Here is a 72,089-nt window from a genome sequence, read left to right as displayed (position 1 = left end):
AGCATTAGATATTCACCCATCAAATAATTGCAAGCTGATACAAAATAGAATTACAACAGGTAAGAACAATTTGAAAAAAAAGTAATAGTGAAAATTAAGCATTTATTAGTAGCTTTGAACAAAGATTCAAGGAAGTTCTAGAAAAGAGAATTAAAATGCAATAGGAAAAATAGAAATAAATGCAGGAAAAGATACAAAAATTAAATGACAAATTCAAGATGTTAAAGATTCAAATTTAGATAAAAAGATTCAAATTTTAAGAGTTCTAGGAAGTGAAGTTATAGAAAATTGGTGATCCATTACACATTGCAGGAGACTGGGCCTAAAGAGAAGATCTAATGTTTTTAGGAAATTTTTAAAAAAATGGTTCATGCAAATGATCATGAACCTGTTACTGGAAATTGTCAGCTGCTATATCTGGAAACTAGAAATATAGAGAGCAGCATTTTCAGAATTCTGTGAAAAATATTACATAACCAAAATATCAATATTTCCATAGTCAAAAAATGTAAATATTAACTAACAATTTAAAACAATTTTATCCTATATTTATATGAATAGTTATATATAGACATTTGAGGAATGTTGAGAGGAGTAGTGAGAGGAAGATGTTTTTAAGAGAGCTAAATCATCATCTGTCATAAAGGAAGCAAATGAAGTTTTAAAATTAAGCAACATCATCATATTGTTTAAATTATGGAGTTGAGGCACTAGGAACAGCTAAGAGTTGAAAATGGTTGTTGAACTGAGTAGGGCTAGGGTCCAGGGAAATTATTTTTTATAATCTCTTTAGGTCAAAATGATGTGAAGATATATATGTATAGTATTACTTATTAATTTAAAACTATCAATATTTTCAGTAAATTCCTGTGTTATAACTTTATAATTCCACTAAAAATAATGTGCATGTATATATATATATATATATATATATATATATATATAGTGGGAAAATCAGCCACCAAAATATCAATAGGGAAATATTTATTAGACCCCTGATATAGCAGGTTCTTATTAACTTGAAGGTATTTACACATTTTTGTAGCTAAATCTAATTAGAATTTTTACAAACAGTGACTGGTACCAGTGACCAAGACTGAGAAAATAGAAATGACTGATGGGAGTATTAATATTTGGAACATCATTCTGGTTAATATACTTTTGCAATACTTAAGGGAACTGGAAAGAGTGAAGAACGTGAGTAATTGAAGTCATTTCTTACATAAATCTGGAAGTTTGCAGAACTCACATAACTAGAGAGATTCCTTTGAGTTTGCTGTTATAAGGCGAGAAGTAGCACTAATTATTAGAAATAAGGGAGACTGTGAGGAGATAATATAATGATTTATGAGCTTTCTTTATAATTTGGTAGAAACATGACCCAAATGCAGAAACATTCATAGGCATTGGACAAATGAGATTTGGTCATTTTTTGTTACTGAAGAGTTAATTGGATAAACTTCAAGAAACTTCTCAGAAAATATCTGATGTTTGTAACATATCCCTGATCTATTCTGTAATTTTTAAAAAGTTTGCTATTTTAATGGAGGATTACTTTTTTTTTTTTTTTTTTTTTTGGTGTATGCGGGCCTCTCACTGTTGTGGCCTCTCCCATTGCGGAGCACAGGCTCTGGATGCACAGGCTCAGGGGCCATGGCTCACGGGCCTAGCCGCTCCACGGCATGTGGGATCTTCCCGGACCGGGGCACGAACCTGTGTCCCCTGCATCGGCAGGCGGACTCTCAACCACTGCGCCACCAGGGAAGCCCCAGGATTACTATATTTTTCATTTCAATAAATTCAGTTCAGTAAATTAGATCCTTAAATATGTGCTTATATACTGGGAAGCAAATAGTTCTTTAATCAATGCAAACATTAACTCACTTCATTTCTTTTTTCCTTCCTTCCTATTAGTCACTATATTGAGCACCTATTAGACGGCAAGCATTGTGCTCATGTTTTAAAATACACCAATACATATTATAGCAACACAGGGAGTTTCGGGAATATTCTGCAGATGAGGAAATTTATGTTCAGAGGTGTTAATTAAATTGCCCAATACCACAGTGCTAGCAAATGGAAAAGCATATCTTTCTAAATGCAAATGCAAATCTTCTCCATTACATCATGGCGTATTATTTTAAACACAAGTATTTTTTAATCTGCAAGTGTTCATTGAATGCCTAGTATCTGTCATGCTCTATTCTTGACACGAGAGAAATAAAACGCAGTCCCTTTTCTTATGATTCTTATAGTCTGGTGGAGAGAGTACTGACATAAATATTTTGGGGACCATGTAAATTTGGCTTTGACCTTAGTACTCCTTTTTGGGAACGCTGTACAAGTTGAGAAAGTGATTTAAGAGCAGAATGCCATTACAAAATTTCATGAGAAAGAAAGCCCCACAACACCTATGATAAATAATCTTTAATTATGACATTAAAACAGTGGGTAAGAAGAGAATTTCTAAAATTAGAGAAAAATGGTGTCCTAAAAATCATATTTTGTTTTCATTTATCAAACTTCAAAACAGATTCATCACAAATGATTTAATGATAGATCTTCTGATGATTTTAAGCCTACAGAGGCAAAAATTTTGAGCAAAGCCTTATTGAAATGACTGTAATAGAATAGCAAGCATTTTCTGTGGATGAATATCAAAGAATTTTTAGTTTAACCCAAGCTGTAAATTCTAAGTAATAGAATTTTATCTATAAGACATATCACTGAAACACTAGTTCTTGACTTATATTCTGCTGTCCATACCAACAAAAATGTTAGCAATGTTACTGAATCAATGTTTTTTTTTTTATAATCACACATTTAGACCTAAAGATACAACCATATGTATTTAAAAAATTTTTACTGTGTTGAGTTAATGAAGAATTTAATCATTCTTCTGCTTTACTTTTTGAGAAATTTCTTGGTCTCACATAGCTAATGACTGAGTGGATCTGACTGATGTACTATTTATGGAATGGAAAATCAGTAAAGCAAATGTCTTATAACTGTGACTGACAATGAAACACAAATGTGGTGAAAGCTAAGAATGACATGTAAATAAGCAGATGATGGACTTTTTTCCACATCTTTCAGTTATATGTTAGAAAAGTAATTATAATGCAGAAAAATGTAATAGAATTACTGCCCTTAGACAGGAAAATAGTGAGCTAATGTTATCACTGTACTTAATTCAAAAACATCCACATGACATAAAAGAGACGATGGAACTGCTTTGTCAGATATTCAAACAAGATGGAATAGAAGCTATTACATTTTTAAAAAACATTGAATTAAAGAAAGATTTAACACTGCACTCTGCCAGTAAGAATGCCAGCTTTCAAGACAGCTTGCTTGTAAAGAACATGGTTTATTTGTTAGAATTGGGTAAAAAAATAATCAAACTGGTGTGACTTGAGAGCAGAAGTATTTCTTACATTGTGCCTGCTATAAGGAGTCTCCCAACATTTTGCTTCACAGAAAGTGCTGCAATTAATGTGCATGAGATAAAAGTTGAGATGCAGGTGGAAATTTGGAGATTTGTCATATTGAAACCAAATTTCTCCATGGCTATATTTCAAGATCCAAGATTAAGGGAGATTTTATCTCAGGCAAGTAAGTGTAAAACAGCAACTAAGCAAAAATATTCCTGATAAAATACTATGTGGAGACATTTTTAAGTCTTCTGAAAATATGGAGAATCTTCTTCAAGCAGTGCAACAGTGCAAACCACTCTAATTTGAGCGATTGATTATAGATGAAGTTACAGGAATTGAAGAGCTGATAAATCTTTACTTAGATGATGGAAAACTTTCAAACTTAGTGGCAATGTTACCATCAACAGTAGCCTATACTGCCAGTAGAGGCACACCCACTGACCCCATTTGGAAGTGAGTGGACAAATCGTTTTTTTCTAAATGTTCAAACTATTAGAATTGGCTTTTAACAATTTTAGTAGTGAAAATATAATCATAATTACCTTTTTGGAAATATATTCATATTTTTCTTCAAGTCCCCAAAGTTTATTCTGTGATGGTATTAGTTGGCCTCCCCTAATATTGATTTTAACATTCAATTATTTGGCTTTCAACCAAAGACTGTATTGAGGGCAAATCTCTGATTAAAACGTGGTGTAATAATTTTAGCAATAGAGACTTTAGTGCAAAGTTTTCAGGTAGTAGATATAATAGGTAGTGGATTCTGTGGTAGAGCATCAAAATAAGCTCTACACAGTGTTTTATGATAGTATTTAGAAAGAAACAAAGAACCATGATGATAACCAACTTGACAGAAAAAGTTAATATAATTGTAAATACAACTCTAGTGAAACTGTATTCCTTTTGGATAGTTATCACTATGTCTTCTATGTTGTCTGTAAAACCAATCAAATATATATTATAAAAATAAAATTCACATATGTAGTATAATATATGTAATATATTTCATCCAAATATTTACATGAATATTTGGTCTTACCATTAAAGGAAGCAGGACAGTTCCATTTGTGTCTGTTGTGAATAACCAAACATTGTACATTTACTTGCATATTCCAGAAAATACTAATATCTTTTATTCTTTTTAGGCTCAAATAAATAAGCTTGTTTCTCCTGTGATCCTTGGAATTTATGGCAATTGTCAGGGTATACAAATAAAATCTAGATAAAATGGTACTACTATATTTTCTCTTCATTAAGTTAAAGGAGAAGTTTCTATTTGCTGTCCTCTACAAGGAGGAGGACAGATTAAGGGAGGAAAAAAAGAAAGACAAATATGTTTTTGAGCAGTTAATTTTCAGTTCTAATCCCACAGCCATCTCTAGTGTGAAAACAGACAGGGAGAAGACTGGAAGTAGTAGGCTCCCCCATCACGCCATCCCAAGAAAGCTAAGTGAGCTTCTGCTCTTGGCTAGCCCAAGGTCCTCTTCAGGCACTAGTGACACTGGTGAAACCATGTAAAGATCAATTATGTCCTTTGCTACTTAAAGTCACTTCACAATGCTCAGGAGGAGAAATAACTTGCATGGATCTAACCCAGTTCTTTCAGTGTGAGGATTTACATTAATATTTTGTATATAGCCCAATTTGTTTTCCTCTTGACCTGAGATTTTGAATACAATAAAATTCTTTCCAAACCCTTCCAGACTTCATACAAAGTAGAGTCAATTGGAACACTAAAGTAAGCTCTATTTCTAACTCTTCTTTACTAATTTGTATGTGATTATTCTTTAGCAGTGAGAGAGAGACAGGACCCCATAATTAGGGCTTCTGGGAGTGAGTGATCCAGTATTTGGTTAAACTCCTACTGTGTTCTTGATTTGCTTCACTTTTGTGGTCAGAAGAATGTAATTGTTTTACAGTTCCCCTCCCCTTTTATTTTGGCTATTTTTCTCAAGGTCTTGTGAACTCTATGTGTTTCCAGAATGCACTGACTCCTCACATTATATTTCTAATAACCAAACTCTGTTAGCTTGCCCTCCAGCAAAACAATAGATTTCTAGGTTGTCACCACTACCTATTCTACACTAATATATAAAGAGATTTGCAGAATCTCTCTGTATATCAATAAGATCAGTAACCCCCTGTAACAAGACATGCTTCATTAGAAATCATTCTCCTTATCCATTATGCATATTTTATTAAGAAACAACAAAGTTTTTATGGTAAATTAAAACAGATAATAAATAGCAGTAATAAATAAGTTACTCTAGACTTCCCAAATGGTTTATCATATTATTTTGTTTCCTCATTTCTAAAGCTCTCCCTCCCCACATATATTCTCCTATATTTTGTCTCTTTTCAAGCTTGTTAAGATGACTTAACATGAAACAATGTATTGATATTTAGCCAACAAAGGCCTCCATTGTTTAGAACAGATTTTTGAAAAAGGAAGCAATGGTGCATTAGTTCAAATGCAAAAGTTTTATCATCAAAAAAGTGTGATATTTAATTTAAAAATATACACTATTCCAAAAGGCCTCTACAGCATGAATGCTTTTCTCTAAATCACTGTGCCATTGTTTTCCAGACAGCCTGGCCTGAGGTAATTAGTTTTGCTCCTCTTTGTGAAATCCATTGAGAGCAGGTCAGTGGATAATGAATGTGAATCAGAAAATCTTCAGCACATTCATTTTTAAACAAATCTCCACAATGACTAGTTGTTTTGGTGTGGTGGTCCCCACTGAACAAGAGCAGCACAGTGGGCCAGCATGCCTGACGGGGCTCCCCAGAGCTGGATGATGTGAAATCAGTTTTCAGCAGGTTGTTTTAATATTTCAGCTTTTTCTCTAGTTAGGCACACATAGACATTTTCTCTTCATTAATTTAATTTAAATCTTATGGAAACAAGATGAGATTGGAATCAAGTAATTTAAGAAGTTTGTTGGAAACATAACTCCTTGCAATCATTTGGGGACTAGGACACTTGAATATTGCATTTAAATTGAACAGTATGGAAAATGGTCTTAAGGGGAAAATGAGGGAGTAAAGTGGGTTATGTGGCACGATTCATGCCTTAAAATAATATTAATTTTATTTATGGGCTCCTTTGAGTGAAAAGAGTAGTAAAGATCATTTACAAAAACACTCCATAGTGATTTGGTTATTTTCTCAAAATAATTTTCAGGATTTCTTAGGAGGAATCTTTCATACAAAGCAAATATGAGAAATTTTAGATGATCTACAAATTCTGATGATTTCAGAAATTTTAGTGTAATTGTATTATATTAATTTCAATAATTATAGTTAAGTAGCTAGTAACTTATATTTTGTTTGTGGCTACTTATGAGAAACATTTTATTTATTTTTCACTTAAAGTAGTTGATTTAAAATATTCTGTTAGTTTCAGGTGTACAGCAAAGTGATTCAGATATACATATATAGATATACAATTTTTCAGATTTCCATTATAGGTTATTAGATATTGAATATTGTTCTCTGTGTTATACAGTAAATCCTTATTGCTTATCATTTTATGTATAGTAAAACGGTATGTGTTGTAACTCCTAATTTTTCCCTCCCCTGCCCTTTCCCCTTTGGTAGCCATAAGTTTGTTTTCTATGTCTGTGAGTCTGTTTCTGTCTGTTTCTCTTTTGTAAATAAGTTCATATGTATCAGTTTTTAGATCCCATGTATAAGGGATATATATTTGTCTTTGTCTAACTTCACTCAGTATGATAATCTCTAGGTCCATCCATGTTGCTGGAAATGGCAATATTTCATTCTTTTTTTAATGGCTGAGTAACATTCCATTGTATGTGTGTGTGTGTGTGTGTGTATCGCATCTTTTTTTTTTTTTTTTTTCTGTACGCGGCCCTCTCACTGTTGTGGCCTCTCCCGTTGTGGAGCACAGGCTCCGGATGCACAGGCCCAGCGGCCATGGCTCACGGGCCCAGCCCCTCCGTGGCATGCGGGATCCTCCCAGACCGGGGCATGAACCCGTTTCCCCTGCATCGGGCAGGCGGACTCAGCCACTGCGCCACCAGGAAAGCCCTATCACATCTTTTTTATCCCATTCATTTGTCAGTGGACACTCAGGTTGCTTCCATATCTTGGCTGTTGTAAATAGTGCTTCTGTGAACACCGGGGTGCATGTATCTTTCAAATTAGAGTTTTCATCTTTTCCAGATATATGCCCAGGAGTGTGACTGCTGGATCATATGGTAGTTCTATTTTTAGTTTTTTAAGGAACATTCATCTGTTTTCCATAGTGGTTTTACCAATTTACATTCCCACCATACACTGTAAGAAAGTTCCCTTTTCTCCACACCTCTCCAACATTTATTATTTGTAGACTTTTTGATGATAGCTATTCTGACCAGTGTGAGGTGATATCTCAATATGGTTTTGACTTGCATTTCTCTAATAATTAATGATGTTGAGCATCTTTTCATGTGTGTGTTGGCCATCTGTATGTTTTCTTTAGAGAAATGTCTATTTTTAAAAAAAATATTAACTTGTATGACCTGTTTGTATATTTTGGAAATTAAGCCCTTGTTGGTTGCATCACTTGCAAATATTTCCTTCCATTATGTAAGCTGTCATTTCCTTTTGTTGATGGCTTCCTTTGCTGTGCAAAAGTTTTTAAGTTTGATTAGGTTTGTTTATTTTTGCTTTTACTTCTTTTGCCTTGGGAGCTTTATCTAAGAAAGTATTCCTACAATTTATGTCAGAGAATGTTTTGCCTATATTCTTTACTAGGAGTTTTGTGGTGTCATGTCTTATATTTAGGTCTTTAAGACATTTGAGTTTATTTTTATATACAATGTGAGCGAGTGTTCAAATTTAACTGATTTATATGGAGCAGTCAGCTTTCCCAGCAACACTTGCTGAAGAAACTGTCTTTTCTTCATTGTGTATACTTGCCTCCTTTGTCAAAGATTAATTAACCATAGGTGTGTGGGTTTATTTCTGGGCTCTCTATTCTGTTCCATTGATCTATATGTCTGTTTTTGTGCTAACACCATGCTGTTTTGATTACTGTAGCTTTGCAGTATTATCTGAAATCTGGGAGGGTTATGACTGCAGGTTTGTTCTTTTTTCCCCAGGATTGCTTTGGCAATTCTGGGTCTTTTATGGTTCCATATAAATTTTAGGATTATTTATTCTCGTTCTGTGAAAAATGTCATGGGTACTTTGATAGGGATCACATTAAATCTGTAGATTGCTTTGGGTAGTATAACCATTTTAACAACATTAATTCTTCCAATCCAAGAGTATGGTATATCCTTCCATTTCTTTGAATCATCTTCAGTTTCCTTTGTCATTATTTTATAGTTCTCAGCATACATATCTTTCACCTCCTTGGTTAGGCTTATTCCTAGGTAATATTTTTTCGATGCTATTTTAAATGGGATTTATTTTTTTTTACTTTCTCTGATGTTTCATTGTTAGTGTAAGGAAATGCAACACACTTCTGTATATTAATCTTGGGTCTTGCTACCTTGCTGAATTTGTTTATTTCTTCTAATAGTTTTTGTGTAGAGTCTTTAGGGTTTTCTATATAAAGTATCATGTCATCTGCATACAATGATAAATTTACCTCTTCCATTCTTAATGGAACCATTTTAAATAAGGAAATTAATAAATGTAAATAGTATAAGTAATAAATAATAATTAACTTTCTGATTCTAGGAAGCCAAAAGAAACATATTAAATACTCCCATTTTACTATATCCCTGTGTTTACGTTTTAGAATTATATGATGGCAAGGCATTTTTTTTTCAAAATGGGGTTTCCCGTTCTCTTTCTTCCTCCATCCTAACTCAGGAGTGTGGCTATGGGAGGCATTTCGTGATCTAGGCAAAGACGGTTTGCAGGCGAGGGTCTATCAGTGCAGGAATTGAGATCGGACCTGGTGAGGGAAGCTTGGTATTTATGACAATTTCTAATGCCAGGAGATTGTTTGGAGGCTGGTATGCCTAAATTTGCTTCCAGGTGAAGACAACATCTCTGCTGAGGAAGCTATTACCCACAATAGATACATCCAATGACATGAGTCATGGACAAAGAGTAACAATATCTATGCCCCCAGATTCTCATTGAAGGTGTATTAGTCAGCCAACTGGGCAATACCAAAGAGAGTCTGAAGGGTATAAGCTTATCCCTAGACAGTATGGAAACTCTAGTGTGCAGAAGAATCAGCTGAGGTGTTCATTAAAATGTACTTTCCCTTGTGCCACTTCAAGAAATTATGATTTAGCAGATGTAGTTTGGAACTTAGGGAGCTTCATTTAAAACATTTACTTTTAATTTTAGAAAAAGCTTAGATTTATGGAAAACTTGTGAAGAGAGTACAGAGAGTTCTCCCGAGGGGACTGTGTTTTTACTACATAAACATAATTCTGATGCATGTGTTTTGAAACTCTCATATTGAGAAGTATTGGGTTAGACTATTGAGGAAGCAGAGTGGGGAGTGTTTAGATTTCAGGCACACCTTGCTCTTTCTGGGCACATCATAACCTGGATTGCTGGAACAAAAGTCCATGGGGTGATCAGGCTGCTGTGATGGGAATTATAAAGAACCTAATAGTCACTGCCCATGAAATACCAGGGCTAGAAATGTAAATAAATTGTAGGTCCTTCAAGATTTTTGAGAGGAAGGTAGCTGATATATTTCCCTCTTCATATAGGAATAGTACTGGCCTGAGCCTGTGGTGGGAGAGTTCTGTAGATCCAAGTAATAGTAACCAGGAGAAGCCAAAGGAGTAAGGTTTTCTTTAAATATATTGGGCTAGTTACTAGACATGCCTTAGTAAAAGATGTCATTTATAAAATTATTTGATATAATGATATCACTTACTCATAGGGTCCTCTAATTAGCCAGGAAGCTTCTGTTATTATAAAATGACAAGAAGTCTTCAAACTATAAATTATGTTCCAATTTTATTGCTTTCAGAATACTATTTGTGTATCATTCTGTATACTTTGTTTTGGACTACAGGTAAAATACCCCTTAAAAAGTGAGAGTTGGGGATCAGAATAACCTAAAAGGGAGCTAAGAAGTATAATCCATAGTTATGTTTATAATTTTTAAAGGAATGCTGAAGAGGTACTTCTGAACATGTTTATTTTTTTATAAAATAATTTCATACTTTATGTGCCAGTTTAATGCTTTAATGGATGTATCATAGAAATGAATGTAAATTCATCATAATGAGAGAACTGAGGGATTTCTGACAATGCTTGACAGCTGAATTAATCTGTGTGAAATGTCAGTAATAATGATAACCATTAATAAATACTGCATATGATTGAATTAACAACGATGTAAAACAATCTTTTGCTTCTATGAAGTCCCATTTAACCAGGCAGAGATATTTTCTTATGCTTAGTATGAACACTTAATTTCAAAGTAGAGCACCTCATACAAGTTTCTCAAAAAAGATTTCATTTATATTGCCTAAGCTTACATTTATAAGAAGTAATTTTTATGTGACTTTTTCAGAATCAAAACTTTAGTGATAGAAGTTGATATTTACACATTTTTATTTTTGAAAATAAATTAAGTAATCATAAAGTACTGAAAGTGTATAAAATCTGTAACACCTACCAGTCTTTGCCTCCCTTTTTAAAATAGTAGGATGCTAATAACAGCCACTCTGCCAGCAAAGTCTACATTTCAGTAAGGGGCTACATCATATATTAGTTTTGAGTTGTTTCAAACCAAAGGTACTTTGGATTATTCCAGTATTATATTATTTTTTGTGACAAATGAAAGGAGGATAATGTTAAAAATAAAGCATACCTACCATTCCCATTAATCCCCAGTGAATTATGTAGCATTAAAAGCAGATGGTGAAGCTGAAACACTATCTAATTTGGAATAGCTGAGTCTTGCCCATGGATGGAAGGTGAAGTGAACTTGATATAATTTTTTGAAAATTTGAAAGAATCATATGGTAACAGTTTACCCCCTCCCATATTATTTGAAGATAGATATGTCTAAAAAGACCAAATTATGACTGGAATCCAATGCTCTACAGGATTTTGGATTAACATTGTTTGTAGATTTTGCTAGATTTAAAATTCCAGCCTCTGCTGAAGTACACATTCTTTTAAAATGAGTCAGCCATTGCTTTTGCCATAGGGTTGAGTTGTCTGATCTTGTTTTTTACCCCAGCATTCCACAGCTATGCTTCATGACTTACAGTAGGTATTATACAAAATATTTGGGAAAATAATACAGTATTGTTAAATGCAATGGAAAATAATTTCATGTACATATAAATTTGAGGCAAATATGCATACAGGTGAGAAGTTTAGGCTTACCCAACATCTACTGAAAAAAATTAAATCTTATGAACTTATCTCCTCCATTAGAACCTAAATATCATTTTTTCTTAGATATAAAGCGATTTTAAGTGTAACTTTTTTCAGCATTCTAATTCTCATAATAATTTGTCCTAAATGACACTTCTATTACAGAAATTTTAAACCATACATTGAGAAAGAATAGAATAATCCATATAACCATGACTTAGAATGCACCTGTGACTGAGTTTTAGAAAGAAAAGATTGATTAGTTTCAGACTGATTGCTTTTTCTCTAGGAGTTTTTATACATCCTTTTGCATTTATCTTCTCCAAATCCTATATGGTTAATGTTATTATATGTGTTTTTAATGGGGAAGGTGAAAAGTAAGTAAAGAGAAGTGAGCCACTAATGGATACACACTGAATCTTTCAGAATCTGGTGCCTGACCCTGTAGTTTCAGGTCTAATTTTCCTTCTGTGGCACCTGGGAGAGAGCGTCAGATCTTCATTAACGATCAAGGGATGGAACAGGAGGGCGAGGAAAGAAATTAAGGGAATGCTGGGAGACCAAGAAAGAGAGAATAAGTCTGTTTTGCCAATCTTGATCTCCTCTGAGAGAGGATTAATATTCTTGGGATCCAGGATTCTAAGCTATCACCTCCAACAGTACTTGAGGAGGATGGTGACAGGGGTGGGTGGTTTCATGAGATTTTGTTATTCACCTGATTGGGAAAACAGAGCAGGGTAATTTTCTTCCTAGACAAGATACTTCTTAAAAATGTCTGAATCGTAAATTATCTTACATATTACTAAAATAGATATCTGTGTAGCTAAGAGTGTCAGGTGTCAGTGAGTTGGATTTTGTTCTTTAATGACTTTATGTTTATACATTAATATTTAATGGGGAAAATGACTTTCTATTAAGTTGGAAAATTTCAAATAACATATTAATAGGTTTTAATGAGTGAGAGACCAAGGGAATTGTGAAAAGTGCTTTGCATATTCCACTACTTCATTGGGACCATTTATTCTTCTTTTTCTCATGAGGTTAAAAGCTCAAATACTTGACTTTTTGGATATTTAGCTTGTCTTCTAATTATGGAAATAACTAAACTTTATTGTGTCATAAAACTATCTAACAGTGGATCTTATTGAAATTAAAGAAGTTGATTTTTTTGGCATTACTCTCTGTTTATCTGGGTATGACAAATTCATAGAATTTTACTGTGGAAACTGACCGTAAGAGTCTCCTCTTTTCTGACAATCTGGCAAGTTTTCATTCAGCAAGGTGAACATCTCTAATGTTGAGAAACATCATGTACAGGAGTTAGCAAAGACTCTGAAGTCAGCTTCTTTTGTCTGAATCCCAGTTCTGCCACTTACTATATCTCATTATTGTGATGATTTAATGAAATAGCATGCCAAAATTACTCAGAATAGAGTGCCACATGGTAAATACTATATAAGTATTATTATTACATCACAAGGCCACTCGTTTCATTTCTGAATTGATATACTTTTAAGTACTCACAATATATCTTTAATTTGGGATATGGGTTGGCAAACTTCTCTTGTAAAAGGCCAGGTAGTAAATATTTTCAGCTTTGCAAGCCATAGGATCTCTGTTGCAACTACTCACCATCTGCCACTAAAGCATAAAAGCAGTCTTTGAAAATAAATAAATGAATGTGTGTGGTTGTATTCCAAAAAAACTTTATTGACAAATACAAGTGATGGGCGAGATATGGCCCACAGGCCACAGTTTGCTGACCTCTTATTTAGGAGAGTATTTCAGTTCTTTTATGAAGATGTCATTCAGACAAAAAGTGCACCTTAAACCCGAGTTGAGAAAAATATTCCCTATGGAAGGAAATCATGAACTCAATGCTGCCTTGACAATTAATTCTTTAGGGCCACCCATGTGATCATGATTGCCTACACAGTGGCAGAATAATGGCATTTAGAAGGTCATGATCAATTAGACTGAAAACTTGAAAAAGGAATATCAAGTTTGAGTTTATAACTAAAATATTAGAGTCTATCAAAAGAATATGTTGAAAAAAATTTAAGCTAGCTTTTAAATGAAGATGTGACACCTGCTGTATTATCATTTTGAATAGCAAAGACCCTACATATTCATATGGTGTATGAAGAACTTGTCTGCCAGTTTATTAGAAGAACTCATTAGTATAGATTCATAGCACTTTAATTAAGATAATATTTTATATAAATAGAGGCTTAAACACAGCATACAATGATTTGCAATTTAAATTAAAAATGTAAAATATTTAGACAATTTTTAAAAGCTCAATAGCAATTATATGTCCTATTTCAAAATTAGACACAAAGCAGCAGAAAACAAAAGGAATTCATTAATAATTTAAAATAGTATTCTATTAAAAATAAGTGATCAAATGAATTTTGAGACTGAACATTAGGAACAGCACAAAATATTAAGATTTGAAAGTAACTGGTTCAACATGTACAAGAATAGTATTCTGAGAAACTTCTAGTCTTAATAAGTAGATCTTGAAAGTGCTTTCAGTAGCTGATATTATAGTTGTAAACTTAAATAAGCTTTGGAAGTTCTGTATATACACGAAGGAACTTAAATCTAAAAGATAGCAGGCTGCATTGAAATTATAGTCATTTTCCTAAGTATTAACTGATCTGTTACAATACTTAGTGCAAATTATTAATAGAATTGGGAGTGATATTAAATATATTGTACTCTACTTTTCTTACCTTTCTCTGTAAAATGTACTGGATTTTTTATTAGGCTACTCAGGCATCAATCTGTGGGGATGGATGGAAGGAATAAGAGGAGATCAGAACTTGGAACACAGTGAATGTTCCAAGAGAGAAATAGGTATATTATTAATAGTAATATTCAGCTTCTGTCATTCAAAATAAGGATCATGCAATTGGACAATATTTCAAGCTAGATATTCTTTCAAGGGAATTTCTCAAATTTCTTTTATCCCCATTTATTCAGTAAGTCAATTATCACCTAGTTTGGAGTATTAAGTGCACAGAGGTCAGTAGTATACGGGAACACTCCAGTATGCTCTTAGAGCTTAGCTAGGGTATGGAGAGAGGAGATGGTTTAGGCATTTAAAGAAAGCTCAATTATTAATGCCTCTGGGGAGTGCTGTGAAGGAGAAGAAAAGAGAAGTAGGAGATTGGATCAACCAGGCCAATGTTCAGTTTCCACCCTTCTAACTCTGGATTGAAAGAAACAAAGTGTATAAAGTGAAATTAAGAGGAGAGTAAGGGGCAAAGGTGGTTGGACACTCATCTCTGGCTCCTCTTTGGAACTCTGGAAAGAATCCGAATTTCACGCTTCTCTATGTTAATCTGGGATGTAGCCCCAGAAGTCAGACAAAAGGATTTCAGAGTCTGCCCACTGAGCCAAACCAAGTTAATGTTTATCAGTGACACTGAGAACTGAGCTAAGAGCTACTGGGTCTGCTGTGATGCTATGTGGGCAGACTTGGTGACCTCTAGGCTATTAGGCTGGTTAGGAGACGTGGTTATAGATTTAGGTATCTGAAACCAAAGGTTTCACTTCTGAAAGGGAATATCTCAGGAGCATTTCCTGGTTCAAAAAAAAAAGACTTTAAATTCATCATTTTCAGATTTTAGCATCAGAAAATGGCAGGAGAAAGGACATGTGGCATTGTCTAGCAGACAAGCTGATGCAGGAAGCATATGACCAAAGTCCAGGATAAAGTTTCCCTTAACTCACAGTGATGCATAGCTACACACCAGTACACTACACACCCTTACTCCCAGAGGCCATTTTGGGGAGGAAACAGACTTAAGGGTAAATTATATGACAGGCTGAATATTCTTTTATTTAAGAAGATTGAGTACTAGTTGAAGAGCCTTATGTAGTTAGCACATTGATTTAACTTTAAGCAGAATTAGATACTCAGGAGATGTTCCCCACCTCAGCCATAGGCACATGCTTTGATGGAAGACCAGGTTGATTACAGATTAAATAAGAAACTGCACAACTGATATGTAGTAAAGTTATATATTGTGACCCTACTTCAAGGTCACAGTTGCAATTTATAAATGTCTTCTTGATAGAATCTCATAAAAACCTCAATAGTGTTTATACACTACAGATAGAAAAACATACAATTTGTTAATTATGGTAACCAAAGATAAAGAACATGGAACTTATTTAACAAATACATAAGTGAAACTCATATTAACATAATGCTTTAAAATTCTGTCAAATATTAATTTATCCAATGAAAGTAGTTATTTTAAATGCCTATTAGTATTTCATGACTGCCCTGTTCTATCATGGGCATTAAAATGGTATAATAATAAAGTCCTTGCACTCGGGAAACTTCTTATTTTAGAAGCCAAAATTTGAGTGCTTGTGAACTTAGATGTTAACTCTTAGAAATATCAGCAGATAATATAAAATATTGTGTAAATAATTGTTGTAGAAACTCAGGAGGAAAATCACCATCAGTTGACCAAAATTCATATGTGATTTGTAAGTACACATAGGAAAAAATTTAGATTGAGGTAGATATGCGGGGAAAACAAATATGGAGATTGACAAAAATGCAGAACTTAGGAAAGGCATGGGAATGAGCTTGGCTAAGTAAAAATCTTTGGAATGAATACTAAGTTCAAAAATAATAGCAATATTTGCAGTGTACATATTTAATATTACTGGTTCTATTATTGAATTATTTTCTTGTATGTAACTTGTCATAGAGCTAGTAAATAGAAGATACATGTTTAAACTAAAATATTTTAGATCCTTGTTTCAAGCATTTTCCAAAACTGAAAGACTGTGTCAAATAAGAGTGGCATTGTATGTCAGGTTGAAGAGTTTGGAATTAATGAAATAGGAAATGTGGTAACAAACATATTTGCATAACAGTAACTTCTATTGGAGTTTATACTTAAAAGGCATGACAAGAAAAAGATAAGTAATGAAAGCTTTTGGGATATCAGACATGGCTCTGAGTCTTGGTTTGCTGTTTGCAAGCTTTTTTATATTGACGTCACTTTCCTAATCTATAAAGTGACCATGATAATAATATCTACACCATATTATGAGAATCACAACACATCAATATCAAATAAATGTGAAAATGTTATATACATTTGAAGAAATATTAGCATAGTTTTCTCAAATGCAGAATGTTATTTTATAAAGTCTTAAATGTGTGATTAAATGTGACAGTCCTAAAAGAAAGGAGAGGGACTCAGAGTGGCCAAGGCTGTGTACTCAAGATTATGATTCTCTCCACTCCAAGAATAAGTGATGGTGCAATTTTAACCAGATGCCCTATTATTTGGTAAATAAAGAATAAGGATTTTAGCAGGTGATATATTAAGAATAACGCTTGTGATTCCAGGTAGGATAGGATTAATTGGCATGATGTATAAACCACTCACCTTACTAGCTGAGGCATGGCCCTAGAATTGTAATGCGTGTATTAATTATAACTCTGATTGAGTTTATCCCAATCATCCATAATGGAGGAGTTTTAGAATTTCAGTATTTAACCTTTGGTGGGAGGGCAATGATGAGATTCAAAAATAGAGGTGTGGAATGTTAAGGATATTACTGAAGACAAAGCCCGAGGACCCACTGTGCTCTTCGTAAGAAATAGCTAAGACTATCTGAACTCTATAGTGAAAGGGGAGTAGAATAAATTAGGGGTTGAGATTGAGGGAACATTGTCACACACCAATGACAGTGATTTTCAGCAACACAGTACACAGGTATAGGCATTTGATGGAAGCACTGAGGCAGTCACGTCTTTGGGTCACTGCTTTGAGTATAATTTGAAGGCAAAGAGGAATTTCAGCAAGCTTAGCAACCCTAATTTGAGACATAGAAAAAATGTGAAAACATGATTCTTTTTTCTGGTATCCCCTTGTTTATCAGTGCTGGGGGAGGGGAATATTAAGAATTTTAAACAATGAACATAATCTTTATGAACCAAAGAGGAAGCTCTTTCCCATACTTTTCTCTCTGATGTAATTATTTAAGGTAACTTATTTTTTTTTAAGATTTATTATTTATTTATTTATTTATTTTATTTATCTTTGGCTGCATCGGGTCTTAGTTACCACATGCTGGATCTTCGTTGGGGCATGCGCGATCTTTTGTTGTGGCGCGGGCTCTTCCTTGTGGTGCGCGGGCTTCTTTCTAGTTATGGCGTGCAGGTTTTCTCTTCTCTAGTTGTGACACACAGGCTCCAGGGCGCATGGGCTCTGTAGTTTGCGGCACGTGGGCTCTAGTTGAGGCATGCAAGTTCAGTAGTTGTGGCACGCGGGCTTAGTTGCCCTGTGGTATGAGGGACCTTAGTTCCCTGAACAGGGATTGAACCTGTGTCCCCTGCATTGTAAGGCAGATTCTTTACCACTGGACCACCAGGGAAATCCCCTTAAGATAACTTTTTTTGAAAAATAGAACTTGGGGTGAGTCTAAGGCATTTGGAAAATGCTATGGCATATTTTGCAGTACACAGCACACATTTCCACTGTGTTAGGAATATTAAGAATCCTTCCATAGGGAGTGGCTTTAGAAAATATCTTTGGAGCTCCTAGAAAAGAAATGAAATGACATAAAACTGAAATACAATAAAATAATCCTTACATAAATTTTGTACAAATTTTATATAAAATTTCATTAAATGTAAGGATTTACTTGTGGAGCCGTCTGGACATGGAGTTTACCTTTTGTGAAGAGATTAAATTACTCAATTTCTTTAATAGGTAAAGGGCTATTCAGATTTAAAAAATTTCCTATTAGTTTTGGTAATTTGTATAATTTTTTCTAGAAATTTTTTCATCTTATTCAAATTTATAAATGTATTGAAAGAAATTTATTCATAATATTCTCTCATTAATTTCACTATCTGGCACTCCCTATTCAAAATATTGTATTCTCTTTCCTTTTTTTTCTTGGTTCTTACTAGTGACTTTAAAATTCTATTGCTTCAATAAATTAACTTTTGGCATGATTTCTTTCTATTAGATATTTCTTACTTCATTATTTTCTAGACATTTCTTTCTAACACGTTTTTTAAAGGTACATATGTCTTTTAAATCACAGATTCAGCTGAATCCCACAAATTTTGATTATTCTAATAATTAAAAAAATTTTCACTGTGAGTTCTTCTTTGAGCATGGGTTTGAACAGTATTGCTTATTTTCATAATATTTGGAGTTTTTAAAGTTATCTTTTTATTGTTTTATTGCTTAATTTTAGAGTGCAATACATGATATTGAAATTTGCTAAATAATACTATTTGAACGTACAAATTGCCAATGAATATAAATGTTCCAAGAACCCTAAAAATCAATTTTCATTCTGAAATTCTTCAGTGCAGCATTCCGTATGTCAGATTAATTTGATAATACTTTTTCAAACCTTTTACATCTATGTCTCTTGTCAGTTTTTGGAAAAGATATGTTAACCCTCACTTTTGCTGTACTTTTTAATGTATCTTCTTTGTATTCTCTTAATTTGTGTATTTTGAAGTTATGATATTAGGTGCTTATAAAGTTAGAATTTTTGTACCTTCCTGGTAGATTGGCTCCTATATCATTAAAAAACTATTTCGTTTTATTTCTAGCGATGACTTGCTTCAAAGTCAACTTTCTATTAGTTATTTATACCTTTTTCCTCTGCTTACTGTTTGCCAATTTGTATCCTGATAATTAGGGATGTCTCTTAAAACAAAAATAAAACTAGGTACCGTTTTTAAATCCAGTGTGAAAATTTGTTTTTTAATTGGCATGTTTAGCCCTTTTATAGGCGTTTGGATTTAAACCTACAATCTTATTATTTATTATCTATTGGTGCCACTTGTTCTATACTTTCTCTCCTTCTTTGACATTTTTGGGATTACTTAGGATTTATGTTAATATATTTTCCTCTTTATTGCCTTGTTACTTATACATTCTATAACTACTATTTTGAGAGTACCGTGGAGATTACAATATGCATTGATAACAAATTTTAACCATTGTATGTAATAGTATATTAACACATTCCAGATTGTGCTAGAACATTAGACTCTTGCTCTGCAAAGTGCAGTCCACAGACCAACAACACTGGCATCTTCCAGGTCCTTGCCTAGAAATGCAGAACTCTCAGGCCCCATCCCAGACCTACTGAATTAGAGCCTGTGGTTTTAAAAGAATCTCAAATGTAACTTATGCTCAGTAAATTCAAGGGGGTATTATCTTGGAACACATTTAATTCTAGTTACTCTCCTTCCCACCTTTTTCTGTTATTATGGCTATGTACTTTAATTCTAAAATACTTTTAAACCCCAGAAGCTGTTATTTAATTAGCAAATAGATTTACCCACCTATTTACTCTCATATTAGATTGAATCACATATGTACTCTTTTGCTGCTCTCCCTCCCTCCCTCCATCCTTCGTGGTTTTTTTTTTTTTTTTTTTTTGCGGTACGCGGGCCTCTCACTGTTGTGGCCTCTCCCGTTGCGGAGCGCAGGCTCCGGACGCGCAGGCTCTGCGGCCATGGCTCATGGGCCCAGCCGCTCTGCGGCATGTGGGATCTTCCGGACCGGGGCACGAACCCGCGTCCCCTGCATCGGCAGGCGGACTCCCAACCACTGCGCCACCAGGGAAGCCCCGCTTCGTGGTTTTATATGGAATAATTTTCTATATGCTAGTAGAACTCCTTTAATATTTCCATTAGTGTGGTTCAGCTGCTGTGTAATTCTCATTATTTGTTTTCAAAAATGGGTTTATAACCTTTAATTTGGAAAGATACAGGCACTAAGTATAAAATTCTAGTTAATGTTGCTAAGAGTGTCTAGCACAATGTTTATGCCATAGTATTCTATATATTTGGTAAATTAATTGTTTATTATTAACAATACAATTGCTTAATTGACTTGTGTTTGACACACAACAGAGAAACAGAATGTTTTTCTTATTAGAAAAAAGTAAGTTTTTGCTCAACATAATAAAGCAATGAATTCTACTTTTTAATACCTCTTTCTGATTGTGGAAATAATCTTTATAAAACCTCATACTGATTACAAGCATATCAAGATCTGTATGGAGATCATAAAAGTTAAACAATTGACTATATTTAATTTCAAAGCTTTACAAAAGCAAATGAGTATGTAAAAGTATACTTCTATGAAGGAAGATTTAAGTTAAGGCTGGAATACTAAAATACAATGTTGTAAATTTTGTGATGAGCTCAAATTTAATTATAGTTGATCGTGAATAGCCCTCAGCAACTAAGGACCAAAGTATGATATATACAAGGAATCACAGTTTCCCATGACATGTGTACACCTTATTTGGAAAAAAGTGGTTGAGCCCTGTAGCTATATTGAAGAACTGTTAAATACAAAATGCACTAAAAACTTAAGCTACTGCTGCAACTCTTACTGCATAGGAAAGGGAACATCTAGATTTGGCAATATCTAGTTTTTTGTTTTGAGCATGTGTTATTTATATCATCTTATGACCTTTTCTTTTCACAATTGACAGCTGTCAGTGCTCAACAAACAAAAACCCTTAACATGTGTCCTTGTTAAGCTAATAATATTCTAATAGATTGTATTTTATATCCTTTATAATGGGAAAAACAAGAAAATAGCAAATTAGTATTTTTCCCTGAAGCTAATTTTTATTACTATCTTTAGTCTGAGTAACTAAAGCGATCACAAATAAGCACCCATTGTTTATTTTTAACAAACATATTGAACATCTATTTTGTCATAGGTAGGTAGAATTTTGGATAATTCTCTGATAAAGCTTAATTTCTACCAATTTAGATTCTAATCTGTTTTGTAAGACAAGCCAAGAAATTTTGTCATTCTAATGTTTGACTACTATTATAAGAAGTAAATTCTTTATTCAACCTAATTGTTACATGGTGTAATTTAAGGTCTTTTTCCTTGACGTGAAAAATATTTGAAGTTAATTAAGAATATGAATGACTGTTATCACTTATTTTTACATACATTTTTACAGTTTTACCAGATGAGTGAGATGGCTTTCCTCAGAACCATTTAGGTCATTGATATCAGAAATAGGAATATAGTTCTCTCGAACAACATGGGGTTTGAACTGTAGGGTCCACTTATATGCCAATTTTTTATCCAGAGTGGGTTGAATCCACTGATGTAGAACCATGGATATGGAGGAACTGTGGATGCAAAGAGATGACTATATATTATGCAGAGATTCTTGACTGCATAAAGGATCAGTGCCTCTAACCCCTTCATTGTTCAAGGGTCAACTGTAGTTTTGAAATTTTTACTCCTAGTCAAGAACCACCTACAACACCACTGGTGTCTGTCATCTCAATGGAGCTAATGAAGATGTGGTTAACTTTTATATAATCACCCCTTTTGGGTGACAAGATATGGCTTCTCCTTTGTCAGCAAGCTACTATGCAGTACCAGTATGTAGAAAGTTAACTTTTTGGAATTATATAATTACAGAACAAGAAAGCATAAGTAAGAAGGTACTAGAAGTAAAAAAAAAAAAACAAAACCCAAAACAATGAGGAATAGTATCATTAAATATTATCCCTTGGTTTTCTCTTATTTTGTTATGGTGTTTTTAATGTTTTCAATGTTTATTCTTTAATCATGGTTAAAAATGATCTGTGAGCACTCCCCAACTCCTTCCCATGTTAAATTACAAATCTCTTAATTAGGTTCTATTTTAAATAGTGTTAATAAGAACTTAAAGTCATGGATTGATGTCTCATTTTCCTAATTATTGGTAGTTATATTTAGTAATTACTTCTATTTTCTTGAATCACCTATGTGTCAGGGACTTTATATGCATTTACCAAAAACAGAAACAAAACAAAATAAAAACAAATAAACACAAAATACAAAGAGTATTTTATTCCTGACTTAAGGAGGAAACATCCTCCAAGAAGTTGTGATACATCTCTAATCACTAGATAGCTATGAAGGCATCTCACTGACTCCAAAACACTGAAATTCAGCTACATTAATTTTTTCCCATTGCATCATATTTCTGAGGAGGAAATAATGTCAATCTGAATCAATTAAATTTGCATAGTAACATTATTGAGAAGATCAGATAGAAAATTGGACTCAAACATATTCTTTCCATTGAAACTTGAAATTTAATAGCAAATTATAAGGACTCAGCTTATGTTTGAATATTTATTCAATCTTTCTGGAAATAATATAGAAGTCTTACTTTTGCATTCAATGAATTTAAACAATAAAAAAACACTTGCTTATACTTTAGAAAAATATTCCTAAGAAATGCTGATATAAACAAAAGTATAGTGCAGTCTGTCTTTTCATCCAAACTGCCAAAATTTTAATAGGAAGAGTAAAGATGATTTATAAAGCCATTGGTTGGCAACATACGTAAGAAAGATTTATGTTTTATACCTACTCATAGATGAATCCTTTTATTACTTAAAACTTCTGCTTTTTAGTTTTTATTAGTTTGTTTTTAGTTATTATTGGCAGCAAATGAGTAGTGATGTTAGTGGAATAAAAGTTACAAATAATGAAAAAGGACATAATTATTCTCCAAACACTAAATTATTGGCTCTACAATTTTCAAAGTTTGACATTAGGTGATTTATACAATTTAAGATAAAGCCATTGTAAAAAGAACATTTATATTGTTCTTCCATTCTATTTAAGAAAAGAATATAGATGTGTATAAGATATAATATTACTAATAGTGATACTATCAACATTAATAATAAACTTAATATTCATTAAGGATTTACGTTTTATACATATCTAATTTAATCTTTAAAGAAAAGCCTGAATATAATTACTATTATTCTCCCCAATTTACAAATGAGGAAACTGAGCCACAGAGAAGGTAAGAAATAAGTGGAACCAAGACTCAAATATAAGTAGATTTCAGAATACATGATTTTAAGCCTAGCAGCACTGAATTATGATACTATGTTTATATTTTCTTTATAGTTGTTGGATCATGGTGAAGGTTACGGTGATATTACTCTTAGGCAAGATTCTATACTGCATCATTATTATTTTTTAAAACAGTTCTGATTGATTAGCAGAGTTAATGCGAAACATCAAGATAAATTATGTTTGAAAAATTCAAACAATCCAAGTCCAAATAAGCCACAGAGCTGAAAATGCCAACATAAGCCCTGTATTAGTTATCTTTTTCTGGGTAAAAGTGTATCACAAATTTAGTGGCTTAAAACAAGACACATTAATTATCTTATAGTTTCTGTGAGTCAGTAGTCCAGTCACAACTTAGCTGGGTATTCTGTCCAGAGTCTCCCAAGGCTGCAATCAAGGCATCGATGAACTGTTCTCATCTGGAGGCTCAGCTGGGAATATTCTACTTCCAAGCTCATTCAGCTGAGCTTCAGTTGCTGGCAGAACTGAGCTTTGTTTTTTGGAAGAATTTCTTTCTTTGTGGTTTTATGACTGAGGGCCCTGGCTTTTTACTGGCTATTGGCTGGAGGCCACCCTCAGATCCTAGAGCTTATTGCAGTTCTTAAAAGCCACCTGTAGTTCCTTACTACATATGCTTCTCTACATGTTTACTTACTTCATCAAGAATATGTGAGATTATGCTTCAAACTATAATATTGTACATTCATGACATAACTGGAAAATCACAGAAAACATACTGAGAAGCTACTACTTAATTCCCAAGGGCAGTGAGTCTCAACCTGGGATATCACTTGGAATCACCTGGGAATACTTTTTTTATTGAATGTAATTGAGTTACTGTGTAAGTTTAAGGTGTACAACTTGATTTGATAAATTTGTATCTTGCAATATGATTACCACCAAAGCTAACACCTCTATCACATCACATAATTATCATTTCTTTTTGTGGTGAGAACATTTAAGATCTAATCTCTTGGCAACTTTGAAGTATATGACAGTATTGTTGACTACAATCGCTATGCTGTGCATTAGATCTTCAGAACTTATTCATCTTCTGGTTGCACATTTGTAACCTTTAACAGCATCGACTCAATTCCCCCACTCCTCCAGCCCCTGGTAAACATCATGCTACTGTTTCTATGAGTTAGGTTTTTTAGATTCCACATATAGGTGATATTATTCCATGTTTGTCTTTCTCTATCTGACTTACATCACTTAGCATAATGCCCTCAGGTTCCATCCACCTTGTCACAAAAGGCCGGATTTCCTTCTTTCTCATGGCTGAACATTATTCCATTGTATATATATACCACAATGTCCTTTGCCATCCATACATCCAATAATGCTGCAATAGACATAGAAGTGCAGCTATCTGTTTGATATTATATTGTCATTCCCTTTGGCTATATACCTAGAAGTGGGATTGCTGGATCATACCATGATATAGATCATTATAGTGCTGTAATTTTAATTTTTTTGAGGAACCTCCATATTGTTTTCCATAGTGGCTAACCATTCCCATTGACGGTGTAAGAGTGTTCCCTTTTCTCCACATATTCAACAACACTTGTTATCTCTTGTCTTCTTGATGATAGTCATTTGACAGAGTGAAATATTTGCATTTTCCTGATGATTAGTGATTTTAAGCATCTTTTCATGTACCTGATGTCCATCTGCATGTCCTCTTTGGAGGAAATATCTATTCAGTTTATCCACCCATTTCTTAATCAGATAGTTTATTTTCTGTTATTGAGTTGTATGAGTTCTTTATATAATTTGGATATTAACCCCTTATTTATAGTTTGCAAATATTTCCTCCCATTCTGTAGGCTGCCTTCTCATTTTGTCAATTGTTTCTTTTGCTGTGCAGATTATTTTTTAGTTTGATATAGTCACACTTGTTGATTTTTGATTTTGTTGCTTGTGCTTTAGGTGTCATAACCAAAAAATCATTGCCAAGACCATTGTCAAGAAGATTTTCTCTATATTTTCTTCTGGGAATTTTATAGTATCAGGTTATGTTTAAGCCTTTAATTCATTTGAATTAATTTTTGTGAGTGATATAAGGGCCCAGTTTAATTTTTATGCATGTGTTTATCCAGTTTTCCCAGAACCATTTGTTTAAAAGACTATCCTTTCTGCATTGAGTGTTCTTGATTCCCTTGTTAAACGTTAGTTGACAGTATATGTAAGAGGTTGTTTCCAGGCTCCCTATTCTGTTTCATTGGTCTATGTTTCTATTTCTATGCCAGTACACAATGTTTTATCTACTGTAGCTTTGTAGTATAGTTAGAGATCAAGACGTGTGATGCCTCAGGCTTTTTCTACTTTCCCATGATTGCTCTGGCTACTCTGAATCTTTTGTGGTTCCATATGAATTTTAAGATTTTAAAATTTTTTTTTGTAAAAAATGTCATTGGAATTTTGATATGGATGCAATGAATATATAGATGGCTTTGGGTAATATGGATTTTAACAGTACTAATATGATCCAGGAAAATGGGATATTTTTCTATCTCTTTGTATCTTTTTCAAATTCCTTCATCAAAATATAAGTTTCATTATACAATTCTTTCACTTCCTTGAATAAATTTATTCCTAAGGAGTGTATTGTTTTTGACACTACTGTAAATGGGATGGCTTTCCTCATTTGTTTTTCAAATATTGTTGAATATTTGAACAATCTTTTTCAAAAATTGTGTCTAGATTCACAATTGACTTGTGTATGTCGATTTTATATCCTGTGACTTTACTGAATTCATTGATTAGTGCCAACAGTTTTTTGGTTGAGTCTTTAGGATTTCCTACATATAAGATCATATCATCTGCAAATAATGACAATTTTACTTTCTCCCTTTCTGATTTGATTCCTTTTATTTCTTTATCTTGCCTGATAGCTCTAGCAAGGACTCCCAATACTATGTTGAATAAGAGTGGACATCCTTGTCTAGTTCCTGTATTTGAGGAAATTCTTTCACTGTTGGCTATGTTAACCATGGGTTTGTTTTATATGACCTTTATTATGTTGAAGTGTGTTTTTTACACTTAAATTCTTGAGAATTATTATTATGAAAAGATGTACTTTGGCAAATAGTTTTTCTGCATCTATTGAGATGATCATGTGTTTTTTTACCTTTCATACTTTTAAAAAAATTTTATTTTCTATTGGAGTATAGTTGATTAACAATGTTGTGTTAGTTTCAGGTGCACAGCAAAGTGATTCAGTTATACATATACATATATCTGTTCCTTTCTCAAAATTTTTTCCCATTTATGTTATTATAAGATATTAAGGAGAATTCCCTGTGCTTTATAGTAGGTCTGTGTTGGTTATCTATTTAAAATATACCAGTGAGTACACGTCAATTTCAATGTCCCAGTTTATCCCTCCCCCCAGCCATTCGCCCATGGAAACCATAAGTTCATTCTCTAAGTCTGTGAGTCTGTTTCTGTTTTGTAAATAAGTTCATTTGTGTCAATATTTTTAGAATCCACATATAAGCAATATCATATGATATTTGTCTTTCTCTGTCTGACTTACTTCGTTTAGTGTGATAATCTCCAGGTCCATCCATGTTGCTGCAAATGGAATCATTTCATTCTTTTTAATGGCTGAGTAATATTCCTTTGTACATATGTACCACATCTTCTTTATCCATTCATTTGTCAATGGTCATTTAGGTTGCTTCCATGTCTTGGCTATTGTAAACAGTGCTGCAATAAACATTGGGGTGCAAGTATCCTTTTGAACCATGTATTTCTCTGGATATATGCCCAGGAATAGGATTGCACGATCATATGGTAGCTCTAATTTTAGTTTTGTAAGGAACCTGCATACTGTTCTCCATAGTGGCTGTACAAATTTACGATTCCCACCAATAGTGTGGGAGGGTTCCTTTTTCTCCACACTCTCTCCAGCATTTATTGTTTGTAGACTTTTTGATGATGCCCATTCTGACAGGTATGAGATGATCATTGTAGTTTAGACTTGCATTTCTCTAATAATTAGACATGTTGAGCATCTTTTCATGTGTCTCTTGACCATCTGTATGTCTTTTTTGGAGAAATGTCTATTTAGGTCTTCTTCCTATTTTCTGATTGGGTTTATTTACTTATTTATTTTTATTGAGCCTCACAAGCTGTTTGAAAATTTTGGAGATTAATCCCTTGTTGGTATCATATTTGAAAGCATTTTCTCCCATTCTGTGGGTTGTCTTCTTGTTTGGTTTATGGTTTCCTTTGCTGTGCAAAAGCTTTTGAGTTCAATTAGGTCCCATTTTTTTATATTTGTTTTTATTTCTAATTACTGTAGGGGACACAATCAAAAAAGATATAGCTGCAATTTATGTCAAAGAGTGTTCAGCCTATGTTTTCCTCTAAGAGTTTTATAGTATCCAGTCTTACCTTTAGGTCTTTAATCCATTTTGAGTTTACTTTTGTGTATGGTATTAAAGAATGTTCTAATTTCATTTTTTTACATGTAGCTGTCCATTTTCCCAGCACCATTTATTGAAGAGACTGTCTTTCCTCCATCATATAGTCTTGCCTCGTTTGTCATACATTAATTGACCATAGGTGTGTGGGTTTGTTTCTGGGCTTTCTATCCTGTTCCATGGATCTATATTTCTGTTTTTGTGCCAGGAACATACTGTTTTGATGACTGTAGTTTTGCAGTATAGTCTGAAGTCAAAGAGTGTGACTCTTCCAGCTCTGTTTTTCTTTCTCAAATTGCTTTGGCTATTTGGGGTCTTTTGTGTCTTCATGCAAATTTTAAGATTTTTTTGTCCTAGTTCTGTGAAAAATGTCTTTGGTAATTTGACAGGGATTACACTGAATCTGTAGATTTCCCTGGGTAGTGTAGTCATTTTGACAATACTGATTCTTCTAATTCAAGAAGATTGTATATCTTTCCAACTGTTTGTGTCATCTTTAATTTCTTTCATCAGTGTTTTATAGTTTTCTGAGTACAGGTCTTTTGCCTCCTTAGGTAGGCTTATTCCTAGGTATTTTTTTCTTTCTGATGTGATGGTAAATGGAATTGTTTCTTTAATTTCTCTTTGTGATCTTTAGTTATTAGTGTATAGAAATGCAACAGATCTCTGTATTAATTTTATATCCTGCAACATTACTGAATTCATTGATGAGCTCTAGTAGTTTCTGGTAGCATCTTTAGGATTTTCTATGTATAGTATCATACCATCTGCAAACAGTGACAGTTTTATTTCTTACTTTCCATTTTGGATTCCTTTTATTTCTTTTTTTCTCTGATTGCTGTGGCTAGGACTTACAAAACTACATTGAACAAAAGTGGTGAGAATGGGCATCCTTGTCTTGTTCCTGATCTTAGAGGAAATGCTTTCAGCTTTTCACTGTTGAGTATGATGCTAGATGTAGGTTTGTCATATATGGCCTTTATTATCTTGAGGTATATTCCCTCTGTGCCCACTTTCTGGAGACTTTTTGTCATAAATGGGCATTGATGTTTGTCAAAATCTTTTTATGCATCTATTAAAATGATCATATGGATTTTATCCTTCAGATTGTTAATGTGGTGTATCACAATGATTGATTTGCAGATATTGAAAAATCCTTGCATCACTGGGATAAATTACACTTGATCATGTATTTTTCGATTTGGTTTGCTAGTATTTTGGTGAGGAATTTTGCATCTATGTTTATCAATGGTGTTGGCCTGTAATTTTCTCTGATCATAATATCTTTGTCGGGTTTTGGTATCAAGGTGATGGTGGCCTCATAGAATGTGCTTGGGGGTGTTCCTTCCTCTACAATTTTTTGGAATAGTTTCCAAAAGATAGGTGTTAACTCTTCTCTAAATGTTTGCTAGAATTCACCTTTGAAGCCTTCTGTTCCTGGACTTTGTTTCTGAAGTTTTTAAATCCCTGTTTCAATTTCGGTACTTGAGATTAATATGTTCATATTTTCTATTTCTTCCTAGTTCAGTCTTGTAAGGTTGTATCTTTCTAAGAACTTGTCCATTTCTTCTAGGTTGTCCATTTTATTGGCATATAGTTTTTTGTAGTAGTCTCTTATGATCTTTTGTATTTCTGTGGTGTCAGTTGTAACTTCTTTTTCATTTCTAATTTTATTGACTTGCATTCCTCCTTTTTTTCTTGATGAGTCTGGCTAAAGATTTATCAAATTTGTTCATGTTTTCAAAGAACCAGATTTTAGATTCATTCATCTCTGCTATTGTTTCCATTGTCTCTATTTCATTTATTTTTGCTCTGATATTTATGATTTCTTTCCTTCTACTAATTTTGGGTTTTGTTTTTACTTCTTTCTCTAGTTGCTTTAGGTGTAAGTTTAAATTTTTCTTATTTTGAGAGGTAAGATTTTATTGCTATAAACTTCCCTCTTAGAACTGCTTTTGCTATGTCCCATAGGCTTTGGATCATCTTGTTTACAATGTCATTTGTCTCTAGATATTTTTAAATTTCCGCTTTGATATTTTCAGTGATCCATTGGTTGTTTAGTAGCATACTGTTTAGCCTCCATGTGTTTGGGTGTTTTACAGTTTTTTTTTTCTTGTACTTGATTTCTAACCTCATAGCCTTGTGGTCTGAAAAGATGTTGACGTGATTTCAATTTTCTTAAATTTACTGAAGCTCGCTTCATGACCCAGCATGTGTTCAGTCCTGGAGAATGTTCCGTGTGCACTTGAGAAGAATGTGTATTCTGCTGCTTTTGGATGGAATGCTCTATAAATATCAATTAAGTCCATCTGGTATAACGTGTCATTTAAGGCCTGTGTTTCCTTATTGATCTTCTATCTGGATGATCTGTCCATTGATTAAAGTGGGGTGTTAAAGTCCTCCACTATTATTGTGTTAAAGTCCCCCACTATTATTGTGTTAGTGTTGAATTCTCTTCTTATGGCTGTTAGCATTTGCCTTATATATTGAGGTGCTCCTATATTGGATGCATATATATTTATAATTATTGTATTTTCTTCTTGGATTGATCTTTTTTTTTCTTAACATCTTTATTGGAGTATAATTGCTTTACAGTGGTGTGTTAGTTTCTACTGTATAACAAAGTGAATCAGCTATACATATACATATATCCCCATATCTCCTCCCTCTTGCGTCTGCCTCCCACCCTCCCTATCCCACCCCTCTAGGTGGACACAAAGCACTGAGCTGATCTCCCTATGCTTTGAAAGTTTGCATCTTTGAAAGTTCACAACTTGAAGGTTCATATGTAGGAGACTTACTGTATTGCTACTCCAGCTTTCTTTTGATTTCCATTTGCACGGAATACATTTTTCCATCCCCTTACTCTCAGTCTGTATGTGTCCCTAGATCTGAAGTGGGTCTCTTGTAGACAGCATATATACGGGTCTTGTTTTTGTATCCATTCAGCCAGTCTATGCCTTTTGGTTGGAGCATTTATTCCATTTATGTTTAAGGTAATTATCACTATATATGTTCTATTACAATTTTCTTAATTGTTTTGGATTCTTTTGTAGGTCTTTGTTCTTCCCTTCCTCTTTTGTCTTCCTCTTTTGTGATTTGATGACTATCTTTAGTGTTGTGTTTGGATTCCTTTTTTCTTTTTTGTTTTTGTATCTATTGTAGATTTTCAGTTTGACGTTACCCTGAGATTTTGATACAACAGTTATATATAAACAAGATTTTTTTAAGCTGCTGGTCTTTTAATCTCAAATGCATTTCCAATATCCTGCATTTGTGCTCTCTTCTCACAATTGCTGGTTTTGATATTATATTTGTGTGTAGATGATTTCCTACCTTTATGTTATGTTTCTAGCTGTGGCCTTTTCTTTCCCACTTAGAGAAGCTCCTTTAGCATTTGTTGCAAAGCTGATCTGGTCATATTGAATTCTGTTAGCTTTTGTTTGTCTGTAAAGCTTTTGATTTCACTTTTGAATCTGAATGAGAGCCTTCCTGGGTATTCTTGGTTGTAGGTTCTTCCCTTCATCACTTTAGATATATCATGCCACTCCCTTCTTGCCTGCAGAGTTTCTGCTGAAAAAACAGCTGATAACCTTATGGGAGCTCCATTGTATGTTATTTGTTGCTTTTAATATTTTTTCTTTGTCTTTGATTTCTGTCAATTTGATTACTATGTGTTTTGGTCTCTTCCTCCTTGGGTTTATCCTGCCTGGGACTCTGTGCACTTCCTGGACTTGGGTGACTGTTTCCTTTCCAATGTTAGGGAAGTTTTAAGCTATTACCTCTTCAAATATTTTGTCAGGTCCTTTCTCTCTTCTCCTTCTGGGACCCCTATAATGTGAATGTTGGTGTGTTTAATCTTGTCCCAGAGGTCTCTTAGACTGTCTTCATTTCTTTTCATTCTTTTTTCTTTATTTTATTCTGTTGCAGTGATTTCTACCATTCTTTCAGCTCACTTATCCTTTCTTCATCCTCAGTTATTCTGCTATTGATTCCTTCTAGTGTATTTTTCATTTCATTTATTGTATTGTTCATCTCTTTTAGTTTGTTCTTCTTCTAAGTCTTTGTTAAACATTTCTTGTGTCTTCTTGATCTGTGCCTCCATTCTTTTTCTGAGATCCTGGATCATCTTCCCTATCATTACTCTGAATTATTTTCCCAGTAGATTGCCTATCTCTTCTTCACTTAGTTGTTTTTCTGGGGTTTTATCTTGTTCTTTCATCTGGGACACATTACTCTGCTGTCTCATTTTGTTTAACTTTCCTTGCTTGCGGTTTCCGTTCTGCAGGCTGCAGGATTGTAGTTCTTCTTATTCTCCTGTCTGCCCTCTTGTGGATGAAGCTGTCTAAGAGGCTTGTGCAGGCTTCCTGGTGGGAGGGACTGGTTCCTGCCCACTGATATGTGGTGCTAAGTCTTGTCCCTCTGGAATGGTGGCCATGATGGCTCACCAATGAGTACTCCCCAGAACTGCTGCTGCCAGTGTCTTTGTTCTCACAGTGAGCCACAGCCACCCCCACTGTCACAGGAGACCCTCCAATACTAGCAGGTTGGTCTGGCCCAGTCCCCTTTTTTCCCTGGGTCCTGGTGTGCACGAGACCTTGTGTGCACCCTCCAAGAGTGGAGTTTCTGTTTCCCACAGTCATGTGGAATTCCTGCAATCACACCCCACGGGCCTTCAAAGTCAGATTCTCTGGGGGTTCCTTCACCTGGTGCCAGACCCCCAGACTGGGAGGCCTGATGGGGGCTCAGGACTTTCACTCATATGGGAGAACTTCTGTGACTTGTTTTTCAATTTGTGGGTCACCCACCCAGTGGGTATGGGATTTTATTTTATCGTGATTACGCCCCTCCTTCCATCTTATTGTGGCTTCTTCTTTCTCTCTGGATGCAGTGTATCCTTTTTGGTAGGTTCCAGTGTTTTTTCCTCAATGATTGTTTAGCAGTTAGTTGTTATTTTGGTGTTTCTCCAAGGAGTGAGCTCATATTCTTCGACTCTGCCATCTTGCAACTTCCCAGAGAGCTTCTTCTCTTTCATTCTTTAATGTGATGTTTCACATTTATTGATTTGTATATGTTTAACCATCCTTGCATCTGATGGGTAATTCCATGATGTTTGATCAGCTTAATGTGTCACTGAATTGTGCTAATATTTTGTTAAGAACTTTTGCATCTATATTAATTAGGGATATTGGTCTATATATTTCTTGTTGTGTCCTTATCTGACTTTGTTGTCTAGATAGTGCTGGCTTTGTCAAATGAGTATTCCCTCCTTTTCCATTTTTTGGGAAGACTTTAATAAGGGTTGAAATTAATTCTTCTTTAAATGTGTGACAGAATTCACAAGTGAAGCCTTCTGGTCTTGGGGTTTTCTGTGTTGGGAGGGTTTTGATTATTGAGTTAATCCCCTTACTAGTTATTGATCTGTTCAGATTTTCTACTTTATCATGGTTCAGTCTTTGTAAATTACATGTATCTAGGAATTTATCCATTTCTTTTGGTTATCCCTTTTGTTGGCATATAATTGTTCATAGTAATTTCCTATGATTCTGTATATTTTTATGGTGTCACTTACGTCTCCTTTTTTATTTTTAGTCTTCTTTCATTTTCTAAGTTAGTCTAGCTAAAGGTTTGCCAATGTAACCAGCTCTTAGTTCTGTTGATCTTTTGATTTTTTTCTATTCTTTTCCTTATCTCTCCTTAGTTTATTTCCACTCTCATCTTTGTTTTCTTCTTCCTTCTGCTAACTTGGGCTTAGTTTGTTTTTCTTTTTTTAGTTTCTTAAGGTGTAAAATTAAATTGTTTATTTGAAAAGTATTTTCTTGATATGTGCATTTATTACTCTAAACTTCTGTCTCAGAACTGCTTTTTGGCCTCCTACATGTTTTGGTGTGTTATGTTTCAAGTTTTACTTGTTTTGATATATTATTTTATTTTCCTTTTGATTTCTTCTTCAACCCATTGATTGTTCACAGGTGAGTTGTTTGGTTTCCATATGTTTGTAAATTTTCCAGTTTCCTCTTTGGTTGATTTACAGTTTTATACCATTGTGGTCAGAAAGGTATCTGGTATGATTTCAGTCGATTGAAATTTGCTATGACTTGTAAGAGCCTTAGTCACTTTCAGTTCAAGGATTTATTTCTTCCCTCTTCTTTCTCTCAAGGGAATCTTAGTTGTCAAATATAAATTTACTTGTTAAAGCAGCATTCAGTAATGTTGGAACTGATTATTCTTAATCCATTCTCCTAGCCACTTCTCAGCTATAGACTATTTTTACTTGATCTTGGGCATTGGTCTCTCCTCTGAGCATCTGCTGCTGTTTTACAAACTTCTGTCTTGATTTTAGGTTCACTCAGCCTAAGGTACATCCCATGAAAATGTCTTTCTTTTCCAAACTTGAGAGTTTTTCCATTCTACTGGTCCTTTCGGACACTCACACACCACTATTTAAGGACAGAGCATAGAAACTCTCAGCAAGGGATGGCGGGATTCTTTAAATTGCCCTCAAGATTATTTTACCCATTACTTCACTCAATACTACACCATTTTTCATACTAGTACCTAGAGAGAGAAATTGTGAGTCTGTCCCTTATATCTAAATATTTGAAGACATGCTATCTAGAGGAGATCATGTATTATTTCAGATAGTAGAACTAGGATGGGTATGTGGTACCTTATCTGCCTTCAATCTCTAAGCTTCAAACTCACAGCTTTGTTTCTGGTAGCTAAGCATGACACAGTATTTGCTAAATTGGGTCTTAATTCTAGCTTTTCCTCAGTCTGGGAAACTCTCCCGTAACACTGTCTTCTATTTATTATGCAAATCTTAGCTCAAATGTTCCTTCTTCCAAAAATCCCTCCCTAAACATCTTATCTCAGAAGCCCCCCAGTCACTCCCTATCATTTCACCCTGCTTTCATTAAAGAATATACATTATATTTGTAAATTATTTTGTCTTTCTCCACTTCACTGTGAGATTAGGAGCTTTTTCCTGTGTCTCATTTGTCTCCCAAATACAGACCAGGGTCAGGCATATAGTTGATAAATGGTTGCTTAATGAAAGAATAACATATGAATAAACATATGTGGATATTATCTCTTGTTTAATTGTAACAAAGGCATGAGAAACACGAACAGTTTGGAAAATATTTTGTACTGACTGCTGTTCAACTGTATATAATAGTTTATATTATTACGTATTTTGGATAACAAACACAACTAAATCTAGTATACCAAATAGGTTGCTAAATTTACGATTATAGAAGCCTGATTGCAAATAGGCTTAGCACCAGAAATTACTTTGTTTTAACACAGTAGAACATTAATTTTAAGTATCAGAGGAAATAATATTTGACTTCAATTAGAGAAAGTTAGGGGAATTAAGGCATTTATAATGTGTAACAAAGTAAAGTACCAAAATCGAGAAAATTAGAAAGATATTACATTATAAAATATACTATATTATGAGTAGATTAAATTATAATTTCACTTTCAAAAAAGTGACTTATCAAAAAGCTGCTGTAGAAGGAAAGGGGAATAGATATTCTGAAAATGGAGGAAAGAGATGAAAAGAAACAGAATATAAAGAGTTAGAGTGTAAGAAAGCACAGTGAAGTAAAAATCTAAATACAGAATTACTTTATTGTTCATAAATGGCTTTTAAGATTATAATAAAAAGCATTTACACATACTCAGGGGAAATATTCTAACAGAGAAATACTCCAGAAAGTAAGAACATTAATGATGATGTTAAAAGGGAACAGTATTGTCATGTTATTTGTCAATTTTGTCATTAAACTGTAGACAAGTGAGAAATAAAGAGCTCGAAAACTTGTCAGTTGAAAAAGTAGATAACAGAGTAGTAATTAGAAATATTTGCTATATGCAGATCAGTGGGACCTGTTGACCTTATTTTCTATGATTTTTCGAAGGATTGTTTTATGCATTTACCATTTCTGAAAAGTCCTCAAGACACGAGGCTGTATTGGCCTGTATATGAAAAGTAATTTAGTATTGTAAAGCTCCTGAAATCTACAAACAGCCAAAGTGAATCTAATTAGAAGGAGAAGTCTAGTGGGGTACCAGAGATTTGTTGCTACATTGTCACGGTTAAAATATGCAACAATTTGGAAAAAGCAAAAGCTAAGTATTCAAATGGTATTTGTAAGTGTTTTCTAGTAAATAAGAAGGAACTAAAAAAACTAGTGGAAATAGAAATACTATAAAAAGCTTTAAGCTATTAGTTCAATTTGTAAGATTTTGACATGCTGTAAATAGCAACATCTAAATCTGACAAAGATTTCTGAATGGAGGAGCTTCCGGGAAGATGGTGGAAGAGTAAGATGCGGAAATCACCTTCCTCCCCACAGATACACCAGAAATACATCTACACATGGAACAACTACAGAACACCTACTAAATGCTGGCAGAAGACCTCAGACCTCCCAAAAGGCAAGAAACCCCCCACGTAACTGGGTAGGGCAAAAGAAAAAATAAACAGAGACAAAAGGATAGGGACGGGACTTGCACCAGTGGGAGGGAGCTGTGAAGGAGGAAAGGTTTCCACACACTAGGAAGCCCCTTCGTGGGCGGAAACTAGGGGTGGCAGAGGGGGAAAGCTTCGGAGCCGTGGAGGAGAGCACAGTAACAGGGGTGCGGGGGGCAAATCGGAGAGATTCCCGCACGAAGGATTGGTGCTGACCGGCACTCACCAGCCCGAGAGGCTTGTCTGCTCCCCCGCCAGGGCGGGTGGGGCTGGGAGCTGAGGCTCGGGCTTCGGTCGGAGCGCCTGGAGAGGACAGCGGTTGGTGGCATGAACACAGCTTGCAGGGGGTTAGTGCACTACGCCTGGCCGGGAGGGAGTCCGGGGAAAAGTCTGGACCTGCCAAAGAGGCAAAAGACTTTTCCTTCCCTCTTTGTTTCCTGGTGCGCAAGGAGAGGGGATTAAGAACGTTGCATAAAGGAGCTCCAGAGACGGGCGTGAGCTGCGGCTACAAGTGCGGACCCCAGGGACAGGCATGAGACGCAAAGGCTGCTGCTGCTGCCACCAAGAAGCCTGTGTGTGAGCACAGGTCACTATCCCCACCCCCCTTCCGGAGAGCCTGTGCAACCCACCACTGCCAGGGTCCGGGGAACCAGGGACAACTGCCCTGGAAGAACGCACGGCGAGCCTCAGGCTGGTGCAACGTCACGCTGGCCTCTGCCGCCGCAGGTTTGCCCCGCACTCCGTGCCCCTCCCTCTCCCCGGCCTGAGTGAGCCAGAGCCCCGAATCAGCGGCTCCTTTAACCCCATCCTGAGTGAAGAACAGACGCCCTCCGGCGACCTACACGCAGAGGCGGGGCCAAATCCAAAGCTGAGCCCCTGGGAGCAGTGAGAACAAAGAAGAGAAAGGGAAATCTTTCCCAGCAGCCTCAGAAGCAGTGGATTAAAGCTCCACAATCAATTTGATGTACCCTGCATCTGTGGAATACAAGAATAGACAACGAATCATCCCGAATTAAGGAGGCCGACTTTGAGAGCAAGATTTATGATTTTTTTCCCCCTTCTCCTCTTTTTGTGAGTGTGTATGTCTATGCTCCTGTGTGAGATTTTGTCTGTATAGCTTTGCTTCCACCATTTGTCCGAGAGTTCTATCCGTCCGTTTTTTATTTAAATTTTTGTCTTAATTACTTTTTATTTTAATTATTTTATTTTACTTTATCTTCGTTCTTTCTTTCCTTCCTTCCCTCCTTTAGACAACAAATCATCCCAAATTGAGGAGGTGGACTTTGAGAGCAAGATTTATGATTTTTTTCCCCTTTTCCTCCTTTTGTGAGTGTGTATGTGGATGCTTCTATGTGAGATTTTGTCTGTATAGCTTTGCTTCCACCATTTGTCCTAGGGCTCTATCTGTCCGTTTTTTTCTCTTATTTTTTTATTTTAATAACTTTATTATATTTTATCTTACTTTATTTTATTTTACTTTATCTTCTTTCTTTCTTTTTTCCTTTCTTCCCTCCTTCCTTCCTTCCTCCCTCCTTCCCTCCTTTCTTTCTTTCTTTTCTTCTTTTCTATTTCTACTAATTCTTTCTTTCTACTTTTTCTCCCTTTTATTCTGAGCCGTGTGGATGAAAGGCTCTTGGTGCTACAGCCAGGAGTCACTGCTGTATCTCTGAGGTGGGAGAGCCAACTTCAGGACACTGGCCCACAAGAGACCTCCCAGCTCCACATAATATCAAACAGTGAAAATCTCCCAGAGATCTCCATCTCAACACAATCACCCAGCTTCACTCAACGACCAGAAAGCTAAAGTGCTGAACATCCTATGCCAAACAACTAGCAAGACAGGAACACAACCCCACCCATTAGCAGAGAGGCTGCCTAAAATCAGAATAAGTCCACAGACACCCAAAAACATACCACAAGGTGTGGACCTGCCCAGCAGAAAGACAAGATCCAGCCTCATCCACCAGAACACAGGCACTAGTCCCCTCCACCAGGAAGACTACACAACCCACTGAACCAACCTTAGCCACTGGGGACAGACAGCAAAAACAACGAGAACTATGAACCTGCAGCCTGCAAAAAGGAGATACCAAACACAGTAAGATAAGCAAAATGAGAAGACAGAAAAACACACAGCAGATGAAGGAGCAAGATAAAAACCCACCAGACCTAACAAATGAACAGGAAATAGGCAGTCTACCTGAAAAAGAATTCAGAATAATGATAGTAAAGATGATCCAAAATCTTGGAAATAGAATAGAGACAATGCAAGAAACATTTAACAAGGACCTAGAAGAACTAAACAGGAAACAAGCAATGATGAAAAACACAATAAATGAAATGAACAATACTCTAGATGGGATCAATAGCAGAATAACTGAGGCAGAAGAACGGATAAGTGACCTGGAAGATAAAATGGTGGAAATAATTACTGCAGAAGAGCATAAAGAAAAAAGAATGAAAAGAATTGAGGACAGTCTCAGAGACCTCTGGGACAACATTAAACGCACCAACATTTGAATTATAGGGGTTCCAGAAGAAGAGAAAAAGAAAGGGACTGAGAAAATATTTGAAGAGATTATAGTTCAGAACTTCCCTAATATGGGAAAGGAAATAGTTAATCAAGTCCAGGAAGCACAGAGAGTCCCATACAGGATAAATCCAAGGAGAAATATGCCAAGACACATATTAATCAAACTGTCAAAAATGAAATACAAAGAAAACATATTAAAAGCAGCAAGGGAAAAACAACAAATAACACACAAGGGAATCCCCATAAGATTAACAGCTGATTTTTTAGCAGAAACTCTGCAAGCCAGAAGGGACTGGCTGGACATATTTAAAGTGATGAAGGAGAAAAACCTGCAACCAAGATTACTCTACCCAGCTAGGATCTCATTCAGATTTTATGAAGAACTTAAAACCTTTACAGACAAGCAAAAGCTGAGAGAGTTCAGCACCACCAAACCAGCTCTACAACAACTGCTAAAGGAACTTTTCTAGGCAAGAAACACAAGAGAAGGAAAAGACCTGCAATAATGAACCCAAAACAATTAAGAAAATGGGAATAGGAACATACATATCGATAATTACCTTAAATGTAAATGGATTAAATGCTCCCAGCAAAAGACACAGATTGGCTGAATGGATACAAAAACAAGACCCATATATTTGTTGTCAACACGAGACCCACTTCAGACCTAGAGACACATACAGACTGAAAGTAAGGGGACGGAAAAAGATGTTTCATGCAAATGGAAACCAAAAGAAAGCTGGAGTAGCAATTCTCGTATCAGACAAAATAGACTTTAAAATAAAGACTATCAGAAGAGACAAAGAAGGACACTACATAATGATCAAGGGATCGATCCAAGAAGAAGATATAAGAACTGTAAATATTTATGCACCCAATATAGGAGCACCTCAATACATAAGGCAAATACTAACAGCCATAAAAGGGGAAATAGTAACACATTCATAGTAGGGGACTTTAACACCCCTTAACACCCCGCTTTCACCAATGGACAGATCATCCAAAATGAAAATAAATAAGGAAACACAAGCTTTAAATGATACATTAAACAAGATGGACTTAATTGATTTATAGGACATTCCATCCAAAAACAACAGAATACACATTTTTCTCTAGTGCTCATGGAACATTCTCAAGGATAGATCATATCTTGCATCACAAATCAAGCCTTGGTAAATTTTAGAAAATCGAAGTTTTATCAAGTATATTTTCCGACCACAACACTATGAAACTAGATATCAATTACAGGAAAAGATCTGTAAAAAATACAAACACTTCACTTCAGTGAAGTGATCACTGAAGAAATGCAAGCGGAAATTAAAAAATACCTTAGAAACAAATGACAATAGAGACATGACGACCCAAAACCTATGGGATGCAGCAAAAGCAGTTCTAAGATGGAAGTTGATAGCAATACAAGCCTACCTTAAAAAGCAAGAAACATCTCGAATAAAGAACCTAACCTTGCACCTAAAGCAATTAGAGGAAGAAGAACAACAAAAAAAAAAACGCAAAGTTAGCAGAAGGAAAGAAATCATAAAAATCAGATCAGAAATAAATGAAAAACAAATGAAGGAAACAATAGCAAAAATCAATAAAACTAAAAGCTGGTTCTTTGAGAAGATAAACAAAATTGATAAACCATTAGCCAGACTCAACAAGAAAAAAAGGGAGAAGACTCAAATCAATAGAATCAGAAATGAAAAAGGAAAAGTAACAACTGACACTGCAAAAATACAAAAGATCATGAGAGATTACTACAAGCAACTCTACGCCAATAAAATGGACAACCTGGAAGAAATGGAAAAATTCTTAGAAATGCACAACCTGCCGACACTGAATCAGGAATAAATAGAAAATATGAACAGACCAATCACAAGCACTGAAATTGAAACTGTAATTAAAAATCTTCCAACAAACAAAAGCCCAGGACCAGATGGCTTCACAGGCGAATTCTATCAAACATTTAGAGAAGAGCTAACACCTATCCTTCTCAAACTCTTCCAAAATATAGCAGAGGGAGGAAAACTCCCAAACTCATTCTGAGGCCACCATCACCCTGATACCAAAACCAGACAAGGATGTCACAAAGAAAGAAAACTACAGGCCAATAACACTGATGAACATAGATGCAAAAATCCTCAACAAAGTACTAGCAAACAGAATCCAACAGCACATTAAATGGATCATACAGCATGATCAAGTGGGGTTTATTCCAGGAATGCAAGGATTCTTCAATATACGCAAATCAATCATTTTGATACACCATATTAACAAAATTGAAGGAGAAAAACCACATGATCATCTCAATAGATGCAGGGAAAGCTTTTGACAAAATTCAACACCATTTATGATAAAAACCCTGCAGAAAGTAGGCATAGAGGGAACTTTCCTCAACATAATAAAGGCCATATATGAGAAACCCACAGCCAACATTGTCCTCAATGGTGAAAAACTGAAAGCATTTCCACTAAGATCAGGAACAAGACAAGGTTGCCCACTCTCACCACTCTTATTCAACATAGTTTTGGAAATTTCAGCCACAGCAATCAGAGAAGAAGAGGAAATAAAAGGAATCCAAATCGGAAAAGAAGAAGTAAAGCTGTCACTGTTGGCAGATGAAATGATACTATACATAGAGAATCCTAAAGAGGCTACCAGAAAACTGCTAGAGCTAATCAATGAATTTAGTAAAGTAGCAGGACACAAAATTAATGCACAGAAATCTCTGGCATTCCTATACACTAATGGTGAAAAATCTGAAAATGAAATGAAGAAATCACTTCCATTTACCATTGCAACAAAAAGAATAAAATATGTAGGAATAAACCTACCTAAGGAGACAAAAGACCTGTATGCAGAAAATTACAAGACATTGATGAAAGAAATTAAAGATGATAGAAATAGATGGAGAAATACACCATGTTCTTGGATTGGAAGAATCAACATTGTGGAAATGACTCTACCATCCAAAGCAATCTACAGATTCAATGCAATCCCTATCAAACTACCACTGGAATTTTTCACAGAACTAGAACAAAAAATTTCACAATTTGTATGGAATCACAAAAGACCCCGAATAGCCAAAGCAATCTTGAGAACGAAAAACGGAGAAGAAGGAATCAGGCTCCTGACTGCAGACTATACTGCAAAGCTAAAGTAATCAAGACAGTATGGTACTGGCACAAAAACAAAGATAGATCAATGGAACAGGATAGAAAGCCCAGAGATTAACCCACGCACATATGGTCACCTTATCTTTGATAAAGGTGGCAAGAATGCACAGTGGAGAAAGGACAGCCTCTTCAATAAGTCGTGCTGGGAAAACTGGACAGGAACATGTAAAAGTATGAAATTAGATCACTCCCTAACACCATACACAAAAGTAAGCTCAAAACGGATTAAAGACCTAAATGTACGGCCAGAAACTATCAAACTCTTAGAGGAAAACATAGGCAGGACACTGTATGACATAAATCACAGCAGGATCCCTATTGACCCACCTCCTAGAGAAACGGAAATAAAAGCAAAAATAAACAAATGGGACCTAATGAAACTTCAAAGCTTTTGCACAGCAAAGGAAAACATAAACAAGACCAAAAGACAACCCTCAGAATGGGAGAAAATATTTGCAAATGAAGCAACTGACAAAGGATTAATCTCCAAAACTTATAAGCAGCTCATGCAGCTTAATAACAAAAAAACAACCCAGTCCAAAAATGGGCAGAAGACCTAAATAGACATTTCTCTAAAGAAGATATACGGACTGCCAACAACCACATGAAAGAATGCTCAACATCACTAATCATTAGAGAAATGCAAATCAAAACTACAATGAGATATCATCTCACACCAGTCAGAACGGCCATCATCAAAAATCTAGAAACAATAAATGCTGGAGAGGGTGTGGAGAAAAGGGAACACTCTTGCACTGTTGGTGGGAATGTAAATTGATACAGCCACTGTGGAGAACAGTATGGAGGTTCCTTAAAAAACTACATATAGAACTACCATATGACCCAGCAATCCCACTACTGGGCATATACCCTGAGAAAACCATAATTCAAGAAGAGTCATGTACCACAGTGTTCATTGCCGTTCTATTTACAATAGCCAGGAGATGGAAACAACCTAAGTGTCTGTCATCGGATGAATGGATAAAGAAGATGTGGCACATATATACAATGGAGTATTACTCAGCCATAAAAAGAAATGAAATTGAAGTATTTGTAGTGAGGTGGATAGACCTAGAGTCTGTCATACAGAGTGAAGTAAGTCAGAAAGAGAGAGACAAATACCATATGCTAACACATATATATGGAATTTAAGGGAAAAAAATGTCATGAAGAGCCTAGGGGCAAGACAGGAATAAAGAGCCACACCTACTAGAGAATGGACTTGAGGATATGAGGAGGGGGAAGGGTAAGCTGTGACAAAGTAAGAGAGAGGCATGGACATATATACACTACGAAACGTAAGGTAGATAGCTAGTGCGAAGCAACCGCATAGCACAGGGAGATCAGCTCAGTGCTTTGTGACCGCCTGGAGGGGTGGGATAGGGAGGGTGGGAGGGAGGGAGACGCAAGAGGGAAGAGATATGGGAACATATGTATATATATAACTGATTCATTTTGTTGTAAAGCAGAAACTAACACACCATTGTAAAGCAATTATACTCCAATAAAGATGTTAAAAAAAAAAAGATTTCTGAATCTTCACTTTGACTTTAACTGAACTGATGATTGAATGTGTTCTTGTATTTTACATCTTATCTCCATTATCCCCATTGGAGGTGAAAGACAGTTAAAAAGATAATAAAAGACAGTATAAATGAAATTTGAGCAAATATGGTGATAGGGTATCACATGCTACATGAGAAGCAGTTTCTGTTTTTATTGCTCAACTCTTTGGTTGGATTTTCACCAATTTTATTGTTCCTAAAGAGAAAAGCATATTGTAATAATCTAAAGGATAGAAGCAAAATTCTCCATCAAACCACCTGCCATGAAAGATTGGAATGCACATCTACCAATTTTATAACAAAACAAGATCGAAAGGGAAATAAATAGATGAATAATGAAGTCATCAAGCTTGTGAAAGACATCTGCCAAATGGAATCAAGATTTATTTCATCTGCACTGAAGCCGTAATCCCCAGTGTGATGATATTTGAAAGTGGAGCTTTTGGGAGGTAATTATGTTTAGATGAAGTCATGAGGGTGGATCCCCTATGATGTGATTAGTGTACTTATAACAAAAAGTTGACATGCTCTCTCACTCTCAGTCATATGAGGATACCACAAGATGCATCTGTCTGCAAACCAGAAGGAGGGTCTATACCAGATACTGAATCAGGTGGAACTTTGATTTTGAACATTTCAGGCTCCAGAACTGTGAGTAATAAATGTTGTTGTTTAAGCCACCAAGTCCATGGTAATTTGTTATAGCAGCTCAAACTAAGATAGCCTGAATATAAAATGGTAATACATAGTCTCAGTAAATTTAAGAAGACCAACATCATATCAATGATCTTTTCCAAACACAGTGGCATACCATTAGAAATCAACTATAAGAAAAAAGCTGCAAAAACCCCAGAACACATGGAGACTAAACAATATGATACTAACAATCAATGGGTTACTGAAGAACTCAAAGAGGAAACAAAAATAAAATAGCTGGAGAAAAAAAAGAAAACAAAAACACAACAATCCAAAAATCTACAGGATGCAGGAAAAGCAGTTCTATGAGGGAAGTTTACAGAGATAGAAGCCTACATTAGAAAACAAGGAAAATCTAAAACAAACAACCTAAACTTATACCTAAAGGAACTAGAGAAAAAAACAACAAAACACAAAATTAATAGAAGTAAATCAATCATAAAGATCAGAGTAGAAATAAATGAAATAGAGACTAAAAACAGTAGAAAATACCAATAAAATTAAGACCTAGTTTTTTGAAAAGATGAAACTGACAAACCTTTAGCTAGACTCATCAAGAAAAAAGAGAGGCACCAAATAAATAAAATCAGAAATGAAAAAGAAGTTACAACTCATATAAACCCACGCACATATGGACACCTTATCTTTGATAAAGGTGGCAGGAATGTACAGTGGAGAAAGGACAGCCTCTTCAATAAATGGTGCTGGGAAAACTGGACAGGTACATGTAAAAGTATGAGATTAGATCACTCCCTAACACCATACACAAAAGTAAGCTCAAAATGGATTAAAGACCTAAATGTAAGGCCAGAAACTATCAAACTCTTAGAGGAAAACATAGGCAGAACACTCTATGACATAAATCACAGCAAGATCCTTTCTGACCCACCTCCTAGAGTAATGGAAATAAAAACAAAAATAAACAAATGGGACCTAATGAAACTTCAAAGCTTTTGCACAGCAAAGGAAACCATAATCAAGACCAAAAGACAGCCCTCAGAATGGGACAAAATATTTGCAAATGAAGCAACTGACAAAGGATTAATCTCCAAAATTTACAAGCAGCTCATGCAGCTCAATAACAAAAAAACAAACAACCCAATCCAAAAATGGGCAGACGACCTAAATAGGCATTTCTCCAAAGAAGATATACAGAATGCCAACAAACACATGAAAGAATGCTCAACATCATTAATCATTAGAGAAATGCAAATCAAAACTACAATGAGATATCATCTCACACCAGTCAGAATGGCCATCATCAAAAAATCTAGAAACAATAAATGCTGGAGAGGGTGTGGAGAAAAGGGAACACTCTTGCACTGCTGGTGGGAATGTGAATTGGTTCAGCCACTATGGAGAACAGTATGGAGGTTCCTTAAAAAACTACAAATAGAATTACCATATGACCCAGCAATCCCACTACTGGGCATATACCCTGAGAAAACCAAAATTCAAAAAGAGTCATGTACCAAAATGTTCATTGCAGCTCTATTTACAATAGCCAGGAGATGGAAACAACCTAAGCGCCCATCATCAGATGAATGGATAAAGAAGATATGGCACATATATACAATGGAATATTACTCAGCCTTAAAAAGAAATGAAATTGAGCTATTTGTAATGAGATGGATAGACCTAGAGTCTGTCATACAGAGTGAAGTAAGTCAGAAAGAAAAAGACAAATACCATATGCTAACACATATATATGGAATTTAAGGGAAAAAAATGTCATGAAGAACCTAGGGGTAAGACAGGAATAAAGACGCAGACCTACTGGAGAACGGACTTGAGGATATGGGGAGGGGGAAGGGTGAGCTTTGACAGGGCGAGAGAGAGTCATGGACATATACACACTAACAAACGTAGTAAGGTTGATAGCTAGGGGGAAGCAGCCGCAAGGCACAGGGAGATCAGCTCGGTGCGTTGTGACAGCCTGGAGGGGTGGGATAGGGAGAGTGGGAGGGAGGGAGACGCAAGAGCGAAGACATATGGGAACATATGTATATGTATAACTGATTCACTTTGTTATAAAGCAGAAACTAACACACCATTGTAAAGCAATTATACCCCAATAAAGATGTTTAAAAAATAAAAAAAATAATAAAAAAAAGAAGTTACAACTCATACCACAGAAATACAAAGGATCTTAAGGGATTATTACAAACAATTATAGACCAATAAAATGGACAACCTATAAGAAATGGACAAATTCTTAGAAAGGTACAACCTCCCTAGACTAAACCAGAAAGAAATAGAAAGTATGACCAGACCAATTACGAGTAATGAACTTGAATCAGTAATAAAATAAACTATCAATAAACAAAAGTCTAGGACCAGATGGCTTCAGGAGTGAATTCTACCAATCACTTAAAGAAGAGTTAACACTTATCTTTCTCAAACTATTGCAAAAATTTACAGAGGGAGGAATGTTTCCAAACTTGTTCTATGAGGCCAGCATCACCCTGATACCAAAACCAAAGATAGCACAAAAAAATAAAATTGTACACTAATATCACTGATAAACATATATGAAAAAACCTGAATAATACATTAGCAAACCAAATTCAACAATACATTAAAAGGATCATATACCATGATCAAATTGGCTTTACCCCAGGGAAACAAGGATGGTTCAATATCTGCAAATTAATCAATGTGATACACTACATTCACAAACTGAAGACTAAGAATCATATGATCATCTCACTAGATACAGAGAAAAACTTTTAACAAAATTGAACATCCATTTATGATAAAAACTCTCCAGAATATGGCTATAAAGGGAACACACAGCAACATAAAATAAAGGCTATATATGACAAGCCCACAGCTAATATCATTCTCGTCAGTGAAAAGCTGAAAGCATTTCTGCTAAGATCAGGAAAATGCCAGGATGCTCACTCTCACCAATTTTATTCAACACAGTAATGGAAGTACTAGACACAGTAATCAAATAAAGAGAGATAAAAGGAATCCAAATTGTAAAGAAAGAAGTAAAACTATTACTGTTTGCAGATGACATGATATTATAAATAGAAAATCCTAAAGACATCACCGTAAAGTTATTAGAATGCAACAATGAATCCTGTAAAGTTGCAGGATACAAAATTAATATACAGAAATTAATTGCATATGTATACACTAGCAACAAACTATCAGAAAGAGAAATTAAGAAGAGAATCCCATTTATAATCCTATTAGAATGAAAAAAAAATACCTAGGAATAAGTCTACCTAAGGAGGTAAGATATGTGTATTCAGAAAACAAAGAGATACTAATGAAAGCAATTGAAGACAACAGTAACAAATGGAAAGCGATACTGTGTTCAGGGGTTGGAAAAATCAGTATTATTCAAATGGCAATATTACCCAAGGAAATCTACAGATTTGATGCAATCCCTCTTAAAATACCAATGGCCTTTTCCATAGAAGAACTATAAAATTTGTATGGCAACATAAAAGGCCACAAATAGTCAAAACAATTTTGAGAAAGAAGAACACAGCTGGAGGTATCATGCACTCTCATTTAAACTCTATACTATAAAGCTACAGCAAGCAAAACAGTATGGTGCTAGTACAAAGACACACACATGTATCAGTGGAACAGAATAGAGAGACCAGAACTGAACCCACCCTTATATAGTCAATGTACAACAAAGGAGGCAAGAATATATAATGGAGAAAAGATAGCCTCTTCAACAAATGGTATTGGGAAACTGGTCAGCTACATGCAGAAGAAAGAAACTGCATTTCTTTCTCACACCATATAAAAAAATAAACTCAAAATGGATTAGAGACTTAAATGTAAATACTGAAACCATAAAACTTCTAGGAGAAAACAAGTTGTTACTCTTTGATATAGGTCTTAGCAATATTTTGTTGGATATGTCTTCTCAGGCAAGGTAACAAATGCAAAAATAAACAAATGGGACTATATCAAACTAAAAAGCTCTTGCACAGTGAAAGAAAATATTAACAAGATGAAAAGGCAGCCTACTGAATGGGTGAAGATTTTTAAACAATATATGCAATAAGGGGTTAATATAAAAAATATATGAAGAACTCATACAACTCAACATCAAAATAACAAACTCCTCAATTAAAAATTCAACAAAGGGCCAGAATAGACATTTCCCAAAGATATACAGATGGCCAACAGGCACATGAAAAGATGCTTAACATCACAAATAATCATGGAAATACAAGTCAAAACAGTGAGATATCACCTCATATCTTCAGAAAGGCTATTATCAAAAAGACAATAGGGCTTCCCTGGTGGCACAGTGGTTGAGAGTCCGCCTGCCGATGCAGGGGACACGGGTTTGTGCCCTGGTCCAGGAATATCCCACATGCCGTGGAGCGGGTAGGCCCGTGAGCCATGGCCGCTGAGCCTGCGCGTCCAGAGCCTGTGCTCCGCAATGGGAGAGGCCCCAACAGTGAGAGGCCCGCATACCACAAAAAAAAAAAAAAAAAAAAAAGACAATAAAAAACAAGTGTTGTCAAGGATATGGAGGAAAAGGAACCCTTGTGCACTATTTGTGGGAGTATAATTTAGTGCAGCCACTATAGAAAATAGTATGGAGGTACCTAAAAAATTAAAAATGGAACTATAATATGATTCAGCAATTCCAATTCTGTGTATTTATCTGAAGAAAATGAACACCATAATTCAAAAAGATATATACTACACCTTTGTTCTTTGCAGCATTACTTAAAATACACAAAATATAAAAGCAACCTAAGTACCACTGGACAGATTAATGGATAAAGATATGGCATATAAACAATGGAATATTACCGAGCCATGAAAAAGAACGAAATCTTGCCATTTATGACAACATGGGTGGACCTAGAGGTATTATGCTAAGTGAGATAAGTCAGAAAGAGAAAGAGAAATACTGTATGAATCCATCTATATGTGGAATTTAAAAAAATAAATACAACAAAACAGAAACAGAGTCATAGACACAGAGAACAAACAGGTGGTTTCCAGAGAGGAATCAGGTGGAGGGATGAGAGAAATAGGTGAGTGAGATTAAGAGGTACAAAATTCCAGTTACAAAATAAATTAATGACAGGTATGAAATATATTGTGTGGGGAATATAGTCAATAATGTAATATCTTTGTATGGTGACAGATGGTAACTAGACATTTTGTGGTGATAATTTTGAAATGTATAGAAATACTGAATCATTATGTTGTACACCAGGAACTAACATAGAGCTGTAGGTCAATTATATTTCAGAAACAAATTCACTAACTCAGAAAAAGAGGTCAGATTTGTGGTTATCAGAAACGTGATTTAAAAAACTCCCAACAAGCAAAATTCCAGGATCAGATGGCTTCACAGGTGAATTCTATCAAACATTTAGAGACGAGTTAACACCTATGCTTCTGAAACTATTCCAAAAAATTGCAGAGAAAGGAACACTGCCAAACTCATTCTATCAGGTCACCATCAACCTGATATTAAAAACAGACAAAGATATGACAAAAAAAGACAATTACAGGCCAATGTCACTGATGAACATAGACACAGAATTCCTCAACAAAATACTACCATACTGAATCCAACAATACATTAAAAGGATCATACACCATGATCAAGTGGGGTTTATCCCAGGGATGCAAGGGTTTTTCAATATTCACAAATCAATCATCTAATACACCACATCAACAAACTGAAGAATAAAAACCATATGATCATCTCCACAGATGCAGAAAAAGTTTTTGACAAAATTCAGCACCCATTTATGATAAAAACTCTCCAGAAAGTGGGCACAGAGGGAATATACCTCAACATAATAAAGTCTATATATGGCAAACCTACATCTAGTATCATACTCAATGGTGAAAAGCTGAAAGCATTTCCTCTAAGATCAGGAACAAGACAAGGATGTCCACTCTCACCACTTTTGTTCAACATAGTTTTGGAAGTCCTAGCCATGGCAATCAGAGAAAAAGAAAAAGAAATAAAAGGAATCCAAATTGGAAAAGAAAAATTTAAACTCTCACTGTTTGCAGATGACATGACACTATACATAGAAAATCTTAAAGTTGCTACCAGAAACTACTAGAGCTCATCAATGAATTCAGTAATGTTGCAGAATTCAAAATTATACACAGAAATCTGAACGAGAAACAATCCCATTTATCATCACATCAGAAAGAATAAAATACCTAGGAACAAGCCTATCTAAGGAGACAAAAGACCTTCTCTCTGAAAACTATAAGACACTATTAAAATACCAATGGCAATGTTTTCAGAAGAAATTTAAGATGACACAAACAGTTGGAAAAATATACAATGTTCTTGGATTGGAAGAATCAATATTGCCAAAATGACTCTTCTACCCAAGGCGATCTATAGATTCAATGCAATGCCTATCAAGTTATCAAAGACATTTTTCACAGTACTAGAATAAAAAATCTTAAAATTTGTATGGAGACACAAAAGACCCCAAATAGCCAAAGCAATCTTGAGAAAGAAAAACGGAGCTGAAAGAATCAGGCTCCATGACTTCAAACTATACTACAAAGCTACAGTCATCAGGACAGTATGTTACTGGCACAAAAACAGAAATATAAGTCAATAGAACAGGACAGAAAGCCCAGAAATAAACCTACGCACCTGTGGTCAATTAATCTATGACAAAGTTGGCAAGACTATACAATGGAGGAAAGACAGCCTCTTCAATAAATGGTGCTGGGAGAACTGGACAGCTACATGTAAAAAAATGAAATTAGAACACTTTTTAACACCATACACAAAAGTAAACTCGAAATGGATTAAAGACCTAAATGTAAGACTGGATACTATAAAACTCTTAGAGGAAAACATAGGCTGAATACTCTATGACATAAATTGCAGCAATATCGTTTTTGATCTGTCTCCTACAGTAATTGGAAATGAAAACAAACACAAACAAATGGGACCTAAAAACTTCTGCAGAACAAAGGAAACCATAAACCAAATGAAAAGACAACCCACAGAATGGGAGAAAATGTTTTCAAACGATGTTACCAACAAGGGATTAATCTCCAAAACTTACAAACAGCTCATGAGGCTCAATATCAAAAAAACAAACAACCAAATTTAAAAATGGGGAAAAGACCAAAATAGACATTTCTCCAAAGAAGACATACAGATGGTCAAGAGGCACATGAAAAGGTGCTTAACATGTCTAATTATTAGAGAAACGCAAATCAAAACTACAATGACATATCACCTCACACCAGTCAGAATGCCATCATCAAAAAGTCTACAAAAAATAAATGCTGGAGAGGATGTGGAGAAAAGGGAACCTTCATGCACTGTTGGTGGGAATGTAAATTGATACAGCCACTATGGAAAACTGTATGGAGGTTCCTTAAAAAACTAAAAATAGGGCTTCCATATGATCCAGCAATCCCACTCCTGGGCATATATCCAGAGAAAAACATGGTTCAAAAGGATACATGCATCTCAATGTTCATTGCAGTGCTGTTTACAATAGCCGAGAAAAGGAAGCAACCTAAATGTCCATTGACAAATTAATGGATAAAGAAGATGTTGCACATATACAATGGAATATTACTCAGCCAATAAAAAGAATGAAAGAATGCCACTTGCAGCAACATGGATAGACCTGGAAATTATCATACTAAGTGAAGTAAGTCAGACAGAGAAGGACAAATATCATATGATATTGCTTATACGTGGAATCTAAAAAAAAAAGGATACAAATGAACATATTTACAAACAGAAACAGACTCACAGACTTACAGAGTGAACTTATGATTACCAGGGGGAAAGGGATAGGTTGGAAGTTGGGGATTGCTTATCTATTTTATATATAGCAGTGTGTATATATCAATATATAGACATATTGATATATACACACTGCTATATATAAAATAGATAACCAACAAGGAATTACTGTATTGCATAGGAACTCTTCTCAATATTCTGTATTAACCTAAATGAGAAAAAACTTGAAAAAGAATGGATAAATGCATATGTATAACTGTATCAGTTTGCTATACACCTGAAACTAATGCAACATTGTTAATCAGCTATACTCCAATATGAAATAAAAATTTAAAACAAAAAGAATAGGGGGTGGGAGGAGTATGAAGTGGATCTAGTCAAAAGGTACAAATTTCCAGTTGTAATATTAATAAGTACATCATGAGATGTGAGGTACAACATGATAAATATAATTAACGCTGCTGTGTATTATATATGAAAATTGTTGAGAGAAAATCCTGTGTTCTCATCACAAGCAAAAATTATTTTTTTCTTATCTGTATGAGATGATGGTTGTTCACTAAACTGATTGTGGTGATCATTTCATGATGTATTTATGTCAAATCATTATGCTGCATACCTTAACCTTTTATAATACTGTATGTCAATTATATCCTAAAAAAACTGAAAGGAAAAATGGTAACACATCACTACAGGTATGTATAATTGCTTTTCTTTGCATAGTGTTATGACTTGCACACCTATCTTAAGCTATCATGGAAAGCTGAATAAAAAGTTAAGAATTTCCTTTAAGCAGCAGATTCCTGTCATATCTTGTCCAAATTCGTTGACTTCAAATCATGTTTAAAATAATCATCAAGGATGTCTTAACACCTGTCACAACTAGTTCAGTTGGTTCTAGTCAGCATCATTTACATTTTTAGATATTTTATATATTACTTTCTTGCCTTGTTGGTCCCTAAATTATATCTTTCAATTATCTCTTAATTAAGATTACAAAGTAAAAGTCAAATACTTAACATCACAACTTGTGATGGTTAGTTTTGTGTGTCAGCTTGGCTAGGCTATGGTGCCCTGCTGTTTGGTCAAACACTAGTCTAGATGCTTCTGTAAAAGTATTTTGTCAATGTGATTAACATTTATAATTACTTTTCTTTAAGTAAATCAAATTACCCTTGATAATGTGAGTGGGCTTCTTTCAATTAGTTAAAGGCCTTAAGAAAAGAAATTGAGGCTTCTTGGAGAAGAGAGAATTCTTTCTCAATACTGTAACATAGAAAGTTTGGCTGACTTTCTAGCCTCCTAATCTGTTCTGTGGATTTTGGATTCAAGACCTCAATGTCAACTCTTACTGGAATTTCTAGCCAGCCAGCCTGACCTACAGATTTTGAATTTACCCATTTCCACAACTGTGAGGCAATTCCTTAAAATAAATCTATATATTTCTCTATGTATATATGTGTATTTGTATATCTATATCCTAGTGCTTTTGTTTCTTTAGAGAATCCTAACTGATAAAGGGCTCAATGCTTTTTTAGAAACTCTGGGATACACTAACATCTGTAAGTAAAATTTCCTCCTTACTACTTTTACATCATTTAAGCAGTGTTGCAGTAGCCTGAAGCCCAGAGACAGAAAGTATAGTGGCAGATTTCTTTCTTTCTTTAAAAAAAATCTTTAAAGTGAACATGAAGGTAATGCTACTGCTATATAAATACAAGGCTCTGTTATTAATAGTGTTAATGATAGAACATCTAAGAATGTAGTATTGGCACCTCATTATGAATGTCCTCTTTTTTCTACAAAACAAAGCATCTTTAGTAATTATATTATCTACACCCACAAAATCATTAGACACTTATGAATTATTCACATTTTCCATTATCCTTTCTAATTAACATTCTTAGTGAATGGAGTTTTTAAAACATACCACTTTCCTCAACTTTGCCATATTTATTTAAACTGCCAATAAAAAGAAGAACTTGTGAATATTTTGAACAGTGACTAAGAAGAATCAAATGATTTATGTCATAATTTTGTCTATCAGTAGTGGGATAATATGCTAGAAGAGTGTTATGTATTATTAAACACTTTAAACACATAAAAATTCTTACTGGAAACATTACAGAATGCCAAAATTTGTTTCTCAATTTAAGGCAATAAAGAGTGTATGAAAATATTTTTTAAAACAGATGGTAACAGGGGACTTCCCTGGTGGTCCAATGGTAAAGAATCTGCCTTGCAATGATGCGGAAGTGGATTCAACCCCTGGTCAGGGAACTAAGATCCCACATTCTGTGGGGCAAGTAACTCAAGGGTCACAACTACTGAGCTCACATGCCTCAACTAGAGCTTGCATGCTACAAACTACAGAGCCCACGTGCTCTGGAGCCTGTACACCACAACTAGAGAAGAGAAAACCCACACGCCACAACTAGGGAGAAGCCCAAGTGCCGCAACGAAGAGCCCATATGCTGCAACAAAAGATCCCGCATGCCTCAATGAAGAGCCCACATGCCGCAACTAAGACCTGACACAGCCAAAAATTAAAAAAAAAACAAACAAAAAAACATAGTAATATGTGGGAGGGTAAGAGAAGTCATCCCCAGTTACTGTTTCTAAGAAATAAATTTGTATGGCACTTTAAAGTTTACAAAACACTTTTACACACATTGTTTCCTGTTTTTCATATGTACCTATGATGTACAATAAGTTCAGCCAAACAGAATACTTTTTAAATAATTGCCCCAATATAGACAATAATTGATGAGTGGAAGTGGGTATTACCCAGGATGTTCTACTCAAGGAAACATCTGTCCACACTTTACTCTTCAAGAGAAAATGCTATAGTATTGTATGTGAGCTAATGTATTGTCATTCCCTAAATATATAGTGCAGAATAAACTTACAGTAAAACATCAAGCACAGAAAAAGAGCTAAGGTTGTACATTTTTCTTATTCCTTTCTTTACGTGAGTTTCTTCTTGTGGTAAATAATCTTTATTCATTTCAGCAGAAAGCTGCAAAGATTATTATATTTGATGGAAATAGGAAAATGTTAGGGTCACGTGGTACACACACTTAATCAGTCCTTTACTTCTTGGAAACGGTTCCTAACTTAGCACTCTCATAGACTATTTCTCATGGATTTTGAGCTATTTCCTGTACTAGAAGCCATTGCTTTTAAACTTGACTATCTTGGATAGTAATTGTTTTGCCAAACTAGGCTTCCATTAGATTTGCTATCAAGATCACCATCCATCTTATTCATAAAACATTAATAGATTATAACTTAATTTCCCAAGATTGAAATGTTAGCTGCAAGGACAGCTTTGCATTGTCAATATTGATAAATATTTTGTTAATTTTTCAACTGTCTTCATGTCTTTGTGTTCTTGTTCACAGTTCACATTCTGATCTTCACTGTAGTCAATTTTCATGAGTCTTTTCACTTGTCAAAAGTCCAGTTACAATGAGATTGACTACTTTATTCAGCTTTGATGAATGGAAGTACACTAAAGCTATTTTACATCAACTTGTACAAATCTTTTCAAATTGAGATCATTTAATAAATGATTAAAGAAGAAAATGTAAAATTCCATGGAGGCTATATATTCTAGGTAATTCAGGGAAGATAACTCCTATTTTGCACCCCTCCCCTAGAAGGCCTGCAGTATGTTATTAAATCATCTGAGGAAGGCAAGGCCTATTGCCTTCTATCATTCACTTCTGAAATGTTTACTATTCATAGCATCTGGGACATTCATACAGCTGTTATGGTCTTTCTTCCCTCTCACTCTCAGGTAAACAGTGCATTGCATGATAACATTTTTCAAACACATCCTTAGAGACCAGTATGTATGAATCCCAGAAAACGTGTGAAAATTTTGTATACATTTGCATAGTTGCATTATTAAAATTTAAGATGGATGTAGGATATCCCTACTTTCTCACTACTACCAGTTCACAATCATTTTTCTAGAGAACACAATAAGATTGTATTATTAGTATATTAATATATTCCATCTAACTAGTTAATATGGCTGGTATAGGAAAATATCTTTGTAAATTATTTATTGGAAATACCATGGTAGAAACGCGAAGGTGCAGATAAGGGTTATACAGTAATTTCTTTCTCTTAAATTTATATCTATTTAGATAGAGAAAACATATTTGGACACCCACAAAATGTTTTAAAAAATGCCTTTAATTAGGTAAAAAGATATGGTTTAATAAATATTATATGTAACTCATTCATTTTATAAATTTATTTTGTGATCAAATTCTATACTAAAAATGAAGAATTACTATTCTAGTAGATATTTAATATATGACTGCTAATATTTAATAAATCATTGCAAGGAGATTTGGTTCAAGATGGTGATGGAGGATTCTCCCCCATAGACACACTGAAACTTCAGCTAAATACAAAACAATTTCCTCTGGGAAAAAATCCCCCAAAATAGCTGAGCAACTCCTACATATCAGGTGAATGAAAAGAAACCCACATCAAAGCAGATAGGCGAGGCTGAGACACAATTTTGCCATAAACTCCACCCCCTGGCATGGCCAACCAAGTCTCTAGGGAACTCACAAGCCTGAGCATCTCCCTGAGAAGCAAAGGTTTAAACCCCACATCTGGCATCCCATGTTTTAAGACCTGCACTTGAGTGATGATCCCTCAATACATCTAGCTTTGAAAGCCAATGGGGCTTCTGTTCATGAGACTCACAAGTGTGTAGGAAACTGAGAAACAGTTCTTAAATGACTCACATACAGACTCACTCACCCTAGGGACCAGCACAGAGGCAGGCCATGGAGAGGTGCCCACCCTTTCGGTGAAAAAGTCTTGTTACCTGAAAGCATCTGCCCGAGGGGTAGGCGTTTAATTTAAAACACATAGAGAAGCCTACTGAAATATTCCCCTAAAGATGGAGGCCAGAGGGGACCTTATTTTCCGTCTCCCTCTTTCTCTTCTTCCTCAGAAAGGAGCTTGTATTTTTGTATGGCAACCCAATTTTTGTGACTGCCACCCATGGGACACCTCTAGATCACCTTGTTCTGGTGGTTAACAGGGCTTATGCTCACAGGTTCCACAGGACTAAAACAAATGGAGAAAGAATTCTCAAATAGCTACCACTCTAAGGACACAGCCAAGAGACAACAGACTGAGGAGCCCAGTCTTTCTGTGAAAGGGGCCTACTAGCTTATCTTCATAGCTGTGGGCTAAGGGACAGGCTTCTAATTAAACACACAGCTAAGACCTCACTGGAATCCTCTCCAGAGACCTGGGAGGGTCGGTTCTATCTTTGCCCACTCCCTCTGCTGCATTCTGGAGTGCCAGAATCTCCTGGAGGGGAGTATGTGCACACGCCTAATACCCTAGTTGTTATGTATGGTACCCTGGCTTTTGCAGCTGCTACCCAGGTGACACCCCTTTATTGCCTGGCTCTGTTGGCCAGCAAGGTTTGTGCTAACTAGTTAAATGGGGCTGTAGCAAAGAAACAAACAGTGATTAACTGGTTATCAACCCTCAGCTCAGTGCAGAGGGAGCAGACAGAAGTGTTCATCTCTAAGTCTTCATTTGAAGAAGGTATATTTGCTGCCTGAGGGTCTGGCTCCTAATCAGCCTGAATCTAGGTGATAACCAAGATTGTCCCCTTTGGGACACTAAAATGTTTTAACACATCCTGAACTACTGAGAGTCATTAAAAGTAAAGGCTACTTAGAAAATCACCAAGGTTTGAGAGACAACAAAGTGCTAGAGTAGGGTTGAAAAATAAGGTTTATCCCCTACATGAGGTTACTCCTTCAAGACTGAGAGAGGTGGCTGTTTTGCATAATGCACAGAAACCAACACAGAGAGTTAAGGAAAATGAGGAAATGGGAATATGTTCCCAACAGAAGAATGAGATAAAACCTCAGGAAAAATCCTGAATGCAATAGAGATAAATGTCTTACCTGATAAAGGGATTCAAAATAATGGTCATAAAAATGCTAACTTAACTCAGAAAAAGAATGGATAAACTAAGTGAGAATTTCAACAAAGAGAGAAAATACAAGAAAGTACCAAAGAGAAGTCACAGAGCTGAAGAATACAATAACTGAAATGAAAAATACAATTTAAAACTTCAAGAGGGGCTTCCCTGGTGGTGTAGTGGTTAAGAACCTGCCTGCTAATGCAGGGGACACAGGTTCAAGCCCTGGTCTGGGAAGATCCACATGCCATGGAGCAACTGGGCTCGTGGGCCACAACCGCTGAGCCTATGCTCTAGAGCCCGTGCTCCACAGCAAGAGAAGTCACTGCAATGAGAGGCCCGTGCACTGCAATGAAGAGTGGCCCCTATTCTCCGCAGCTAGAGAAAGCCCATGCACAGCAACAAAGACCCAATGCAGCCAAAAATAAATAAAATAAAATAAATTTATAAAAAAAATTCAACAGCAGACTAGATGAAGCAGAAGAAAGCATCAGTGAACTTGAGACAGGGCAGTGGAACTCACTCAATCACAGCAACAGAAAGAAAAAAAGAATGAAAAACGTGAATATAGCTTAAGGGACTTGTGGGAAAACAATCAGATCAACATTCACATTATAAGAGTCCAAGAAGGAGAAGAATGAGAGAATGAGGCAGAAAACTTAACTGATGAAATAATGGCTGGAAACTTCCCTAACGTGGGAAAGAACCTGACATCCAGGTCCCGGAAGAACAAAGAGTTGCAAAGATGATGAACCCAAAGAGACTTACACCAAGACACATTATGATTAAAATGTCAAATGTTAATGAGAAGTAGAGAATCTTGAAAGAAGCAAGACATTAAAACAAGACAAAACAAAACAAAAATAAAAAACTTGTTATATAAAAGGGAACTTCCAAAGGACTATCAGTAGATTTTTCAGCAGAAACATTGTAGGCTAAAAGGAAGTGGAACAATGTATTCAAAGGGTTGGAAGAAAAAATACCTGCCAATCAAAAATGCTCTATCTGGCATAGTTATTTGTCAGAATTGAAAGAGAGAGTTTTCCAGAGAAGGAAAAGCTAAATAAAGGAATTTATCACCACAGACCAGCCTTTTAAGAAATGTTGGGGGCAGAGTCAAGATGGTGGTCGGGGAGGACACAGAGTTTGCATCTCCCCACAACTAGGGTGCCTGTCATATGCTGGTGGGGGACCTTAATGCCCGAGGAGATGGGAGGAACCACCAAGCAACTGGGTAGGATGTGGAGGGAGTGTGGGGAGAGGAGAAGTGGAGGTTGGACAGAACCGGCACCCCTGAGGGGTGACTGGGAGGAGGGAGGAGTTCCCACGTCTGGAGGGACCCTTGGGGCTCAGAGGATTAGAGGGGAGAGCTCCTAGCATTTCCCCTACCCAATCGGGCCCTGGGAAGACTGAAATACTCATATCAGATGAAATAGACTTTAAAATAAAAACTGTTACTACAGATAAGGAAGGACACTACATAATGATCAAGGGATCAATCCAAGAAGAAGATATAACAATTATAAATATTCATGCACCCAACATAGGATCACCTCAATACATAAGGCAAATGCTAACAACCATAAAAGGGGAAATCGACAGTAACACAAAAATAGTAGGGGACTTTAACACTGCATTTACATCAATGGACAGATCATCCAAACAGAAAATAAATAAGGAAACACAAGCTTTAAATGACACAATACACCAGATAGATTTAATTTATATTTACAGGACATTCCACCTGAAAGTGGCAGAATATATTTTCTTCTCAAGTGCACACGGAACATTCTCCAGGATAGATCACATCTTGGGTCACAAATCAAGCCTCGGAAAATATAAGAAAGCTGAAATTGTATCAAGCACCTTTTCTGACCACAATGTTATGAGACTAGATATTAATTACAGGAAAAAAAAAAAGGAAAACACCCAAACACATGGAGGCCAAACAGTGTGGTACTAAATAACCAAGAGATCACTGAAGAAACCAAGGAAGAAATAAAAAAATACACGGAAAGAAATGACAACAAAAACACAACGACCCAAAACCTATGGGATGCAGCAAAAGCAGTTCTCAGAGGGAAGTTTATAGCAATTCAATCTCACCTCAGGAAAAAAGAAAAATCTCAAATAAACAATCGAACCTTACATCTAAAGCAACTAAAAAGAGCAGAACAAAGAAAACCCAAACTCAGTAGAAGGAAAGGAATCATAAAGATCAAAGCAGAAATAAATGAAACAGAAACAAAACAATACCAAAGATCAGTAAAACTAAAAGTTAGTTCTTTGAGAAGATAAACAAAATTGATAAACATTTAGTCAGACTCAAGAAAAAAAGGGAGAAGATACAAATCAATAAAATTAGAAAGGAAAAAGGAGAAATCACAACTGACACCACAGAAATCACAACTGACACCACAGAAATACAAAGGATTATGAGACTACTACAAACAACTCTACACCAATAAAAACCATATGATCATCTCAATAGATGCAGAAAAAGCTTTAGAAAAATTCAACGTGTTTATGATAAACACTGCAGAAAACGGGCATAGAGGGAACCTACCTCAGCATAATAAAGGCCATATATGACAAACCTACATCTAGCATCATACTCAATGGTGAAAAGCTGGAAGCATTACTTCTAAGATCAGGAATAAGACAAGGATGTCCACTCGCACTACTTTTGTTCAATAAAGTTTGGGAAGCCTTACCCATGTCAATCAGAGAAAAAACAAAAGAAATAAAAGGAATCCAAATTGGAAAAGAAAAAGTAAAACTGTCACTGTTTGCAGATGATGTGATACTATACATAGAAAATCCTAAAGATGTGACCAGAAAACTACTAGAACTAATCAATGAATTTGGTAAGGTTGCAGGATACAAAATTAATGCACAGAAATCTCTGGCATTCATATACACTAACAACAAAAAATCAGGAAGAGAATTTAAGGAAGCAATCTCATTTACCATAGCAACAAAAAGAATAAAATACCTAGGAATAAACTTACCTAAGGAGGCAAAAGACTTCTACTCAGACAACTATGAAACATTAATGAAAGAAGTCAAAGATGACATAAACAGATGGAGAAATATACCATGTTCCTGGATTGGAAGAATCAATATTGTGAAAATGACTATACTACACAAAGCAATCTACAGAGTCAATCCCTATCAAACTACCAATGGCATTCTTCACAGAATTAGAACAAAAATTTTATAATTTGTATGGAAACACAAAAGACCCCAAATAGCCAAAGCAATCTGGAGAAAGAAAAACGGAGATGGAGGAATCAGGCTCCCTGACTTCAGACTATACTACAAAGCCACAGTAATCAAGACATTATGGTACTAGCTCAAAAACAGAAATATAGATCAATGGTACAGGATATAATGCTCAGAGAGAAACCCATGCACATATGGTCACCCAATTTATGACAAAGGAGGCAAGAAAATACAATGGAGAAAAGAGAGCCTCTTCAATAAGTGGTGCTAGGAAAACTGGATAGGTACATGTAAAAGAATGAAATTAGCACACTCCCTAACATGGTACACAAAAATAAACTCCAGATGGATTAAAGACCTAAATGTAAGGCCAGACAATATAAAACTCTTAGAGGAAAACATAGGAAAAAAATTCTTTGACAAAAACCTCAGCAAGATCTTTTTTGACCCACCTCCTAGAGTAATGAAAATAAAAACAAAAATAAACAAATGAGACCTAATGAAACTTAAAAGCTTTTGCACAGCAAAAGAAACCATAAACAAGATGAAAAGACAGCCCTCAGAATGGGAGAAAATATTTGCAAATGAAGCAACAGACAAAATATTAGTCTCCAAAATATACAAAGAGTCAATATCAAAAAAAACAAGCAACCCAATCCAAAAATAGGCAGAAGACCTAAATAGATTTCACCAAAGAAGACATACAGATGGCCAAGAGGCACATGAAAAGATGCTCAACATCACTAATTATTAGATAAATGCAAATCAAAACTACAATGAGGTATATCACCTCACACTGGTGAGAATGGCCATTATCAAAAAATCTAGAAACAATAAATGCTGGCAAGGATGTGGTGAAAATGGAACCTTCCTGCACTGTTGGTGGGATGTAAATTGATACAGCCACTATGGAGAACAGTATGGAGGTTCCTTAAAAAACTAAGTAGAACTACCATATGACCCAGCAATCCCACTACTGAGTATAAACCCTGAGAAAACCATAATTCAAAAGGACACATGTACCCCAATATTCATTGTAGCACTATTTACAATAGCCAGGACGTGGAAACAACTAAATATCCAATGATAGATGAATGGATAAAAAAGCTGTGGTACATGTATACAATGGAATATTACTCATCCGTAAAAAGGAACAAAACTGGTCATTTGTAGAGATGTGGATGGACCTAGATTCTGTCATACAGAGTGAAATAAATCAAAAAGAGAAAAACAAATATCATATATTAATGCATATATATGGAATCTAGAAAACTGGTATAGTTGAACCTATTTGTAGGGCATGAATAGAGATGTATACATAGAGAACAGACACGTGGACACAGTGGGGGAGGGGAGGGTGGGACTAATTGGGAAATTAGGTTTGACATAAATACACTACCATGTGTAAAATAGATAGCTAGTGGGAACCTGCTGTATAGCATAGGGAACTCAGCTCAGTGCTCTGTGATGACCTAGATGGGTGGGATGGGGGTGGGGCTGGGAGGGAGGTCCAAGAGGGAGCGGATATAGGTATACATATAGCTGATTAACTTCATTGTACAGCAGAAACTAACACAACATTCTAAAGCAATTTTAGTCCAATTAAAAATTAATTAATTAATTAAAAGGGAGAGATGTTAAAGGAATTTTTTTTAAGCTGAAATGAAAGGATACTAATTAGTAACAGGAAAACACATAAAAGCATAAATCTCACTGAAAGATGTAAGTATATAGTAAATATCAGAATAATGTAAATTTGGTGGGTTAATTATTTATAAACTACTATGAAGGTTAACAAAAGTAGTAACTATAACTACAATAATTGTTAACGGATACACAAGATAAAAAGATGTAAACTGTGGTATCAAAAACATAAAACTTGAGGGGCTGGGGGAGTAAAAATGTAGTGCTTTAGAATGTGTTCATACTTAGTGGTTATTGACTTAAATTACTGTTATCAGTAGTTTTATGTAAGCTTCCTGGTAATCACAAAGCAAAAACCTATATTAGATATATAAAAGAAAATAAAGGAAGGAATCTAAACATATCACTACAGAAAATCATCAAATCACAAAGGAAGAGAACAATAGAAGAAAAAAGAAACAGAAGAATTACAAAACAGCCAGGAAATAATTAACAAAATGGCAGTAAGTTCACATTCATCAGTAATTACTTTAAATGTAAATGGACTGTATTCTTCAATCAGGAGACACAGAATGGCTCATAGATTCAAAAACAACGACATAAAACAAGACATCTGGGCTTCCCTGGTGGCACAGTAGTTGAGAGTCCATCTGCTGATGCAGGGGACACAGGTTCGTGCCCCGGTCCGGGAAGATCCCACATGCCATGGAGCGCCAGGGTCCATGAGCCATGGCTGATGAGCCTGCATGTCCAGAGCCTGTGCTCCGCAACAGGAGAGGCCACAACAGTGAGAGGCCCGCGTACCAGAAAAAAAAAAAACACACAAAAAAACAACAAGACATCTATTTGCTGCCTACAAGACACTCACTTCAAACCTAAAGACACACACAGGCTGAAAGCTAAGAAATGGAAAATGATATTCCAAACAAATGGAAATGAAAAGAGAGCTCGTGTAGTGATATTTATATCAGACAAAATAAACTTTAAGATAAAGATTGTAATAGGAGATAAATAATGATAAAGGAGTCAATCCAACTGGAGGATATAATATGTGTAAGTATTTCTGCACTCAACATAGGAACACCTAAATACATAGGGAAAATATTAATAGACCTAAAGGGAGAAAGAGACAGCAATACAATAATAGAAGGGAAAATTAATAACTCACTTTGATCAATGGATATATCATCCAGACAGAAAATCATTAAGGAAATATTGGCCTTAAATGACATGTTAGGCCAGATAGACTTAACAGACTTATACAGAACAGTCCACCCAAAAGCAAACGAATACACATATTTCTCAAGTGCACATGAAGCATTCTCCAGGATAGATCACATGCTAGCCAGAAAACAAGTCTTAATAAATTTAAGAAGACTGAAATCATATTAAGTATCTTTTCTAACCACAATAGTATGAAACTAGAAATTAATACAACAAGAAAACTGGAAAATTAACAAATATGTGGAGATTAAGCAACATGCTACTGACCAACCAGTGGTTCAAAGAAAACAACAAAAGAGAAATAAAAAATACCTAAAAAATGGAAACACATCATACTCAAACTTATGGGATGCAGCAAAAACAGTTCTAAGAGGGAAGTTCATAGTAATAAATCCCTGCATCAAGAAAAAAAAAGATCTCAAGAAACCTAATTTCATACCTCAAGGAAATAGAAAAAGAAGAAGAAACAAAGGCCAAAGTTAGTAGAAGAAAGAAAATAACAAAGGTCAGAGTAGAAATAAAAATAAAATAGAGACCAATAGAAAATATCAAAAAAACCAAGAACTGTTTTTTTTAAAAAGATAAACCAAACTGACAAACCCTTAGCTAGAATCATCAAGGAAATGAGAGAGAAGACTCAACATCAGAAATGAGAGAGACTTACAACCAATACCACAGAAATAGAAAGAATCACAGAATACTATAAATAGTTATACACTAACAAATTGGACAACTTAGAGGAAATAGATAAATTCCTAGACATATAATGTCTACCAAGACCAAATCATGAAGAAGTGGAAAATCTGAATAGACTAATTACTGGTAAGGAGATTGTATCAGTAATCAAAAACCTCCCAACATACAAAAGTCCAGGACCAGATGACTTCACTCGTGAATTATAAACATTCAAAGACAATTAAAAACAATCCTTCTCAAATTCTTTCCAAAAAAAGAGAATAGGAGTGAACACTTCCAAACACAATTTATGAGACACCATTACCCTGATACTAAAACTAGACAAGGACACTACAGGAAAAGAAAATTACAGGTCATTATCCCTTAGGAACATAGATGCAAAAATCCTCAAAAAATGTTAGTATAACAAATTCAACAATACATTAACGTCACATATACCATGACCAAATGACCTTTATTCCAGGCATGAAAGGATGGCTCAATATCCACAAATCAATGTGATATACCATATTACTAAAGGACAAAAATCATACGATCATCTAAATAGATGCAGACAAAAAAACATTTGACAAAACTTAATATCCATTTATGATAAAAACTCTCAAGAAAGCAGTTTTAGAGGGAACATACCTCAACATAATAAAGGCCATATGTAACAAGCCTATAGCTAACATCATACTCAATGGTGAAGATCTGAAAATTTTTCATCTAAGATAATGAACAAGAAAAAATATCCACTCTTGCCACTTTTATTCAACATAGTTTTGGAAGTCCTAGCCAGAGCAATTAAGCAAGAGAAAGAAATAAAGGCAACCAAATTGGAAATTAAGAAGTAAAACTGTCACTATTTGCAGATGACATCATACTATATATAGAAATCCTTAAGGATTTGACCAAAAATCTGTTGGAACTAATAACCAAATTCAGTACAGTTCCAGGATTCAAAATCAATTTCTACAAATCACTTATGTTTCTATACACTAATAATGAACTATCAAAAAGAAAAATTAAGAAAACTTTCCCATTGACAATTGCATCAAAAAAATTCCTAGGAATACATTTAACAAAGGAGGTAAAATACCTGAACCCTAAACTATAAGACACTGATGAAAAACTGAAGTCACAAAAAAAGGAAAGATATTCCATGCTCATTGGTTGGAAGAATTAATATTATTAAAATGTCCATACTACCAAAATCAATACAGATTCAATGCAATCCTTACCAAAATTCCAATGGTATTTTTCAAAAATAGAACAAACAACCCTAAAATTTTTGTGGAATCACAAAAGACCCTGAATAGCCAAGGTAATCATAAGAAAGAGAACAGTACCATACTGTTTTGAATACTGTAGCTGTATAGTATAGTCTGAAGGCAGGGAGCATTATTCCTCCAATTCTGTTCTTTCTCAAGTTTGTTTTGGCTATTCAGGGTTTTCTGTGTTTCCATACAAATTAAAAAAACGTTTTTGTTCTAGTTCTGCAAAAAATATCATTGGTATTTTGATAGGGATTGCATTTAATCTGTAGATTGCCTTGTGTAGTATGGTCATTTTAACAATGTTGATTCTTCCAATCTAAGAACATGGTATATCTTTCCATCTGTTTGTTTCATCTTAAATTTCTTTCATCTTCATCTTATAGTTTTCAGAGTACAGGTCTTTGCCTCCTTAGGTATTTTTATTTCTAGGTATTGTATTCTTTTTGATGTGATGGTTGTTTCCTTAATTTCTCTTTCTGATTTTCCATTGTTAATATATAGAAATGCAACAGATTTCTGTATATTAATTTGTATCCTGCAACTTTACCAAATTAATTGATGAGTTCTAGTAGGATGGTACTGGCACAAAAAACAGACACATAGATTGATGTCACAGGATAGAGAGCCTGGAAATAAACCCACCCACTTATGGTCAATTAATCTACAACAAAGGAAGCAAGAATATACAGTGGAGAAAAGACAGTCTGTTCAATAAATTATACTTGGACAACTGGACAGCTACATGTAAAAGAATGAAACTAGAACATAGTCTAATACCATACATGAAAATAAACTCAAAATGGATTAAAGACCCAAATGTAAGACCTGATACTGTAAAACTCCTAGAGGAAAACAAAGGCAGAACACTCTTTTACTTAAATCAGAGGAATATTTTTTTTTGGATCCGTCTTCTAAAGTAAAGGAAATAAAAGCAAAAGTAAACAAATGGGACCTAATTAAACTAAAAGGTTTTGCACAGCAAAGGAAAGCATAAACAAAATGACAAGGCAAACTACTGAATAGGAGAAAATATTTGTAAATTATGTGACTGATAAGGAATTAATATCTAAAATATATAAACAGTTCATACAACTCAACATCAAAAAAAAAAAAATTAAAAATGGGCAGAAGAGTTGAATGGGTATTTCCAAAGAGAAAATACAGAGGGCCAACAGGCACATGAAGAGATGCTCAACATTACTAATCATCAGGGAAATGCAAATCAAAACCAAAATAAGATGTCACCTCACATGGGTCAGAATGGCTATCATCAAAAAGTTTACAAATAATAAATGTTGATGAGGATGTGGAGAAAAGGGAACCCTTACACACTTCTGGTGGGATGTAAATTGGTGCAGCCACTGTGGAAAACACTACAGAGGTTTCTCAAAAAAACAAAAGTTGAACTACCATATGACTCAGCAATTCCAGTCCTAGATATATATCAACCCCCCCCACTAATTCAAAAAGCTACATGCACCCCAATTTTCATAGCAGCATTATTTACAGTTGCCAAGACATAGAAACAACCTAAGTGCCCATCAACAGATGAATGGATAAAGAAGATGGGTTATGTGTATACAATGGAATACTACTTAGCCATAAAAAAGAATGAAAATTTGCCATTTTTAGCAACATGGATCGACTTGAAGGGCATTATGCCAAGTGAAATAAGTCAGGCAGAGAAAGATAAATACTGTATGGTATTGCTTATATGTGGAATCTAATGAATATAAAAGAAGCAGACTCACAGATATAGAGAACAAATTAGTGGCTACCAGTAGCGGGGGCAATATAGGGGTGGGGAAGTGGAAGGTACAAACTATTGGGTGTAAGAGAGTCTCAAGGATGTACTGTACAACATGGGGAATATAGCCAATATTTTATAATAACTGCAAATGGAAAGTAACCTTTAAAATCTGTATAAAAATTTAAAAGTTAAAAAGGCAATCAGGGCTTCCCTGGTGGCGCAGTGGTTGAGAGTCCACCTGCCAATGCAGGGGACAAGGGTTCGTGCCCCGGTCCAGGAAGATCCCACATGCCGTGGAGTGGCTGGGTCCGTGAGCCATGGCCACTGAGCCTGCGCGTACGGAGCCTGTGCTCCGCAACGGGAGAGGCCATGACAGTGAGAGGCCTGTGTATCACACACACACACAAAAAAGGCAATCAACCATGAATATAGATAGAACTTAAAAAAGATCAATAAAAGGTAAAAAAAAAAAAAAAGAAACACTCACCTGCACTGTTCTTCATAAATGACATGCATTGGGGGATCATGCATGCATGATCTTGGGGATACCTCTTTACTTCTTAATGAAATGGGATGAATAATAAATGGCAGGAAGGATTAAATGAGGTAATATATGTCAAAGCTCTGTAGAATGTTATACTTCACAGTTAGCTCATACAAAGATTTTTAAAAAAATTGTAAATAACCTGGCCCCCTAACTTTTTAGGATTCCTTATGTCTAAGACTTTTCGAAATGGCAAATACTTTTTAGTGTGTTCTATGTGCCAGAAACAATACTAAGTACCTTCTAAATATTAATTCATTTAATCCTGTGTCAACTTTATTATGAAATAAATATTATTATAATTCTTACTTAAAGATTAAGAATCTAAGGTAGGGACTTCCCAGGTGGTGTTAACTTCCTCCTCTAAGGTAGGGACTTAACAGGTGGTGTTAACCTGCCTGGACTTCCCTGGACTTCCCAGGCAGGTTAAGAATCTGCCTGCCAATACAGGGGACACGGGTTCGAGCTCTGGTCTGGGAAGATCCCACATGCCACAGAGCAACTAAGCCCATGTGCCACAACTACTGAGCCTGTGCTCTAGAGCCCATAAGCCACAACCACTGAAGCCTGTGTGCCTAGAGTCTGTGCTCCGCAACAAAGAGAAGCCACCACAATGAGAAACCCGCACACCACAACGAAGGGTAGTCCGTGCTCATTGCAACTGGAGAAATCCCCTGTGTAGCAACCAAGACCCAATGCAGCCAAAAATAAATAAATAAATAGATAAATAAGTAAATAAAAAAGAATCTATAAAGCAGAAACTAACACACCATTGTAAAGCAATTACACCCCAATAAAGATGTAAAAAAAAAAAGAATCTAAGGTAAAGGGAAGTTCAATAGCTTGCCAGAGATTAAAACCACATGATTAGGAAGCAATGTCTTATATTTGGAAAATAATGGCCTCATTCTAGAAAATTCTACATCTTGGCTAAAACTCCACCTAACTTACCTTTCACCCATAAAGGCATGAACTTTATGAGGGGAAAAAAGAGAGAGCAGAAAGCTGAAGGCATCATGCTTCTTGATCTCAAACTATATTACAAAGTTACAGTAACCAAACAGTATGATATTAGCATAAATATATACAGATCGGTCAATAGAACAGAATAGAGAGCTCAGGAAAAAACCTCACATATATGTAGTCAATTAATTTATGACAATAGAGCCAAAGATGCACAATGGTGAAAGGACAGTCTCTTCAGTAAATGGTGTTAGGACAGTCACATGTAAAAGAATGAAACTGGACCATGATCTTATACCATACACAAAAAGTAAATCAAAATGAATTGAAGAATTGAATGTAAGACCTGAAATCATAAAACTACTAGAAGAAAACATGGATGTTAAACTCCTTGACAGACTTGGTGACAAGTTTTGGATTTGATACCAAAAGCAATGGCAAAAAAAGCAAAAATAAGCAAGTGGGACTATATTAAACTAACTAGTTTCTGCACAGCAAAGAAAACCATCAACAAAATAAAAATACAGTCAACGAATGGAAGAAAATATTTGCAAATCATGTATCTGATAACAAGTTAATATCCAAAACATATAATATAAAGAATGCATACAACTCAATAGCAAAATCAAATGATCTGGTTAAAATTGGGCAGAGGTTCTGAATAGACATTTTTCCAAAGAAGAAATACAGATGGCTAACAGGTACATGAGAAGATGCACAACATCACTAATCATCAGGGAAATGCAAATCAGAAGTGCAATGAGATATCACCTCACACTTATTAGAATGGCTACTGTCAAAAGGACAACAGATAAATTTTGGAGATGGTGTGGAGAAAAGAAAAACTTTATGCACTGTTGGCAGGACTGTAAATTGGTGCAGCCACCATGGAAAACAGTATGGAGTTTCCTCAAAAAACTAAAACAGAACGACTGTGTGATCTAGCAATTCTATGTCTGGGTATTTATCCAAAGGAAAAAACAACACTAACTTCAATAGTTATATGAACCCCCTTGTTTACTGCAGCATTATTTACAGTAATCAAGACATGGAAACAAGCCTAAGTGTCCATCAATGCATGAATGGATAAACAAGATGGGATACACACACACACAAACCCCACAATGGAATACTATTCAACCATAAAAAAGAGAAATCTTGCCACTTATGACATCATGGGTGGACCTTGAGAGCATTATGGTAGGTGAAATAAATTAAACAGAGAAATACAGATACTGTATGATCTCATTTATATGTGAAATCTTAAAAAATAAACAACAGCAAACAAAACAAACTTTAAACTCATAGATACAGAGTACAGGTTGGTCGTTTCCAGAGGAATACAGTGGGTGGTGGACTAAATGGGTGAAGGGGGCCAAAATATACAAGCTTCTGCTTATAAACTAAATTATTCATGGGGCTGTAATGCACAGCATGGTGACTATAGTTAACAATCCTGTATTGTACATTTCAAAGTTGCTAACTAAGAGAGCATATCTTAAAAGTTCTCACCACAAGAAAAAAAATGTAACTGTGTGGTAATAGATGTAAATTAGTCATATCATGGTGATAGTTTTTGAAATATATACAAATATCAAGTCATAGGTTGTACAACTGTTTACATGTCAATTATATCTCAATAAAAAAATCATTGCTAAGGCAAAGGATTACTTCACACATGAAGCACAAAGCTTTTCTACTTAAAGAACAGGATGTTTAGAGCATATGTGAAATTCTTTTGTTAAATATACTTTAATAGTTATGACTTTAATAGGTTATGACTCAGTCTAGAACATGTGCTTTTTATCTTAGTGCACAGTACTAGATTAATTTTCTAGATTAAGGTATTTTATCTGATAATATGAAAAAAAAGTTGCTCAGGGGAACATTCACTTGTGAAGATTGGGGGACATTTTCATAGTTGAAGCCAGTATTTTTTTACTCAGGAAATGCTATGTTTGGAAATTTATATGCATGATATTTTAACAATTTAAGTGGTCCATCTATCAGAATATTCTTTTCAAAGAGCCTTCTCTTTGTGGAAAAAAATGCCGTAAAACGGATGTTGTAGTTAAATATTTTGGTAAATATATACACACTATTTACTGCTAAAATATGTGGATGATTCCAGGGTTTAGTTTTTTGTTTTAAGATATAAAAATGTGCTTTTCTTATGTAATACATTTCTGACAGAGCACTTATTTTTCAGTGATAGTCTGAACATATTATTTTCACTTTGAAATGGATAGTTTTTATAATGAAGTACTATTTAGGAAAAGTTCAATATTCCAGGGAAGATACTATGCATAACATTTGGTTTTAATGTATGCATATTTCAGTGTTCTAATAGTTTAAACACTGCAATTGTTGGTATACATATTTTTATAATGAAGAAAGAATTTTATTCCATCATACTTAAAACAAGAATATTGCCTTTCCACAAATTTATCAACAATATTCAAATATAGTATACATATAGATGGAGAAATAAA

The 72,089-nt window shown here is 35.1% G+C and overlaps 1 long non-coding RNA gene across 1 annotated transcript; it reads left to right on the top strand.

The window, feature by feature from the left end:
* Window positions 1-44,299: 44,299 nt before the first annotated feature.
* On the top strand, window positions 44,300-48,189 carry LOC116753816. Its single transcript, XR_004349878.1, has 3 exons — window positions 44,300-44,384; window positions 46,913-46,914; window positions 48,177-48,189. It is a non-coding gene; the product is annotated as an uncharacterized LOC116753816 (long non-coding RNA).
* Window positions 48,190-72,089: the final 23,900 nt, after the last annotated feature.

Source organism: Phocoena sinus, chromosome 5, assembly GCF_008692025.1.
Source record: "Phocoena sinus isolate mPhoSin1 chromosome 5, mPhoSin1.pri, whole genome shotgun sequence".
In the NCBI taxonomy this organism is placed as follows: Eukaryota; Metazoa; Chordata; class Mammalia; order Artiodactyla; family Phocoenidae; genus Phocoena; species Phocoena sinus.
Note: the sequence above shows the minus strand (reverse complement) of the source record. Positions and strands in the feature narration are given on the sequence as shown.